The sequence below is a fragment of the Solea solea genome, chromosome 13 (assembly GCF_958295425.1).
Source record: "Solea solea chromosome 13, fSolSol10.1, whole genome shotgun sequence".
NCBI lineage: Eukaryota > Metazoa > Chordata > Actinopteri > Pleuronectiformes > Soleidae > Solea > Solea solea.
In genome coordinates, this window is record NC_081146.1 from 27,284,512 (window position 1) to 27,356,600 (window position 72,089).

The window sequence follows — 72,089 nt, forward strand, 5'->3', positions numbered from 1 at the left end:
CACTGGCAAAAAAAGTCTGTTATAATGAAGCTTCCTTTAGTAAAGCACAACTAGTCAAACCAAAAGAAATCAGTCCAAATATAGAGGAGATTTACATTTTACTAAAAGCAAGATTCCTCTTATCAGAGGTTGGTAAGTAAATCTGATCGAGGGATAATTTTTCCCAAAGAAATCAAATACTGGGCCAATACCTACATCAGGCAAAAGAAGGTTTTTTCCTACTAACTTTTTTCTGCAAATGTGTTTTTTTTCAATATTCAATATTGTACAAAACTGGCAAATATAAGAGATGTGTTGATTTAAAAAAGTATATAAAAAAGGAATAAAAGGCTTTCAATTGTTCATGACTGACATTTGTGTGAACACAGGCGAATCATCTTTGAAAAAGACATTAAAATAATATATACTGTTGACTGGTCACTAACAAATACAGAGCAGTAAAAGAACTCAACAAGTTCACATATCTGACACAATCTGTATTCATCTAATGGATGTAAAGAATTGCATAGTATCAATATTGAACTATCACATACAGTACATTTCAGTGATGTCCCCTGATGAGTGGACATCACTTACATGACTAATCCTCAGGTTGATCCTCATTTAATGAAACCCTCTGTGCGCGGCTGTATAGAATTACTCTCTATAATTATTTACCCCCTCCCACACCCTACACCCTCCAAAACCCTGAGGTGCACTTGGTCACTCGGCCTTACAGCTCGTGGAATCTCCTAACAGCGAGTCACGGGGCTAATTGGGAGACAGGTAAGGTTACATGTGACAGCAATTAAGCCGAGCGCGGGGCCAACGTTGTGGCCCCTGGCGCTGCACTCAGCTTAGTGCTTAGTGAGCTCTTTGTCCTTTTTTTTTATCGCTTTCTTTTCCTTTTAAGGGAAAAGCGGGAGTTTGGGAATTTACAGTTGCCAGTTTTTGACTATACAGTGAAGATGGGATTATGTAAATGCCCTGAGAGCCCTGGAGCTTTTGTTTTTGGACATGTTTGCAACGCGTGTCCTTACACATACACTTTATTTCGAAAATGGTATTTTATTTATATTCCCTTACTATTGTATATATGTATCTATCCACCTATTTGGTAAATAAATAAATAAATACATATAGCTTTAGTGTAATGCAGCTTTGAGTGATCATCAAAGACTAGAAAAGTGCTATACAAATACAGACATTATTATTATTATTATTATTATGAGAACTTGTATTTATGTTTTAATTGAAAAATACAGCAGTAGTTCTTATATCATGTGTATATTAAATTAGGTAAAAAAACATTCAAAACCAGTTTATTACAAAGCTGAGGTCCATCGTGCACGCACTCCCTATTATATACATTTTCCGTCTATAACGCACGCGCAGTGCGCGAGGACACACACTTTATTTATTTTATTCATTTATTTTTTTTTAATTACCTCCACGTGACAAATGAAGAAGAGTCAATATCTGGGGAAATGATCAGTTTCCCGCTGTTCTCGGTGCGTAAACTCTGCACGGTCACGGTGCGCGTGCACAGAGCAGCAGAGCCTCATATAACACAAGAAAGCCACAAAAGCAACACTTCCACGGCTGCTCAAACCATTTCGAGGGTGTTTACATGACTTGGTGAGGAGTTTGTCACCCTTTGTGTTTGTTGTTGTTGTTATTAATGTTGTTGACAACTCTTTTTTTTCCTGACATGTATATTTGTTTTAACACTTTCCACAGAGCGGCTGTGAAATTGCATTTTTGGAGGAAAACACGTGTCCATGTGGACAGTTGATCTGAGACGGTTGGTCAACTGTGACCTTTAGTCGTTTATAAGATTGTGGAACAAACAATAAACAATACAAAAAATTTAAAAATCAGACGTTAGCCACGAACAAAATGTTCACAGTTGAGTCATGCGCGTGATTTATAAGACATGTTATATATAACATATATATCATAAATGATACTACTGTGAACGTTATACAGTGCTGTATATATATTATTATTATTTTTACATTAGTTTTACATTAGTAATATATATATATATATATTTTTTTTCTTATACGCAAATTTCACAGTGGAGACTTGGAATTAATTCCCTCCTTATGATAAAGGTTCACAATTAGACTCAAAATCAGAACATCACCTCTGCGAAAAGAAAAAAACAGAACAAAACTGAATAAATAAATAATTTGATCCATAATAACTGTACATAAGAGTTATATACGAACGTGCAGGGGTAAATGAGTGAGTACTGTATGGATAATATGCATACACATATTATGCATGTGTGTTTACCTGCGATATGTGAGTGAACTAGGGGAAGCAAGAGAAGCGTAAGATAGATAGACAGACAGACAGACAGACAGACAGACAGATAGATTTTATTTTTATGTTTTTAATGTGTATTGGTTTTATTATTGTTTTTTATTGCTGTTACAGTTTATTTCATTTTTTTGCCCACTTAAGTTAACTTGCGTCACAACAAACGCTCCTGTCAGTCATTCTCGTTCTACTCGAGCTGCTGTCCAATCAGAAAGCTCTTCACTTTTTTGTATTATTATTATTGTCATCAACCAGACTCCCAGGACCAATCAGGAGCCGTCCTTCATCCCTCTTCTCTCCCGCAGAGGGGAGGGAGGGGTGTAGGGTATGACCTAATTTGGCAATTGTGACCTTATATGGAGCACCGCCGGGGGTGGGTAGAGGAGGGGGCAGCGGTGTGAGGTATGAGCCTGTTAGTGACACTTTCCCCCCACTAAACCGCAGCTTTGACTCAGAGACTGAAACACCGGGACAGCGGAGTCAGATCCTCCAGAGTGAGCGCAGCAGTGAGGATGTTCGGATGAACTGACACTGACATCGTGATCCAACAATAACAGCCACGAGACGAAGAAAGACCCGGGACTGTGGAGTCGGCGGCTCGTCCTCAGTGAACTGCGTTTCCTTCACCGGGAGCCAAAGGGAAGATTCGCAGAGTAACATGAAAGGTGGTCGGTGTTAGAGCGAGCTGGCACAATCTGAAACAGTGTTGGACTGGACTGAGACATTGTTGTGTGTCTGTTGTTTATCACTCACTCACTCACTCACTCACTCATTTCCCACCAAGACTCGACTCACTGGAGAACGACGTGTTTATGGATTTACGCATGAGGAGCACCGGGAGCTGCTGTACGCACATTATGGTGACACCTTTATGCTTCTCTGATAGTAAACTAAAATAATCCAGTCTAATCAAGACCAAGTGGTTCAAAGACAGAAACTCACACTGACCTCTGGAGGAAGTGGGAAGCGCCTTTTTCGCCATTCCTTGTTTTTATTTCCTCCAAAGACGTCAGGACGGATCCCTCATCACTCAGCTCTCCTTCTGTGATTTAAACAAAGATCCAAAGTGTTTGGGGATAGCATGGCAATGGTAGTAAACCAGTGGCCAGAGAACATTTCTGCAGATCCGGGCTCCCAGCTCCAGATTTGCAGTCAGGAGCCCGGCGGGGCACCGGGGACACCCAACGGCTCCACGCCGGGGAATGACGCACTTTCTGGGGACAAGATCCCCAACGTGGACTGCATGGTGTGCGGGGACAAGTCCAGTGGGAAGCACTACGGTCAGTTCACCTGCGAGGGATGCAAAAGCTTCTTTAAGCGGTCGGTGAGGCGGAACTTGACCTACACCTGCCGGGGGAACCGAGACTGTCCCATCGACCAGCACCACCGGAACCAGTGTCAGTACTGCAGGCTGAAGAAGTGCCTCAAAGTGGGCATGAGGAGAGAAGGTGAGGCCGGTCATGTTCTGTGTGTGTGTGTGCGCATGCTTGATGCATGCAAGTGTTAGTCTATGACACGTGTTTACAAACCCATTCTGCGCGTAAAGTTGTTGATAATTAACCGTAACGTACCTTTCTTTCAGTCCACGAGTAAGCTTTCCATCAAACTATTGTCATCGCAACTTTACTTGAACAAATCACTTAAAATAAGGCAAATTATTCCCATAATTGTTTAAGAAAGTGTTGTGCATGTTTGCATTTGAACGCGTTTTTGTTGCAGTTGAAGTATTTTTGCTTAATGTACAATTTAAAGATTCCACCCCAGAGAGTTTGTGCGTAAAATACGCGCCACGTTACGTTATTATCGCGTCCGCTGCTGCCTGCTGTGTGTTCTACCACAGCTTCTGTTGTTATGGGTAAACACTCTGCCGCCACCTGTGATCCCTCACTGCTTATCTTACACTAGTTCTTTTTAACCGAGTCTGAAACATTGTCCTTCCTGTGAAATCCCTCCTTTGTCCCGCGGCTTTAATGACGCTGTTTGTCGTCGTCGACACCCGGAGCTGCTACAAGAGGATGCCGCTACATTTTGTTGTGCTGCGTTGGATTAACAACGGGTCACTTAGTGCCAAAAGAGGAGCAGGGGCAACGTGCTGATGAGCGAGAGCATGCAGCTCAGCTCCCCTGATTAATTATCTCTCCACAGCTAGAGACACTCAATTCAGTTTAAATATGTTTATTAAACTGAGCCAAACAGTCTTTAAACTCGTTTTACCAGCACATAAACATGCTATTTGCGCGCGTGTGAGTGTGTGTGTGTTCATTGTATTTGTTTTCTGCGTAATCTCTTAAAGGAATGACAGGGAAAAGTCAAGCACACGCACACACACACACACACACACACACACACAATTGCATTGACTTCCATTCATTCGGACAGCCGTAACCATAACCTTACCCTAAAATGAACCTAAACGCAATTTATATATGTTAGCCCAGTTCCTCAGAAAAGAAATTCTGCCTCATTAGGACCAGGTTTTGGTCTCCGTGAGGACTACTGGTCCTGAAAAGGACCTCACGAGGGAACAAATACAAGAACGCACACTCATCTGATTGATAGTCGTGTGAGTGAGAAGATACATTTCGCCCTTAAGTTACTCTTAAAAGTCCAAGTTGTTAATGAATATACTGTTTTATAAGGAGCTGCCTTGCTCAAGGACACTTCGGTGGGTTGTTGAAGGACAAATGCCTCCTCCAGGAGTCCGTGCTGTTGTGGTTATTGTTGCCTGAGCCAGTGTGTGAATGCAGTCAGAGATGATGGTTATGATGAGATGGTTGGATCCCTTAAGGGTTTGGAGGGTTCCCGCTCTGACCGCGCGCGCGTGCGTGCGTGCGTGCGTGCGTGTGTCTCGGTCTCGCTCTTTTTCCGACTGGATGAAGCCGAGGAAAACGCCTCATGTCGCGAGCAGCGTGTTTACAGTATAAAACGAAATGTTAAAAATAAATAAATAAACACAATTTTTTTATATTTATATATAATTATTATATATTATTATTTTCAGTGTTGAGTCCTTTTTATTTTTATCATTTGCATATGAGCTCATAGCCTGAATATTTATTCTTTCAATGTTTAGATGACAACATTATTAATGCTGTTTGTATAATATAAAACATTTTCAGATAAGTCAAGATCAAAGTAAAAATAATTTCAGATTTAATATTTTACATGTATATTTGATCTGATTTCTACAAAGAAAAAAAGTCCTTCATTGTGATGCAGGTTCATTTAAATTGGCCTAACTCATCTCAGTGGTGCATTTGAGGTCAGTGGGATTAAACAGTGTCCTTAAATCCTCTTTGTCATGACTTCTATTCATCAGCAATCATTTAGGAGATATTTTTGTGAAGGCACAGACACTGTCCATTAACTTTCACAGCAAATTTCAAGATGATAAAAAAAAATGTCTTTTGTTATAGATATATATAAACGAGAGGCTGAGAAAAGTCATAAATAAAATGCATTTGCATTTAAATGTATTTGATGGATTAAAAAATTGGATTGGATTGTGTCATGACGATGACGATGATATTATATCCTAACATTTTTCCTCAGCTGTGTCCTTGTACAAGGCAAACAGCCTCGATCATTTCTGCCCCACAGGTCATACATAAGTCATTTTTCCATTTTATTATTCAACAGGTTCACATGAGGCCATTAATGTTAGTTCTCAGTTATGATGCAAATGAAAAATATTTGCATTTATGAGTTCTTTTTATTTCCATTTTTCACAACAATGACATAAAGTTACTGAAACACTATATTGTCCAGTTGAATCATGTGTGAGTTTGTTGAACTGACTAGAGATTTGGTATGTGAAGCCATTTTACTTATTGAAATAAAATAAACGGTATTAGAGGTCACTATTTACTTCACGTCTCCACTAAAGTGCGGTTTTAATGGACGCAACCGCATTAATGTCGTGATTGCAAATATCAAGACTGAGCTTATGGACGTTAGAGCTTTAAGTGGAGTTTAATATCACTGATGCATTAATATTTAGCTGCTAAAGGTTTCATGACTGTGCTGCATCAGGTGTTGGAGTGTTTTGTTTTCTCTTTCTTCCTCGGCCCCCTGATGGGATGTTTGACCCTCGTTCTGTAGAAACATAATATCATTTTTGTTGGAGACTCTTATTTCTGTGCTGGCCTCAGTGGGAATCAAACCCGCTAAAAACCCAGTGTCATTGTCTCAGCAGGCAGCTGCACACAAGCTCTGCTTGATGCCACTGTTGTCGGCTGAATGGGAAGCAGAGAGGCAAAGAAAATCAGCCTGTCACTTCCTTTGAGCTGCGAGAGTAGATGTTTTCATTTTGAAACCTGTGTGGTGCTCTGAGGTACACACACACACACACACACACACACATCAGGGGAACAGCTTCATACACACATACTTGCTGTGTGTGAAAACATGGCCGCCTAAAGGAAAGACAAGAAAAACGATGATGACATGACATCATTTAAGAGAAGACGCTCCTGCTTATATCTACAGTAGCTTCACCTATTTTCTTTGCTTTAGTTCGTCTTAACACAGCCTTACTCCAGTTTGTGGAGTTACTGCTCACTCTCCCACACCAAAGCCCACAGAGAAAAGCATCATTTTTAGCTTGCAGGGACACAGGAGCTGCTGGTCTACTGCTGCTTATTTGAGAAGTGTCACTGAGGTAAGTCCGAACAAATGACTCAAACACTGAAGTCACTAAATAAGACATTTTGAACTTTGTGATGGAGGCAGCAGTGGATCAACAGCTCCATTCTCTCCAGTCTCTATTGACTTTGGTGCGACACAAACTTTAAAGTTTTAAAAGCTGCCTCGTTAACGACGTAAACAGGTGTCAAGTTCATCTGGTGAATCATTTGTCAAGTGTCTAAATGTGTTGTTTTTATTCTTGTGTCTCTGCTGGCAAAGATAAAACACAACTATCCTTTTAATACACGTATAACAGACATGGAGGATCTTAGCTTTTCTGTAGTGGGACACATGTGATAGTGAAGAGTCATTTCAAGCACAGGGATCAGTGGTGTTGCTGTGTTCAGCTGACACTGTGGGACACTGTGGGACACTGTGGGACACTGTGCTGCTGCCTCCTTTGACCCATATTACATTCTAACATAACACCGACAGCACAGGCAAATATAGGTCAACCAAAACTAAAACATTAATAACACACAGGCTCAAGTCAAAGTCCAAATGTGTAAACCATCCAGTGAGTAAATACTCGGACAGTCAGTGTGTAATGACTAATCCATACATACTCTACACTCTTCTTGTGACTATGGAAGAGGATTAGGACCCCGTGTTAATATTTAAATTAATATAAGTCTGAGTTTAGTCTTAATTCTGTGATTAAAGCAGAAAGTCAGAATTCCGCAGTTTTTTTCCCTCAGATCCCAACTTTAATCCAGAATTTTGACCTCTGAGATGTATAATCTCAGAATTCTAACTTTAATCCAGAATTTTGACCTCGGAGATGTATAATCTCAGAATTCCAACTTTAATCCAGAATTTTGACCTCGGAGATGTATAATCTCAGAATTCTAACTTATATACAGAATTTTGACCTCGGAGATGTATAATCTCAGAATTCTAACTTTAATCCAGAATTTTGACCTCGGAGATGTATAATCTCAGAATTCTAACTTTAATCCAGAATTTTGACCTCAGAGATGTATAATCTCAGAATTCTAACTTTAATCCAGAATTTTGACCTCGGAGATGTATAATCTCAGAATTCTAACTTTAATCCAGAATTTTGACCTCGGAGATGTATAATCTCAGAATTCTAAATTTAATCCAGAATTTTGACCTCTGAGATGTATAATCTCAGGATTCTAACTTTAATCCAGAATTTTGACCTCGGAGATGTATAATCTCAGAATTCTAACTTTAATCCAGAATTTTGACCTCGGAGATGTATAATCTCAGAATTCTAACTTTAATCCAGTAATTCAGATTTTTCCTCTCTGAATTTGGACTTTAAAGACATAATTCTGACTTCAATCTCAGAATGATCACTTTAACCACTGAGTTTAATATCACAATGATGTGGCCCTAATCCTCTATCCTCTCCTTATTTAACAGTCAAACACTACATTGCTGTAGTTTAGCTTTCGACAAATCAAAGCCATGAAGAGTCACCACAGTCACAGTGGAGTGCAGTGAAGACCTCTCACCTGTGGTGATGAAAGTGTCACCGCCACACTGATATCGCTCAGTACTACACAGCCTGGTTTACAGTGAGACATGCAGGTGGATGAAGTGTGCTCTGTTGAATGGTTGTGAACACATCGCCGTGAGGAAGAGCCTCATGTTTCATTAAGCTCCTCACTTCAGTCAACACGATGTGACCTTCTTTTGTGCATTCAGTCGTTGTGACTGACTGACTGGACTGTTGTGTGCGTCACATAAGCGGCTCGACCTGTTTGTGTCTTTCTCTTGGGTCACTTGTAATGACACGATTTAACAGTCACTGTCAGGAGATTTGTTTTTAACCCAAACATCTGCACACGCAGCACATCTGGGTTTTTTCCCCCAGAATATTATCGAGTACTCCGTATACATACAGAGTACACCAAACCCATGCCTGGGTTATCATTTCCATACATTTTGTTCATAGATATACATTCAAGAATTACACCCTCCCGTCCAAACATGTGCTACACTTATCCCCCGGTTTTAAATTTATACTACGTCAAAACTGAGTCCGGGAATCAACAGTTTTCAGTTGGTCGAGTGGATCGTCTTCTAACAAGAAGGTTGGGAGTTTGATCCTCTTGTATCTGCCATTGTGTCCATTGGCAAAACCCATATTAACCCCAAATGTTCCTGCTAGGTGAGTGAGTGAGTGAGTGAATGAGCGCATAGTAAAGAAACACACAGAAAACCTCTTCCTGTCGAGGCTTTTGTGTGGTAAATAAATAGTGGAAATGTAAATAAGGACAGCACGAGTATACAGAGTGTGTATATATATATATATATATATATGGGGTATTTGGATGACTAAATAATTCAGGAACTGTCGTGTGTGTGTGTGAGAGAGTGAGGCAGCCACAACCACATCGCAAAATCTACCAAACGTCCTCACGCAAAGCTCCATGTGTCTGTCTCCTTGTCTCTCTGCTCTACCTCTGCTTGTCCTGTCTCTGTGTCTCACGTTGACCACATACCTCCACGCTCTCATGTCCTACTACATGCATACATGTTCTGGTCATCTTGTTTTTGTGCTTCTGTTAAACTAACAATACACAACACAGCGGCTCACAGAAGGACAACTATAGCGTACACAGTCGAGTGGTTTTCAAACTTCTTACACCAAGTACCACCCACGAAAACATCGAGCTCTCGAGGTCACACCGTTATCACCGACATTAAAACACCGTGGTGTGAACAGGTCGAGCAAAGTCCGCTACACACTCCTCACAGGAGGCAGATTTATTCCCAATAACATCATCCTCCTCCTCCTCCTCCTCACATATACTTCACACACTGGTACAGAGAAATTAGATTAAGATGGAGTGAGAGATAAGGTGAGTGTAATTATTATTATTTAATTATTATTATTATTTGTTTCATTTTTTACGCACTCAGGTCAAAGTTCCTCAGCTCCACTCCAATAATCAGTAGAACAGAATTTCTGATTTACCACCAGAGGAAACTCACGTACCACTGGCGGTACACGCACCACAGTTTGAGAAGCATGGCTGTAGTCAATCATTGTTACCACAGTTTTTATACAGCTCATGATACTCAGTCGTGATACAAAACAAGGAGCTAAGTAACGTTTGCTCATATTTACATGTCAAGGTAATTCCAGAACAGTCTTTATTTACCTTTAACTAACTATTCTTCTTAACTTCTTTTTCTTAGCAGCATATCTGTGTTTGTCTCTCTTTATCTTTGACTCTCTGACTCTCTCCTGGTTTACATATTAGCTGATCTCTGCTCCTATCTGCTGCAGAGCAGTGACCTGCAGGTCAAAGTTCAGGGCCAAAATAAAACTCCGAGCACGGTGTCACATCACACACGGCGTCACGAGCCACGAGTGCAGCAGCACAATATTCACTGAAAACCTCGCAGGTAGAACACTGTATATACTGTATATACTGTGTATGTGTCTCACACACACACACACAGAGAGAGCTGTAACAGTGTGTGTCATGGAGACATAGGTTCACTCGGGGTAATGTTATGATGTGTCTCTCTCTCTGTGTGACAGAAGCTTTAGAAATGGAAAATCTCCGTATTAAACACGACTCTCGGACTGATCCAGACGTATATTGTGTGTGTGTGTGTGTGTGTGTGTGTGTGTGTGTGTGTGTGTGTGTGTTGTCCCGGCAGAGTGACCTTTCAGTGCAAATGTTGATAGGCCTTAATTGTATTTAGCTGCTGTAATTCCACTAACAGTCTGACCCAGAGGCTAATCCAGGGCAGGCAGGCAGGCAGGCAGTGAACCGTGCTCTTTGCCAGCTGCCATTTGCTGAAGTGGCATTTTGAAAGTCACAGCTGAAATGTCCCTCGGTACCTTTGTCTGCATGCATGTTCCTGCTCGCCCCTCATTCTCGTGTCCTCATCTCGTGTCCTCATCTCGTGTCCTACCTTCACACCAGGGGGCGGAAAGAGGTTTGGGAAACTGTGCTCCAGTGAAACGTTGTTATTGAAAATCATTTTCATTTAAATTACAGGACAAAGGGGGAGAGGGAGAGGGCTAGACGAGGAGCAGATGTATAACGTTTGTATTGAGGTCAGTCAGGATAGTTCTAAATCCATCGTGACTATGATAGGATGATAATGTCATTTATTAAATTACGTTTTATTTGTATAGTGCCTATCCATAACATACCGTACATGATCTCAGGGTACTTAAGGTCAAGACTCTACTTTTATTACAGAGAAACACAACGACAACACAACATATATATATATAATACTACTACTATTACTAATAATAATAATAATAATAACCTTGCAGATGGAGCTGGATCCTGCAGCCCAGGAGTCACAAGTACCTGCAGAGCGAGCCCAGGACAGGGATTATATCTATCTATATGTACATATACATACATATATATGTATATATATATATATATATATATATATATATATATATATATACATACATATATACAGGTATAGATAAGATGAGTTTTTAAGATTTAAAGAGCAAAGACCTAAAGAACAGGAAGTGAAGCTCGCCTAATGGGAAGTGGCAAACCATTCCATAAGTTGGGATGGTTCCACTTTTTTAAAGTTACCTTTGGTTTGGAATCAGAATAATACAAATGCTGTTTTACGACCTCACATCCTAATATCTAATGATAAGCTCAGTCAATTACATGAAGCTGTGAGCCACAGTGGACAAATGAAGAAGCTTGAAACAGATTATGGCAGACACCCAGATCAGACTTTATTCTCCCATCCCCCCCCTTCCATTCTCTCTTTCTCCGTCTCTGACCTTGGTTTCCTTTTTGTCTTTATCCTCCGGCATCTGTTTCTCTCTGCTATCATCTCTGTCTCTTTTGCTTTATCTTTCCCTTGTCCCCGCGTCTGTCATGCTACATACAGCTCTGTCTATTCTCGCTGTTGCTTTGGACCGTTCCATAATCAGCCTTCTCTCTCTGTCTGTCTCTCTCCGTCTGTCTCTCTCTGTCTGTCTCTGTCTGTCTCTCTCTGTCTGTCTGTCTCTCTCTCTTCTTCGCTCTGGTCAGCTGTAGGCGAGGAAAGAAACAACCGAGAGCAATGTGTCTCATTCAGACGCACTCAAGTGCTCTGCCTCTCAGCCACGAGTGACCCCCACAGTGAGGCTTTTGAAAAGTCAAGAGGATCAAGTAGATTTGCCACCATCTGCAGGATTATCCATTAATCAATATAAGAGCAGATTAATAGCTGTGAATTCTCAAATCAGCAGCATGAGACGCAGCAGGTTCCCGTGGTGGAATTTATGGAACAAATAAAAAGAAATGTGGACAAATCCCCATGGAGGTCGAGGACACTGGGTCCCCGGAGAGGACGTATAACACGCCAGGACAGGGTGACAGTTCTGGGTCGCAGAAGTCCTCAGACAGTCGGAGACGAATCTTTTGAGACAAAGAATTTGTCAGTCTGACACATTTCAAGTGTCCCTAAAGCAGCATATGCTGACATGACAGCAACTGTGGCCGGACAAATTGAGACAAAGGACGATGTCGGGAGACACTGTTTCAGGAGGAGGTCTGGGATTTGTTCATTCATTCATTCATTCATTCATTCACTGTCTACCGCTTTATCCTCCACATGAGGGTCACACGGCTGCTGGAGCCAATCCCAGCAAACCTGGTCTCGGTAAAGCTGCTCCGATCATAATCTATTAGTAATAGTAATATGTAATATTATTTCATTAAAGATAAACTATTATAATATTAACATTGCTTTTTCTTCCATATTTAAAACAACACTTTTTAGTCTTGATGATGCACACTGATAGTGATACTGACTGAGTATCATCAGTATTGTGTTGGCTCCTCCCTCACTGTATGAGCAGCGCTTCTTTTCTATTAAACATCTTTCACATTCGTTCACAGCACTGAGGAGCGATGTGCGGACTCAAACCCCCGGACGACTCACTCTAAAACTGAGCCGCCATAGCCCCGCCCCCCACAGTCAGACCTAAAGTGATAGTTCAGGTTTTTTCAGTGTGGTTGTCTGAAGCACTGACACTGAAACATGACTGTTAAAGAGGTTTTAACCACTTCATGCAGGGTTAGGGTGAGTCTATTATATCTCAGGAATATGTTTCATTTATTATTGGACGTGTTTTTTCTAACTGGAAACTGAATTTTGTGTTAATCATTTGTCTCAAAGTCCATAGACATGTTTACAGTTTGACATCACAACACATTATTGATCAAAGATATTTGTCATAATCCTCCCGTTGGATTCACTTCAGTGACATAAATATAGATTTTCTTTATGGACTTTGGTGCAGAAGAATGAGGGGTTACAGAAGCTTCAGTTACACGCAGCGTGTAGCCAAGAGTAAAGCACTTGTAACCAGAGAGTTGCTAGTTGAAATCCTCTGATGGGTCTATGGTGCTATGTGTGCAAAAATAACTCATTCTAACGTTTAGTCTGATTGTCTTGTTTTCAGAGGTCAGATTTATTGTGAGTGCAGTCAACGCTTGAGTAAACCTGACTTATCCCTTTAACAACAGTGATTTGTGATCATCAGATGACAATTTGATATGTAGAACATGTTCAACAAATCTGCATTAAAATAACTTCCTGTGATCATCAAAGCACCAAAGTAAACGGTGATCTTTGCAGAAACTGCAGACTTTCACCTTCGCTGCTCACAAACTATTATTCTATTTCCCTTTTGTCAGTTAAATCCGGCAAAGACAGACACGTGTGTCTAATCTGACAACAGACAAGCGCTCCCGGAGTGCGAGTGACGGGGACCGGCCCCATTGTGTAACGTTGTCTTTGTGACAGGCAACACCTCTTCATACCTCAGCCCCATGTGAGACGGCCCTGTTTGCCTAAGGAGACCACATTCTTTTCCAGGAACACGTGTTTACACAAGTTCACAAAGAAAACGAACAGTCTGAGGTCAACACCTTTTTTCTTCTTCTTCTTCTTCTTCTTCTGCACGCAGAGGGCGGGCTAAAATTAAAGGTATTTTTATAATGCTCCTGAGTGATTTGACCTCTCGTTCTTCAGACGTGCCACGGTGCGTTCAATTGACACAGCTGCTGTGGTGAGGTGACAGGTGATGCAGAGTTAAAAGCATTTTCCAAACGCCTAATCCACCCACCCACCTCTTCTCCCCCTTTCTTTCACCTCCTGCCTCCACCTGTCTCTTCTTGTAAACCTCATCTCACGCTACATTCAAAGATACTGGTCAATAAAATAATAATAATCACTCCTGGGTCACATCTGTCTGTTCTGCAGGTGCAGGTTTTTATTAGCATCGATTAGCCTTGACTTGGCTGAACATGCTAATATTCAGTGATACAGTTTTCAGTCCTACTTCACTTTCTTTGAAGTCATTTTTTAAGCGACTTAAAAAACCGTTGAGTTTGAATGAGGGACAAAAACAAAGAATGCAAACATGTGGCGTCACAGTGAAGAAACACCACAGGGCAGACTGACACTGACAGCTGGAGCGGTGTTTTATCACAGGCTTCAAAAATCCCAGACATACCTGCTCACGTCAGTGGACACTGAAGTCAATCCTTCCTCTCTGCTCTCAGTTCTCGTTATCTGTTACACCCTCTTGTTCTCTCATTCCATGTCATTTCACCTTTTATCGTCACAGTTTCAGTGCATTTGTTTTCACTTTCCAACAAAGTCATCCACAGCAACAGAAGTAACCACAATGCACCACAATGTCAGCTCTTTTTAAAGGTGTGACACCACCCTCTCTCTCTCTCTCCCTCCCTCCCTCCCTCTCCCTCCCTCCCTCCCTCCCTCTCCCTCCCTCCCTCCCTCTCTCCCTCCCTCCCTCGCGCTCTCTGTAACAGTAGATGGAGTTATTAGTCAGACAGTGGGGATGACTGAACAGGTGTTTTCCAAATGGGCCTCTGAGCATCATCATCACTCCACACGCGCTTGCAAATGTGTGTGTGAGTGTGTAAGTGCTTGACCTCTGCGTGCTCTCTCTTTTTTCTGCCTCGGGCCGAGCCATTTGCTGTTGGGGGGGAGGAGGGGCCGGGAGGGGCTGGGCTGGGTTGGGGGTGGAGTGGTAGAGAGTGAGACGTAACCGTACTGTATGTATTTAAGTGTGTGCGGGTGCAAAGGTGTGAAGAGGCGTCTTTACCAGCTGCTGCGTGTCATTAGTCATTGATGCACAACAGCAGTGCAGAGAAGCAGCCTTGGCCTGGACACCATCCAGCGCCTTCCCGCCACTAAAACAAGAAGAGTGCTGACATATTTAAGAGCCATTTGTACACTCTTTTGCCCCCTTACGCCCTTATCCTGCCCCCTTATCTGTCACCCAGCGTCTTCTTCTTTATGTTTCTACTGCAGGCTTTTAGGTTTGTCTCTGTTAAAGGTCATCAGCTGCTCTAAAGCAAAGACAGTACAGATTCCAATAAAAAAATAAAAAGAATAATAATGTATGGCAAAAAACTACTCATGTCATAACAACATAACATGTCATAGTCAGGTCTGTCTGTCTGTCTGTCTGTCTGTCTGTCTGTCTGTCTAATTATGTGAAGATTTGAATAAGTTCTAACAACATGAGTGAATTGTCATCTCTGTTCCTCTTGTGTTTTTCAGCTGTACAACGAGGACGCACATCCAACTCTCAGACCAGCCCGGGACAGTATCTGACCAACGGCACTGACCCGTACAACAGCCAACCCTACCTGTCCGGCTTCATCTCTCTGCTGCTGCGCGCTGAGCCCTATCCCACATCCCGCTACGGGGCCCAGTGCATGCAGGGAAACAACCTCATGGGCATTGAGAACATCTGTGAACTGGCAGCCAGGTTGCTGTTCAGCGCTGTGGAGTGGGCAAAGAACATCCCCTTCTTTCCTGATCTGCAGCTCATGGATCAGGTGAGTCAGATACTTTTCCTGGTCATTATTTGAATAGATACAGTTCAGCGGGTGTTGCCAAATATGGCTTATTTCATGTTTTTCTCCATAAATAAAAAAGAAATATAATAATTGTTTCACTTTGATGAAAATGCAATGGTCTGAATCTCCAGTCTGCTGTGTTTGTGTTTGTGTCTGCACTGCAGTGCATTGACACGTTTGAAATTAAATAATGTAAAAACTGTTTCAAACAACGTTTAGATGAAGAGAAATAGTTCAAGTACAATCAGCAGCACTTGGAACAAGAAGGTGCAAACTTACAAAAAGTAATAATTACATTTGATTTCATCTGATTAAGTAAATAATAACAGCCTGATTACATGGACTGGCTGATCCACAGCAACTCTAAAGCTCTAGAGCTACAACAAACAGACGCTCTACTGACTCAACAACATGATACTGCTTCCAGTCTGACTAGCCATTAGTTTCCCCATTATTTCCACTTTTTAATGCTAAGTTAATGTAAACAGTTGCTGGCTGTTGGTTTAGAGTTTCCATATAGAGATGCCATCTCATTTCACTCAGGAGCAAGATTGCAAATAAGTAAGTTCCCTCATTTACAAACAGGTTAGATAACATTTATTCAGCTCTTTTTTGTGCATTTTTATGTTGCCAGTGTTGTGTTAACGCTTTTGTCCAAAATTAATTCACTTATTATTCAATAAAGGATGAAACGACCTTTCGTAACATGTATATTTATACATAGAAACATTGCTTGGCCTATAAATACCCACATACACCAACACAAACACATGAGAAACATGTCATGCTACCATATTATCAATGTATATATATATATATATACACATATATATATATATATATATATATATATATATATATATACACAGGGTAGACAAAACAATGCAAATGCATTAAGGTTGTGGTAATGAATGGTTATTAGCAGAGTTACATACGTAGGAGGGTCATGTTAGGTCGCCGACTGAATCACATTACATTATTAATATTTCAGAAGTTATTTATTTGTGTTTCTGTCATGAGGAGTTTTCTATTTTCTAATGTTTACGACCTTTGACACTGACAGAGGATGTTGGATTGTGTTCAGAATCGATGCTTTCACTACTTTACTCATGCTTCCTTCTTCCCTTGGTGAATAAATACACAGTTAAATAGGTTTCTTTAAATAACATCACCTGATTTTGATCTGGGTGTTCACTGCACATCTAGAATAATCTAATCAAATTACACTCTGGCTCATGTTCATGCCAAGTGTGAATGTGATCTATAACAGAGAGGAAACCTCTGCTTATATTAAGAAGCTCTCTGTAAACATCATTCTATATGAGATTATTTAAAGTTGATTTAGCCTGTAAACACACGTCACTGTTCTTTGTCATCATTAACTGATAGTTTAGTATACGATTGTTTTGTGGCTCTGTCGTCAATCAGAGGAGCAGACTCACTTGTTTCATACCACACATTCACATAATAATATCCATATATTATTTATAAGCAATATCACCCAGAGTAACAGAAATATTCATTTAATTTAATCAATATTATATGACACTAAAAAGTTTATTGTGATAAGATTTTCCCCAGCTGTAACACCTGACTACTGGACCTTTGAATCCACTGTAATGTTTTGAGATAGCCTGCTCACGTACTAACGCCGTATCCCCTCTCGTCTAGGTGGCACTGCTGCGCATGTCATGGAGCGAGCTGTTTGTCCTGAACGCAGCGCAGTGCTCGATGCCGCTGCATGTGGCCCCCCTGCTGGCAGCAGCCGGCCTGCATGCCTCGCCCATGTCAGCAGAGCGCGTGGTGGCTTTCATGGACCACATCCGCGTCTTCCAGGAGCAGGTGGAGAAGCTGAAGGCCCTCCAGGTGGACACGGCCGAATATTCTTGCCTCAAGTCCATCGTGCTCTTCACGTCCGGTGAGTGTGAATGAGGCACATTCATTAAACACTGTCATGTACTGAAACACCAACAGAAGGTTAAGACCAGGATATACATGGAGGTGGATTGGTCTGGAGGGACGTACTCATCTTCTACCACTTCATCCTCCACATGATTTTGTATTGGGTCTATAGCTGTTGGCGCGGGGTTGGGTTGGGGGTTGGCCCACCAAATGCTCAGGCTGATCCCAGCACCACTAATGCCCACAATGTACCTATTTGACTTCATATATTATTAAATACTATGGTTTTATGGCCAGCTATGATGTCTGACTGTGTTCAAGGACAGAGCAGGTTGAATGGTTTTTTTTGCTTTTCCATTAGCGATAGCACCTGGTTCTTTTTTAAGTACCTGCTCCGGTGAGATTCCAAGAGAGCTGAGTCTGTACTAACACGTGATGTCACCAGACTGCCGGCCACTGATTGGTGGAAGAGTCACGTGGTCACGCGCGTCGTCCAACACATCAAATCAAACCGAACAAAGCAGACAATGTAGATCAGTTAAAAAGTACACAATACAACAATGTTTGACAATCCCATTATTATCAATTATCACAACAGATACATTCATAAAAATTAGATGAATATAGGTCAAATACCTAAAGTACAAAGAGTTCACTAGAGTTCCAAATGATGAGCACTAGTGGGGAATCAATATATTGACTGAAGTGTGTCTGCCTGTGGGGGCTTTTGACCTATTAGCAGAAGGGTTTTTTTGGTTTAGCATGTGGCTATTTGTTAGCAAGCACCGTTCCAAGTGTTTTTGTTGCTGTTTTTATGTTTCTATTGTGTGGCTCTGGTCCGACTCAAGGTACACATGTAGTAGTATTATTATTATTATCTGGGACTTTTACTACGACTTTGAGAATTTCAATTCTATACAATTTCAGTCAGTCGAAAATGTTCCAATAATTACTTTTTCTCTTCACTGAGTTTTTAATCGCCATAATACCTCGATACGCGATATTTTCACGACATTTATGTCCCACAACAGCTCTAGTGAGTGTGAGAACTTGGCCCCATCTAGTGGACTGAAACATCAGTAGAGTTTGATGTTTATTTGTAGCATCAGTAAAAAAAAAATTTCACTGAATTGATCCCAAACCCAAACATACTGACTGTGTGAGGATTTAATCCAAATATAATAGTTTTTACGTCTTCAGCAAACTCATAAGATGATCGCTGTTGTCTACACAACCCTGCTGAGGTTTATCCCAGTGGTCACTGCGGCCACAATACTGTCACATGTGGGAGACTTCACTGAGAGTTCATGTTTTGTGACCGTGGAGGGAACGCGTGTATCGTCTGTGCTCTTCCTCGCATGTTTCCTCCTCGTCTCCCTCGCATGGCTTTGCTGATTCACCTCCATAAATGTGGCTGATCCACCGCTCACTTCTCCGTGCCTTCATCAGTCATCGTGATTCATGATCCCATCTATTATTAAAACCAGTAAACTGCCCCTCCTCTCTGAGCCTAACCCCAGCCCAAGCCCAGGACCCCCCGCCCTCTGACCTACATAACCCCAGTAGCCCTGAGCACCCCATGTGACTGCACTGTATTTGAACAGATGCACCCACGTGTGCGCTCATCACAAGGAAAAGTTCTCCGGGGGGAAAATGCAGCAAATATTAACAGGAGTTTGAATGTCAACACGCACTCATACACACAGCAGGAGAAACAACCATGACAACTAAAGACAACAATTGTCTCTCACCTCCCTCTGAGTCCACCCCCCTGGAGCCCAGGCCCATCAAACCACATCAGAGACTGGGCATCTCGGTCCACCCTGATCCCTTACACCCACTGACCTGCTGTGTGTGTGTGTGTGTGTGTGTGTGCGCCCAAGACAAAAGAACACAGCATAGCTTGGCGTGGAAAAGCGTTTTCCCAAGCAGCCGTCTTGGCACGCGGAGTCGTTTAAGCCACACAGGCAGATTTGCTAATCCCATTGAGATGGTGACCACCTTGTCACGCAGAACCCAAAATGGTGGCTGGACACAAAAATAATTAAAAAAGGGTCCAGCTGTCCAGTGAAGGGAAATACAGCAGAAGGGGAAGTCATTATTCTCCCAGAATGATGAGAACAGTCACCGCTGGGGTGGTGAGGGGTTGACACGTTAGATTAAAACATAAGGTGAATGACGTCTTCTTTTTGTTACAAACCCAGCAGGGAAGGATTTACACAGGCAACCGATCAAAGTGTGAGGTGAAAAAAGGGAGCTGCGACGCAGGGTGACAGGCTGAGACCTGCGGCCCCAAGCTTGCACACTAAAAGAATTAACTTGAGAGAGGGATTGCCCTCGTCCAAAAGCTGCCCTTTCAAAACGTGGGTTCAGTCAGGGGGCAGAGACAGAGCGCAGTGAACGTACAGTCAAATGTGAGTTCACACGTCGCTCGCCTGCGCTTGTTAAAGTGTGTTGAGTGTGCGACAACTATCGGAAAACTATCTCCTTTTATTTTTGCCATGTCGAGGGTTTGGGGGGAGGGGCATGTGTGAGGAGGGGGTGGTTAGAACGTGACCTCCGGTTGAGGGGAAAGGGAAAGGTTGACACAGAGGTGTAGTAGATCTACAGCATATCTCTGTAGTGACAACCTCTGAATCTAAGAGACAAGGAAAAACATGGCGGACACCAGGGAATCTTGACTAAATTTAACCAGGTTTAAAATAATATCACATGCCACAATTGGCCGGTAAAATGTGCAATATTGTACTTAAAAAACCCAGAACATAGTTGGTTAGCTTTGTGTGAATCTGGAGAGGCATCGGGGCAACGGTGAGCCAGTGGTAGAGTGAGTCGTCTTTCAACTGGAGGGTTATGGGTTTGATTCCTGCTAGTCTACGTGCTGACGTGTGAATGCTGCACACATATAATGTGCTGCTGTGTGAGTGAATGGCTAAAACTGCCGTGTAAAGCAGCTCTGAGTGGTCGTCAATATTAGAAAAGTTCTATATTCATTTGTTTGGACCCTGGATGTAATCACATTACTAACCATGGATATTATTATAAAGTATAAATCTTTATCTCTCTTCTTTACCTCCAGATGCTATGGGGCTATCAGATGTTGCCCACGTGGAGAGCATTCAGGAGAAATCTCAGTGTGCCCTGGAGGAGTACGTAAGAAACCAGTATCCCAGCCAGCCAAACCGCTTCGGGCGCCTCCTGCTCCGCCTGCCCTCCCTGCGAATCGTCTCGTCTCCGGTCATCGAACAGCTGTTTTTTGTGCGCCTGGTTGGCAAGACACCCATCGAGACACTGTTGCGTGACATGCTGCTGTCGGGCTCCAGCTACAACTGGCCCTACATGCCCGCCGTGCAGCGCGAGCGACCGCTCTCCCTCCACTATAACGAGAACGGGCCGTGAACGAGGTGGAGAAGAAGCCGCAGGAGAAAGTCACACCGAGCTTCCGTCTGATACTTGTGTCCACGCTTTTCTCCTCGTCGTCCTCACCATTCCACTCAAGAAAACCACACTGACGGTACAACCTGTTACTGTCGCTCGTCCATAAACCAGCCAGTCATTTTACCCATAGACCACCGCTGCAAGAGCATGGCGGTCCACTGCAGACCATGTTTGAGATGGACCGTGAGATGGACCGGTTGGTAGAACAGGTTTTTGCACACTGCACCAGCAGGTCTGTTGGACTCACTTCAAACACACACAAACAGAGACTAAGAAGACATTTGCTCTGCTGTCACTGCTCTGCACACAAGCGTCGCATCGCAGTGCGCTGAACACCAAGCAAGGGCTCCTCAGACTCTACGAGCAAGAGCACGAGGCCCACGGTGTATTTACTCATTTTTGACAAGACAAAAAACCCAGAAGCCATTAAAAAAGACAAATGCCAAAATGTCTTGGACTTTTGCAGAGGACGTGTTTTATTGTGTGTTTGTATTAGCACTGTTTATATGAGAGAAGAATACTACGTATGTACAGCATACCATTGATTCATAGACATCGACAGCATATTAGGCTTCTATGGGAAAAGCTCAGGTTCAAAGGGTGGGGGCACGCACACACACACACACACACACACACACACACACACACACACACATATATGCCAATATCAGTACAAGTAGAAAAAAAAAATAGAAGAAACCCAGCAAAATTCACATTGAACAGCAGCCTGTGCCAAAGCTGAAAATGCATATTGTTTGGATTTATTTTTATTTTTTTTGCAGTAGAGTTGGTGATGAAAAGTAATGTTTGGTTTGTTTATAATTTGATAGTATACTTGTTTTGGGGGGAGAGGAGTTTGTTAAACATAAATACAAAAATAAAAGCAGAGGCACTTGCATTGTAATCTGAACCCACACTTATTCTCTCCTGTAAAATCACAGCACTGGTAGATTCCTATTACCCTTGTGTAATTGGTTCAATCTACCTTTTTACTAGTTCAAAAAGCCCATGTTAGTTCTCCTACGTGATGTTATCACAGGAGAGACACAACTCTCATTGACATGATTGTTAGTATCGGAAATGTAAGAATTTGGGAGGGGGTGTTTTTTACAAAAGTAGGTGTACTTGCCTTAGAACAAACATTTTGTCACTGAGCATTTACTGTATCTTATGACTGTGCCATAATCGCTCGTTACCTGTTATAACAGGTATTATGTCCTGTCAGGAGAGGAAATGAACTCATATGATGTAAAAAAATTTGATCACGTGCGCACAATGTCATCGCAGAAATCGAGTCATTGATGCATCAACTTCAAATATAAAGAAAATCCTTTTTTTTCTTTAACATCATCAGCACTTTCCTTTTTTTTAGACTTCATGTAAGTTCTTTTCCACGTCCTGATGATATTTTCATCTTCGACTCATGTCATTTGGATTCATTGTACCGATACTGTAGAGAAATGTACCACTAACCTCTGAAAACCTCAGTCTATGTTACAATATTATCCCAGTTGGACTAATGACTGTGACCTAGCGTAGGACTTTTTGAAGTCGTTTTTATTTGATTTTTATTCCCGTTGAATAAAAGAATTGTTTTGACAACCTGGATCACATTTCCAACACGGCACTGTGTTATCAATGTCAAACGCTGTCTGTTGATGAGTGAATTCACAAAAACCTTTCCAGGAGTTTCTTCTTATCCCCTCAACTTTTGTTTGAAAATATGGAGTATCCATTAACTGAAATAAAATGATGTTGTTCACAGTGAGTTGTTCTGCTCTCCTTTACATGTCAAACCCTACAGAGCTTTGACTAACTGTGCTGCTGCATTTATATGGACATGTACACGTGTAATGTGCCACAGGATCAACGGACTCTATGCACAGAACGTTCTGCTCAAATACAAGACGGATGATTTCAACGGTCTGCGTTGCCTGTATTAACACTATATGTAAAGGGTTTGTGTAAAAACATAAACATGCACAATCTTTAATATAATATATATATGGTTTAATATATAAGACATGAAACAGCCAAGATTCACTCGTACATAAATGGCTAAACTTACTCCAGAGCTCCATGTTGTAGCTCATAGATACTTTAACTGATGTATCAAACTCATTTACAATTATCTCTTCACATTTCCCATGAAACCTTCATTTTTTGTCTAACCACCCGTGTGTTTCTTACCTTCACTGACACTATTTCATGATTTAAGAGAATCCTTTATTAGTCCTATATAATTCCCATGCTTGAACCTGCATATCACGTAAACTACACCACTGTTGCATGACTCGTCCACACTAGGGATGGTTCAGTTTATATTGTCATATACTGATATTGCAACCAATCAAATCAAATACTGAACAATAACAAAGTACAAGGTCCTTAAACTACTACGCTGTTAACAACACAACATTTGTGCATAATAAGCTGTTTCAAAAACATAATGCTTCAGCAATTATGCATAAAAGAGAAAACATCATTTAACAACCTAACTTAGATCATTGTTTCTACTATTGATGAGATATTTAGGGTTTTTGGATTGCCCTTCTGTCTTTGACCAGTATCATATTATTGTAAGTCGCCTTGGATAAAAGCGTCTGCTAAATGACATGTAATGTAATGTAATGTATCATATCAGCTCGTCCCTGCTCCTCACTCCAACCTTTTTAAGCATGTAAAATAATCCACCATGGTAGATTATTTTACATGCTTAAAAAAGCCAGTGTTTGTCTGTAAAATGGTAGTCCAATGTGGATTGGACGACACAGTGTAGCTATGCAGGATTCATTTTAATATAAAATGATTAGAATTAATCTTCCCCCCAAAAAATACACATCATTTATCATATTTGTGTCAGTAGGCCCCTCTAAATCCTTTGTTTTAGAAGTTTAAGAGGTTTTTGTATTTGTATTTTCATAGTGATCTTAAGTAAATACTTTATCTGCTCATCAATCCAGAGTAGCAGGCTTTTTTAAATGATTATGACATCATTACTGCAAACAAGTACACCCATGTTTCTTTAGAATAGAAAAGAAGGCGTTTGCATATGAGCACTTTGAGTCAGTGAGAGAAAGGAGCACATTTACTGATCAGTACTGTGGGTGGAGCCATGATCTTAAACGTGTGTCTCCGGGGCTTCAACTGGGATTCTGCTAAAATGGTCATACAAGCCTGCACTGTGTGTGTGTGTGACTGAAATTACACACACACGTCACGACACTCTGTGTGTGTGTGTGTGTTAAACAGAAGGAGCTAGAGAAGGAACACACGTGATCTTTGACCTCTGAGTTTAAGGTGTGTGTGTGTGTCACTGTGTGTGTCACTGTGTGTGTTTGTGTGTCTCACTGTGTATGTGCAAATATAGCTGCTGATAGCTCCTATAGTCAGAAAGACCAGAGACAAAAGAAAGAGAAAAATACACACACACACACACACTCTCTCCTCCCACATGGTGACCTTATGCCCTTAACACCTCCCCTCCTTACTACACTACACCACACCCCCAATCCCTCAGTCCCCACCTTACCTAACTGCCCACCACCATATTACCTCCCACTCCCACGTGTGTGTGTGCGTGTGTGTGTGTGTGTGTGTGCGTATAAGAAGAGTAGCCGATTGACTTATGCGTTCATTTCAGAGCTGTCACTCCTGGCCAAACACCATGACCCCTCAACCCCCATTTTGGAGGTGCAGCTTTTTATTTTTTTTCCTTCAACATATGAATATAAAAAACACATGTGGCCCAAAGCTGTGTGTGTGTGTGTGTGTTTATGTGTGTGTTTATGTGTACAGGTAAATCAAACTGACAGAGCTCCTTTGAATGGCAGGAGCTGAATTACTTTTGCACTTCAATTTTGCACACCTGCCATTTATGGCAAACACTGGGCTCAGCAGCCGAGTGCATTGAGGTTTACAAATCAGAGCCATGTGTCCCAACCCACAGCATCATGTGCAGCCATGGCAGATTATTCCTGTGTGTGTAACTGACTTTGCATATTGCACATTTGTAATATAGCTCAAATAAATGTATAGTTTTATGAGCAGTGATGGGAAACAGCAAGGGAAATGGTTTTAAGTCTTGATGATTTTACCGAATGAAAACTGACATCTGAAACCTGCTCATTCTACTGCACCAAAGTCCATAGACAAACTCAATAACTTTCCATCCCTGCAGAGACATGGTTTTGATCCACTGCTGCCTCCAGTAGAACTTCAATGACACACATTTATCAAACAAGGCAGCAGTAGATCCAGAATCATTTAAACACTGATGTTCTGTATGGACTTTGGTGGTCAGAAAAGTCTGTCTCGTGGTGAGGAGAAAGTATAAGTATATACTGAAATGATCAAAGACTCAAACAGTACATTTAAGTAGATGAATCTCGCTATGCTTTAGGTGCAGGGAGCACGAACAGCAAATTCAGTGGTGACTTTCTGTGAGACTCAGTACTTCATACAACCAAAGTTCAGCAGATTCACGTCTGTATGTAATATATAATATGTATAATATGTAGTAGGATTACGGCCACGTGTGAAAACACTGTCTGGACAGAAACAGTGTATCTGTTTGCCTCGTCTGAAGATAGTTGTCTGTATCAGGTCTCAGACAGAGGTCGAGATGCCGAGCACAATAAGGGAGCAGATTCATCACCCGCTGTGCTCTGACAGTAATTGTCCCGGCTCCATGTCTCAGTCCTGCCTGTTAAAAACTAACAGAGATGACATCTGCACCACTCACCTACATTCAAGCCAGACGCCTTCTCTATTTGTTATGACACACTTTCAATTTGGTAAAAGGACCCAACCGAGGATGAACGAGGATGAAGCCTCGTGGTAGCAGGTCACAGTTTGTAATTTTGTCTCGGGCAGACGAGGCGAGACGCGTGGAGGGATCCTGTTTATTAAAAAGACGTGTTTTATCTTGTTGCTAAATGTGAGTGTTGGCAGAACAAGGGCGAGTTAGACGTCCATCTCTGGGGGATACAGACGCCCAGATCGATAGGCGGCATGTCAAATTGAATTGAGGTCACTCTTTGTCTCCACACAGAGGTCCCGCTCGTGGCTCGGCATCAAAATGGATCGGGGTATTAAATGGAAAGGAGGACGTGGAGGTGGAACCTGTTTGGGTGACCCTTCTTTTGTCGGATTTCTGTTCTGCAAGATGTTATTTCTCAGTTGTCCTGAGACAAGATGAACACTTGACACTCACAGAGTCTGTTCTTAGAAAGGATCAATAGCCCAATGAGATGTAATGAAACTGTTGTTGCTCACTTCTATCTAAATGTTAAACCTGTATACACTGTATATATATATATACATATACATATATATATATATATATATATCATGTGAAGATCACTTTGCACTTCATTGTTCAACATATTACAGACATTGACCGACGTGGTAAATGTAGTAAAACACATATAAAATAACACATTTTCAAAGTTAAGTAAAAGGAACAGGTAAAAGTATGACAGATAACACTAATGAATGAATGAATGAATGAATAAATAAATAAAGTGATGTTTCAAGGTGAGTGTGATCATGCCGTTAATCAAACAATAAAATGTGAGTAAGGTTTTAAGTTTTAAGATTTATGAATCACTAAAGGATAACAAAGGTCCATGTTGTTCATTCTAACCTCGAGCCGTTGGTGGTAATACAGTCCAGTGTCATTTCATGATTGTTTTCATCACATGCTATGACATCCAGTCACAATTTTCACATTTCTAAATGTATTCAATTCTGTGAAATAACATCATTAATATATATATATATATATGTATATTTAATTGTGATAACAACAATGGAATATTGTGTTATACAGTAACTGTAAGCTCATATTTCTCACCCCCTACTCAATAGAGTTGTTATCCCTCACTTTTAGACACTCATCGGCCTCCAGGTCATTTGAGAAGAATTTCCATTTCCCATTACACATGTCATTGCTCGTCTCAGCTACGGCTCGTTTCAGTTGCTTTTCCATTAGACACAGTTCCTGGTAACTGGTGCTTTTGTTTGGTACCTGTACTGACGAGCTGAAAAACACGCGTTCATCCCCAACATTAAGGAAGGAAATGTCTAAAATCTCACGGATCTTAACGGAGAGGAGTCTGGTGTATTTAGCGACAGAGTCTGCATCCCCAGTCATGCAGGAAGTATTGAACTAATCTTCGTAATTGTCTGATTCTAATGATTCAGTACACACAAAAGAACTGCTTTGCTCGTCACTAGTTTGTGTATCAAACAACAGTTTGGTCAAGGAAGTATAGTAATGAAAAATGAAGTGTAGAGTAGAGCTGAGTAGAGCCGAGTAGTGCTAGAACTGTATAATGGAAACGCAGCAACATGCCTAAAAAGAAGAGATTAAACATGCAACATTTGGAAATGATTCATTTACCGATTCAAAAAAAAATGGCACTGTACTGTAACTAAGTCGCTACATTTGGCACAAATCTGCATTGGCTACAATTTAGATTGTGATTTGGGTGACACGACAAAACGTGGGTCCCCACACAGAAGGTTTAGGAAACTATTGTGTTGACATTAGAGCATGCAACTTAAACAGCAGTACAACACGGACAATAATAATCATCATTTCCAGTCAAATTCTCTTTTTCACATGTTCTGCTGTGATGTGACTGTATTAAAACACTCAAAATCACTGTTTATCCTCACTGGCTTTAATAGCCTATAATATTTGATGTGCCATGACAACAGCAGCTGAATTCAGCCAGTGCTTTACGAGAATGAGACAAAGTTCATTTTGTATTTGAATTCATTTCCTTTTCTTTCTTTCTTTCTTTTTCTTTGCATGATTTATACGAGTGCACAACAAACGGGGGCCATCCCTGCAACTCCTTCTCCAGCACGCCCTTGTGAGACTTGATATATGGATCGATGCGTCTCCAAAGCTAATATTATAATGAATTAGAGCTGTGTGTGCATGTGTGGTCCAACAGTGGAGTGTTTGTGAAGATGTCCCAAAAGCAATAACCCCCTTTCCAGAATCAACAGACGCACATTTAGCATTCCCAGATCCCCTGAAATGAAACGGTCATTTTTCCATAACTATCATGTCCAGTAAAGCATTGCGGGGGAATTGGATCCGTCTCCACACATCCTCTCTCTCTCTCCACTCATATCTCATCAAGCGGGGGCTGCACTCACCCCTCTCCCAGCGAAATTGCTCTGAAAGGCAGGAAAATGTACATCATTGAGGTGCCGACCAAAAATGGCATTGGCCTCCTTCTCACACAAACACCAACCCCCGCCTTCAGTGTTCCTCTCATAAATCCTTAAAGAGGGCCCCGACTCCGATGTATGGCAACACCATCAATATTGATGTGGGAGAAAGTTCTTCCAAAGCCGCCTCAGTCACAGAACATTAATATTGATGGTGTTGTGCACCAGCCTGGACATTCAGTGCAACTCGAAAATGGTAATGGTGTCTGCACCAGAGGTTAAAGGCCAATATCACTGCTGAATATGAACATGGCTGTTTAGCTACAACCACGACAGAGGGCCGTGCCAATCACAGCTTCCTCTTTGTCGTCCCAGCCAAACCAAGGAGGACACATGTGGGGGTCACCAAGTGAACTTCAGCTCCAAGTTCATGTGATTTTTAGGGCATCTTCAACTTTTCTCATGACTATTCCAGTGATGTTATGAGTTTCAAGGTTTCAATGGAGACAGACAATGTTTAATAATTCACTGGTGTTGAAACCATGTTTTTTTGTCCGTCTCAAAGTTCGGTGTTCTTTAACTTGTGTGGCTGGGCCTTCAACAAGTTTAATTGTTGCATTTTAGGAATACTGTAAGGCAGCCCATGGCCAAGTGGAAGGGAATTGGGCTTGTAACCAGAGGGTTGCTGCTTCAAATCCCCTCCAATCCCCATTGCACATTATTAATTGGATAGTCTAAATTGACCACAGCCACGAGGCGGCCAAGCCCGTATGAACGGGAGGGATCCACCAGGAGGGGCATCTGCCATAAATATCTCTGCCAAACCCTGGAGAGGAAGAAGCTGGAAAAAAAATCACTTTATTTAGTCCATTGTCTCTAATAGTCATCAGATATTCAGAATCATGAATGACACTGTCTGACTACTGTTGTCAACAGTTAGTCACTGTTGGACCTGACACGTTTACAGATGCAAGTGTAGTTTCCACAATAGGTTAGTTGACAGTCAACAGAAAAGCCAACTGAAACGTACATTTAGGTCGTTTTTATTCCCCAACCCCTGAATACGACGTCAAGGTCTGTTTTTACTAGTATTTCTTAACTCGAATACGCACAGGTGTTACTGAGGTTAGGGTTAGGGCAAAGAAGACAGGGTTAGGCAGTAAAAATAAAAAAAAATAGTAAAAAGGTGGTATAGTTAGGAACCGAACCCTTGTCGACCGCACTCGGGCGCAGTGCTCTGGTCACTGAGCGGACTGCCGGTGGTGAAATCATCCAAGCTACCAGATACTGTCATGTATACAACCACTAGGGGCGCTGGTTTTGACGTTAACATAGGTCGTAATTCCTGCACACGACCTATATGTACGTTTCATTGGAGGACAGTCTCGAAAAGCAACTAACTAATCGACAATTTCATGTTTACTTGACAAGAAACATCTCGTCAACAGATAATCGACTAACAATATATAATGCCTGTGATAAAGTGAGTCAAGTGAACAGACTAATCAGAAGCAGATAACAGTCAACGCTTAAGATGGTGAAACATCTACAGAGAAGTAGTTATAAGACGGTTAATAACACTGACAAAAAAATGGTATTTATAGTCAATAGGCGTTTTTGTAAAGGGTTATAAAGGGTTAATCTATAAAGCACAACGACTGGCAGCAAGTATCAAGAGATAATCTGTTGACATGATACAGATTACCTGTTGATTACCAACAGATGCAGAACAGAGGTCAACCATGGCCTATCAAAATAAAGTGTTAGCAAAGAACGTGTCGAACTAAATATTAACTGGGGATTAAAGTGGATGTTCTTTACAGTTAGTTGTGTTTCCTTATTTCATAATGTTGTCAGCCTGTGTGGCTTAACTTGGTTTCTTCACTTCTGACTGGTGCAAATATTTGAGGTATTTAGCTTTTGAAGGCTGGAAATCTGTCGAGAGAGTCATCATGTTGACAAAATGCAGGTCCTTCACCCCTTGATGCAATTTGAGGTTGTTATTTCCACCAGAGGTGTTAAAGAGGACGGTTAGGGTCACCCTCGAGATACAATCTGCTCTTACGTTACAATAGTGGGACGTATCTGAGATGGTAACAAGGTCTGCACATTCACAGCGTGGTGTGCAGAAAACACACTGTTGCTAAACACCAAGAAGATATGGACTTCATCGTGGCCAATGAGAGGATGAGCCTCTTCCACTGAGGACAGTAAATGAGGAGGTGGAGCAAGTATCCAGCGATAGTCCTGGGGACCCTCATCAGGTGGTCACAAACAAGAAGGCTCAGAGTGTGACTGTACTCCCTCAGGACGTCATGTCTGCCAGAGTCTGCTCAGTAGAAAGCATTCTTCCTCATTACATCACAGCCGTGGTATGAAAATGGTTCAGCTCTGGAGTGGGTGGTTAAAGCAGCACAAAGAAATCCCTGGACTCATGGAGGTCATGTTCAGGTCCCACAGTTACAACAGAGCCTGTAGGATTGGGAGAGATAACGCCCATCTGTTCCACTACTGCCCTCTGGAAGATGCTACAGGGCATTTAAATGCTGCCCCTCCAGACTAAAGAACAGTTGTTACCCTGCAGCCGTGCACAAACTGAACTCTTGCCCCCGTAGCCCTCCTCCTCTCCCACCACTGCAACAACGATAAAGGACAGAGTCATGCAGGTGTGATACTATATAGACTATAATTGCTATAGCGCTTTTTAATGATACTTTTATATATCAATTTCAGTTCATGTTGTTCTGGTGGAGTAGTGGCTCACACTGTTGCCTCACAGAAAGAAGGTCACCGGTTGAAATCCCAATTCTACTGAGGACCTTTCTGTGTAGAATTTGCACGTTCTTGCCGGGTTTGATGAAGACGAAGAACTGATGTTTAGCTTTTATAAACGTCCAACCCTACGGACACAAAAGTCTTTCAATTCAGCTGAAGGGACTTGCTCCACGGAGCTCCCACAGGGAAAAGTCATCAGACGCCATCACTTCTACAAAACTACAACAAGAACTCTGTAATCATTCAGATCATCATCTGAATCATTGTCTTATTTTCATTTATGTCCGTTAGCCACGCCTCTTGAAAGTGGAAGGTGACGACACTTTCCCGACTCAACCTGAAATGAGGCTTTTCTACTCATGTAGTGCCCTTTGATCATACGTTGCTAAATGACGCGATTGTGTTACTCCTTCACGTGGATCATTTTCACAAAAGACGAAAACGACACATATTTAATTTGCATATGATGTGTTACCATGACGACAGACACTACAGTGAAAAGAGCCATAACACATCAGGCGTAATGATATCATGGCTCGGTCGCTGTGGTGTCCTCTGCTTGTGCAAACATGATTACGCTGAGGTTGTTTTCTGGGTCACTAAGTTAAATATTTTACATGGTTTATTTTTAGTGCTGTCTGATTACCCTCTGTGTGTGTGTGTGCGTGCACATTAGTTCATATTTCCCACTATCTGCAGGCTACATTTGACCCACTAAGTCATCCTCACTAAGGCCCTGGGGTTTGTATCAATCGTGTGTTGTGTTGTGTTTGCAGACCACTCTGTTAAATGTCATACAGTACCTGCAGGACCTGTAGTGGCTGATTTAATATGAAAGGTAGTGAGTTTTCTTACATTTATCTCTTCCACAAAAACAGAAACAAATCACTTTTAGCTTCTTCTTTTTTTTCTTTTACAAATCAATAAGTCATCACAGCTCTCATATCAGCATCCAGTCTGTTCATCAGAAGCATATTCATTTGAAATGTGAACATCATGTAGGATTCACCATTACGTTGCTCACATTCGATGGATGAAATGTGACTGTCATCATCCAGCAGCTGTGTTAAAAATACCCACAGTGCTGAGAGCAACAAAGAGGCTAAATCACATTAGATCATTTGTACGTGGCATTGGACTGTCAGGGTGCAGAGAGGGCGTTGTGATTGCAACAGAGATGAGTGGTCACTGAACTGTGAAAAGCAGACAAGTTTCCCACAGATTATGAGAAGCAGGAATGACTGGAAAATACCCAGGAGCAAAGGTCCCATGATCATTTTTGACCTTATCACGTATGAGGAATCAATGCAAGGCTCTGTTGTTGACCTTAGCCATTTCTCTGCAATACTGTGTTTCCTTAAGACAACACTCCTCCAGTATCAGTGCAGCCATGCTTCTTCTCTCCAGCTTTTTGTACTTGATTAATGACTATATTTGTTGGAAATGGTGAAGATGTCAGAACAGCGGGATCAATATTTTTACTTCTTCTATTATCTGTTATTTTCTCTGATACGTTCCAGGTAAAATACATGAGAAACGAGATTTTTGTGCTTAGGTTTTCCTTCAGTTTATGGATTGAACTTGTTCAGTGATTTCTTTCTTTACCAAATGTATTATATTGCAAGTTTTTCTAGTTTGAAGACTTTTGTTCTTTCGTTTTGGCTTCTCCCTCTCGGGAAAGTTAAACCTAAGTTTACCTTTAACAACCTTTTAAGGATTAAAAATACTGCTTAATACTAATACGTTGGAAATAGGGTTATTGCCAATTTATTATAAAGCATTTCAGAGGCGTTCACTCTTCATTCAGGAAATCAAGAGCACTAGTCCAGTTCATTGATTAATAAGGTTAACTAAACCAACCCCTCTGATGTTAACTCTGCCAGAACAATGCCTGATGTGGGCTGAGAGTGGGGAGTATTGACTTTGCATGTAAAGTCGGTGTGAACGCAGCATTACACAGAGCTTCCAGAGGCGTTTATAAAAGGATGGAGCGAGTCTCGTGCTGATTGGTCAATAGGGTGATGAAAGCATGGACTAAGAAAGCCAATGTCAACATTTGAATGCAGTAGCTAATGTCTGACCAGAGAGGCAGTAGATGCACCGTATCTACTGTATTTATGTATCATTTCAATACTCTGCACCTGGATCAGCAGATGACATCATTACATACATGGAGTTCTGTCCATCTGTGAATGCACTGCAGCCGCTTCAGGTGATGTCACAGGACTGTGAGTGACGTCCAACTTCTCACCTGCAGCATTGTTCTCTCAGGCAGCTCAGTATGGAGCGATCGGGAGCCGAGAGTCCACGACAAGTCTCTCTCTGTCCATTTTGTGGGAATCACTGACCCGGACATATAAGGTCACAGCTGAGAGAATTGCTAATGCGTCTGTGTGTATGTGCGCACACATACAGTGCATGTACCATTGTTCTACACTACACAGTATTGGCACATAAGTCCACATTGTTGTAAAAACAACTTTATTTCTCATGTTGTATTATTGTATTTTTAATTATTATTATTAATAATTACAATAAAAAAGTATTTTCTATTAGTTAATTTGTTTTAGTGATTTTATATTGAGGGGGAGGATTTTATATAAGCCCTTTGGGCTTTTTTTCCTCTCCTGCACAAATATTTGCCTTTGTATTATGAAATATAATATTTGTTTTATCATTGTGCATATGAATAAATAAAAATAAAATTAAATAAAGTCCTAATCCCACATCCCTGTACCCAGACATACACTAAGAATGCATGTATTCATTACTTCCAAATTGTCATCAACAAAATAGCTGCTATCTATGTGTTGAATATGATTTGCTCCATATTCGGATACATTAGTTGTAAAACCTAAACCAATATAGGAAATGTGCAGGTTATAGATAGACCAGGTCTTAATTTGAATATTCTGTACAAATCTGACTGTTTTTGTTCATGTTTTATTGTTTTCACTCCAGTGCCAGAGTAGTATCTTGTCTCTCAGGATGTCTAACAAACTCAGTCTGTTGGATTTACTATTACTTTTTAAAATGAGGGATAAAAAAAATATCCCTCGATACAAAAACAACAAAAGAAAGAAAATCAACAATAGAAGAATGTCTATTAAGATTGTAATGGCGCTTCCATTATTCCATTATTCAGTAGCACTATAGTCGCCTGGACTCTACTCGGTCATGAACCTAAACTTCCATCACGTAGTTTTATACGCAACACAAACGCAACCAGAACACAAGTCACTAGGGTTCTGTGTAGTGAATCATTAGAATCAGTTTATGAGTGCTCTGTTAAATGTTGAGATGTTAGAAATGTCTTTGCTAAATGTTGGAGATTAACGCATGTTTTCAGGATTTTTAAGTCTTTTTAACGGATCTCCAGTTAAAATGCTCATGATTCTTCCAGTGACGACACAAGCCGTCAGCCTGTTGACATCACGTTTTAGTATCGGCTCAGTTCTCTTGGAACCTCACCATAGCAGGTCCAATTCCACATGGAAAACCCAGTCGTGCTAGAACTCTATAGTGGAAAAGCACCATAAGTAAAGTGCTTAGAATAAGTGACTAACTGCTCCTTCTTCACCATGAAGTATTATGTCCTCAGGGAGTCACTTGCAGTAGATTAAGGTTAGTAATATAATTCAGAAATAAACAATATTTCCATCCACATAAAACATGCAAAGCACATGATTTAAAAAAAAAACAAAACCTACTGAAACATGTTATATTAAACAATTGCAGGCCTCCATGTTAACGTAACACATTATACAATAAGTGTGTTGATGAAAAATCTGCATCTGATTATGAATCATGCATGTGCACAGATGAAGACAACCCCCCCCCCCCCCCCCCACACACACACACACACACACACACACACCCCAAAAAACAATAACCCACTTACATAAAAAATGACTTCATTTACAGGGGTCATAAACTTCACAGGAGGCCTTAACTACACTACACTGTAGTGGAGCGCGATCATACTGTGGTCGCTGAGGTAACACCCCCCACTTAGTAGGAGATGAATTCCAGACCTAAACTCCCCTCCAATAACAGTGTTCTTTAACAGCATCTACATGTACATGAAAAAGTTACATTCACTTTAGCGTGTGTGTGTGTGTGTGTGTGTGTGTGTGTGTGTGTGTGTGTCTGTGTGTGTTCCCTAGAATTTAACTTTAAAATATGTTTTTTTAGAGCTAGATCTGAGAGGATAATAATCCTACAAACTATCAGACCTTTCAGTTTAATCCAGATTTATTTGTATAACGTACATTATCTCAAGGCACTTTACACGGTAACGTCTAGACCTTCAAATTATAATGGATAAACCCAACAGGAACACGATGAGCAAGCACTTGGCAAAAGTGAGAGAATCAATCTCTGACAGAACCAGACTTAGAGTGTATGGACATCTGCCTCGACCAGTTGGGGTAGGAGAGAGGACAGATAAGAGAGGGAAGGGAAGGGAAGGGAAGGGATGGGGGCTAGTGAAGGAGATACACTGCCCTCCAAAAGTATTGGAACAATGAGGCCAAATCCTTTATTTTTGCTATAGACTGAAAACATTTGGGTTTGACATCAAAAGATGACTGACAGGTGTGTTGTGTTGCCCTGGTTAGGGTTAGGCACATGCTCATACAGAAATCATGGCTGATAATCTGGGATTTTATAATGTGTTTGTTACTTTGTTACTTTGTTACAAGGAAGAGAGAAGTTTACAAATGCACTTACAAAAGTCTGAGATGCTTTTATAAGGCGAGTACTTGTTTGGCTGTTTCTCAGTACCAGTACGAGTATAGAAGTATGTATTGCTATAAGAGGAAAGAAAAAAAACAAGCAAACCATGTGATCGACAGTGCACCAGTACAACATCATTATCGATCCAAAAGTCAAAGTTAACAGTTCAAAACTTTTACATTCAAAACTAAATAATGCTTCAACACCAAATCTATTGGTCACACCAGCGACGTCTGAGCCAGTGGATCATTTCAATAGGACCAGCCGAGGTAACGGCGCTCTGCTGCACTGTGAGCACCGAGCTCACAAATCATACATAAAGCACATTTTTAAATTATAAAGGAATAATTACATGAGCCGCAAAGATACTACGAGCTTCACAACACTGAAAAACGTTTCTTTCAAGTTTGTGCGTGTTTTCTCTGTCGACGCCGAAATGCATTCTGGGATACATGGCCTTCGCAAGTTTTTTTTTGGTAAAAAGGGGCGGAGCGAGAACACCTCCAGGTATGAGAAGGTATATATATGTATACATATATATACATATGTATACATGTATATATATCTTTTTATATATATATATATATATATATATATATATATATATATGTATATATATGTATATGTATATGTATATATATATATATATAGATATATATATATATATATATACAAGCCTTAGAACTTAATGCAACCACACTAAAAAATTAACGACTGCTTTAAAAGTGACCTCCCGTTGACCCATCTACTTCTCCACTGACCACCTGTCAGTCTGCACCTGGCCTTGGATTCCACTGCCCTGACCTTTGTGACTATTACCCGTCATGGCCTCGGGGAGTTCTGACTTTCTTCTTCAGTTCTTCATTTTCCTCTTTAATGAAAAATAGAATAGAATAGAATAGAATGAAACTCTATTATATATATATATATATATATATATATATATATATATATGTCACAGCGACAGAAAAATATACAACACAGATACAAAACAGGACACACAAGAAGGTTGCTGTGTCGGTGTTCTGATGAGTGAGATAACAAGAACAATAATAATAATAATAATGATAATAATAATATTAATAATAATAATGAATAAATGTTAAATAAATAGAAAAATCAAGAATCCCACTTATCGTTAAAATGCTGGGACCCGAAACGGTTAATTTTTAATCTGAATAATAAGCAGGAGGTATTTTTGATACATTGGAACAATATTGGATTAATGAGACAATTTCATATGTGTGGATGTTATTTTGTGTAAAATGTTATTCTTTTTGCCGAATGTAGACGGTGAGAAGGAGGGGGCGGTGCTACCGTGTGTTTGACCATGTATTACATTAAAATACATATATTTATGTATAATTATACTTAAATGTAGCTTTTTGGAGTTTTTTGTGAGTGTTTAATGGTTTTATTTCCTTACTTTTCTTTCTTTTCTATTTGGTTTTGCACATGTTGTTGCTGTAAACTGTTAATAGAAAGTGAAAAAAGCTGGGAGCCGTGAGAGCGTGCGCGTTACAGTCTGATGGCTGTAGGTATACAAAGGAGCACCTGAACCTCTCTGTTCTGCACCTGGGGAGTGAAGGTGCTCCCCCTCAGCCACAGCTGCGCATAGAGGGGGTGGGAGGGAGGAGGGGTTATTAAGGGTTATTAAGGGTTATTAAGGATAAAAGTCACAATGTGAGAGTTTATATCCAGGTAACACTCACACACACACACACACACACACAAGTCCTTCCCTCACAGACGGAGACAATGAGCCCTGAGTTTCACGGCGTATATGGACACAGGTCAACATCCCAACATACCACATGAAGATAAAGACAAACATTTTAGCTGAACGATGTCCACTCGGTCTGTGAGTAGCAATCATTTTCATTATCAATAAATCCATTGATCACTTTCTCAATAATATAAAGTACATAAAATACAGTTTGACAGTTTGACAAATTGATTTTTAAAGCCGTGAAATGTATCTTACATTTTTGAGGCACTGTATTTTTTAAATGTCATTTTCTCTATGTAAAGATATTGAAATGTCATATTTGCAATAATTCTGCTTTGATGTGATGAGCGACTTATTACAAGGATGTAAGATTTTTGTAATAGTCAAAATAAATCAATTCCAGGCATGCTGAAGATGGATCTGTCACGGTGACTCGTTTCAAAACTTGGACACACTTACAGACTGGCATCGCTCGGAGAGTGTTGCTAAAGCACTCGTGTCCAAACACCCAGTCTGAAAGAGGCCGGGTGTGAAAATGGTCAGTACTTGTGGTTTCACAGTCTGAAACTTTAGCTTACAAACAATGAGTGAACGTTAAGTGTAGCAGGACGACCTGAGGTGAGAGGCAGGTGATGCAAAAAATGTGTGAAGAAGTCAAAGAAAGGTGAGCTCTTTTTTTGAAGCATTGATAAGTGTTGAGACAAAAAGAGGCCAATCCATGCACAGCTGCAACTAACGATTCATTTCATAATCCATTAATCTGTCGATTATTTTCTCGATGAATCATTTGGTCCATAAAATATCAGAAAACCTTAAAAAATGTTGATCGCTGTTCTTCAAACCTGGAAATGATGATGTTCTCAAATGTCTTGTTTTGTCCACAAACCACAATGATTCACTTCTAATGATTTCTTTGTTCTCCAGAGCAAAGAAATGAAGAAAATATTCACATTTAAGAAGCTTAAACAATCGGAAATCTTGTTTTAATCATAAAAAAAGCTTCAAACTGATTATCAAAATTGGTGTCAATTCATTTAGTCATCGATTAATAATCAATTCATCGATTAATTGTTTCAGCTTTAGTAGCAATAAATAAAAAAAAAGATTCAAAAATAAAAAATACATAACACAAAATGGAAGTACATTCAAGCATGCGTGTGTTTGTGTGAGTGAGTGAGTGAGTGAGTGCATGTGTGTGTGTGGGTGTGGGTGGGTGAGGGGTTATTGAGAGTTCAAAAGTGTGAAGCTGCTGAGGAAGCTGGCTTTCCTGCCTCATACTGTACTGTGTGCTGCAGCACCAGAGGGTCATTATTGTGGTTGTTGGTCAAACACGATATATAAATGCTAAATGGTTTGTATTTATGCTGATTTTCAACACCAAACCACTCAAAGATGCCGTTCACACTTTCACATCCAGTGACTCACACATTCAAACGCTGCGTGTGTGTGTGTGTGTGTGTGTGTGGAGCAGGTCACTGACCATTTCCATAGCAGTGTCATTGATGTGGAGAGGTGTGTGACTGTTATCAGAACAATATCAGTTTCAAATACGAAGCTGCAGGTATTGGAGAATATTCTGCTGTTTTTTTTTTTATTCTTTAAACTGATTTATTTGTATTATCTTTATAAAACTACACTTTTCACCCTCACTGTATTGAACTTGGCTTGTAACCAAAGGTTTGCCGGGGGTCGACACCCAGTGTACTCCGAGCCTCGGTCCTAACCCTGGATAAATGTGAAGGTTGGGTCAGGAAGGGCTTAAAAAAGAGAGGAAAAAAATCCGATCAAACATTCACCCTGTCCTCAGTTCTTTTTTCTCTATTCTCTATTTATGTCATACAAAGTTTAAAAATAGAGTTATGTTATCTTATCGTTAAAAATGTGACGTCATCATCAGTCTGTGAAAAGCACAGGGTCTCCCAGCCATTCCTCCAGGGACAGTGCTGTGACCTTTTCACACATTATGTGTGTGTGGTAGCTCAAGTTATATGACTGTGATGGCCTCTAGGCTGCACACCAACATGTGACTGTGACACACACACACACACACAGAGTCAGACGACAACAGGAGCGCAGCAGGCAGAAAATGTTGAGTATTAGTTAGTTAGTTAGTTAGTTAGTTAGTTAGTTAGTTAGTTAGTTGAGAATATGTTTTGGTTCAACACTCCACGATGAAGCGATGAATATATATATATACACACATATATATATACATATTCACATACATATATATATATATATATATATATATATATACACATACATATATATGTGTGTATATATATATGTATATATATACATGTATATATGTATATATCTCTATATAGATAGAGTATATATATATGTATTAACCGTATTAAAGGAGGCCTACATTGATAAACAACTCGTGTGCCGTGATGTAAAATTGCAGATTTTCTCTGTGAACCTTGTTGAGGAGAATGAATGATTCAGACATGACACAAAGTTCAATGTCCAGTTAGAAAAGGCTGCTATTGTTTTCAGACATCATCCATCCTACAAACTCTTTTCCATTGTGTCCTCACCAGCAGCCATGTTTTCATTGAGCGTGAGGGTCACAATCCCTTTAATCCCTTAACAAAAACTACGTATAACCACTGATTTAGGTGTAAATGATGGATACAAGTGTTTTCCTGTATCACAGGTCTAGTATTTAGTTGACACTTTCCTTGCTGCTCCTGCTTTTCAACAGCGATGCTGTCGCTGAGACGCCTTTGACCTGCAGCTGTGAAGAAGCCACAGTCAGAGGCCGTGGCTGCTCCAGCAGTGATGGTGTGTGAATGTGAGCTGTGAGGTACGATGATGCTGCCGAGAGAGCTGCTCTCAGAACAGTGATCAGACTTAGTGTTTCCTTTTAAGGTCCATTTAAAGAAATACAGAGTTTCCACTCGTGGTACAATGAATAAGTCATGAGAGGAAAGTCTTTGTTTCACCAACTCACATTACTCCATATCTCAAAGAGAAGAGGAGTAGAGGATGGTTGACCTATAAGAGGAAGCATTTGTTATGTTTCTATAACCATTGAATGGCTTTTCTTCTTTTTTCTTTTTCGCTTAATGTGTGAAACCTGTTCAACAAAAGCAGCAGGAAGTGCACGTGAAACACAGCAGCAGCTCGACGGTGCAGGAACGTTTATGAAATGTTATTTATTTATTTATTTAACGTGTTTTTGCTGCAATATCACGGCTTAGCATTGCATTAAAGTGTAATGGTACCTTAATTAAGACATATTTAATGTGAATATTATTTATTACTGAAGACCAACACATGATGATTGGCTGCAGCACTCGTTTTAAATTGATTTAGGAAAGAAAAAAATATCCTTTGTGGGCAGCTGTGGATCAGTGGTAGAAGGGGTCGCCCTCCACCGGAATGTCGAGGGTCTAATCTCCGGCTCCGCTGGTCTACGTGCCGACGTGTCCCAGGGAAAGACACTTAGCCACAAATTACTCCTGATGGCTGTGCTGGCAGCATAAACATGGGTATGATGGCCGTGTGATACAAAAGATAAATGCATGAATGTGTGAGTGAATGGGCGTGAAAGGGTGAAATATAAATACAGTCATTCCTACATCTGCTGCTGCTGCTGCTGCTAATACTGCTGCTGCTGCTTATACTGCTGCTAATACTGCTGCTCCTGCAGCCGCAAAATTATCATGAGGTAAATTAACTTTCAGTGCAGGAAAAGTCATGTGCTGTTGTTTAGGTGTTTGCTGTAATATCAGCTATTGTCACGCTGCTGCTGCCGCTGCTGCTGCTGCTGCTCTCTGTCTGTCTGTCTGTCTGTCTGTCTGTCTGTCAGGTGAGTACAAGTCAGAGGCAGGATCATTATGTGTTATGGTGACCTGTCCATGACCCCACAGTGCATTCTGCTGTGCCCTCCTGAGTGTGCCACAGTGGGGGTGGTTAGAGAGCTGTTGCAACCTCTGACATGTCTGCTGGAGTGTTGTGTGTGTGTGTGTGTGTGTGTGTGTGTGTGTGTGTGTGTGTGTGTGTGTGTGTGCGCACACCTTCAGACTCCACATGTTAGTGTTTTCCGCATGATTGCAAAGCTCTGTGGATTAGCATGTTGCAGATAGGGGGAAAAAAGAGGCACACGGGCTCACATTGAAGGTTAACATTGATGTTCACAGTATCAGTGTGAGTGTGTCTGAATGTGTGTGTGTGTGTGGTGTTTTTGTGCATTTGGGTGTGTGTGAATTTCCCACCAGTGGATTTGTTTGGAGCAGATGTGTGTATGCTACAGTGAGGGTGATGGAAATAACTGTGTGCATGTGTGTACGTGTGAACATGGTTATGTGGGCTAGCTGCCACGGTTTGTAGCTCCCAGGGAGATCCGTGACCCAAGATCCTCAAGTTTAGGGTTCATCCTCAGTTCAGCGAGAGGTTCAGCTGCTGGTCAGCGGGCCACTGTTAGAGCAGCTTCATTCTCTCTCTCCCTGTTGCTATCTGGCTCTCTCACTCTCACTCTCTCTCCCATTCTCACACCGGCAGCCCACCCCCACCCTCACCCTCACCCTCACCCACACACGCCCTTTCTCTAACATACTGCTCTATTTGACTCAGATTCCTCTCCTCTCTTTCTCTCAGCTGATCTTTTCCCCTCTGTTTGACCTGTGAAATCAGGTGGCATGAGGAAAACAAGAGCACAAAAGTGTTTTTGTCCAACAAAAGACAAATACATACTGAACACTGACAGAGATCAGGTAAATAATATAAATGTTCCCCCCCAAAGTCAATTTTTGTTAGAGTGAAGTTGATACACAATATTTTTGTGTTCCCTCACAATATGTTTGTGTTCCATCACAATATTTTTGTGTTCCCTTACAATATTTTGTGTTCCCTCATAATAATTTTGTGTTCCCTTACAATATTTTTGTGTTCCCTCACAATATTTTTGTGTTCCCTCGTAATAATTTTGTGTTCCCTCATAATATTTTTGTGTTCCCTTACAATATTTGTGTTCCCTCACAATAATAACCTTTGAATTGTTGGAGAAAACTAATGCGAGGGAAAACAAAAGATGCTCTAAATATTGTCCCACCCTAACCCGGACCCTCGGGGGCATAGTGTGTGTAACCCTGTTTGCCTTTTTCAGTGCATGAGGCAAAGCCTAAAGTAACAGACTGCTAATCCTTTCTTTTAAGGTCATTTATCCACATTATATAAATGAACCTGAAAGCTTTTGTTTTGGTTTTTATGATTGGAATTTTGATGAGGACATACGGCCCTTTTCTGCTTGACTGGCGCGTGCCTTGAGTCTGATGACCATACGTCTGTGAACTCTCTCCCGTTACAGGAAACAATGACCTGTTTCACCTGCTGATCTGAAACAAAGTGCTGCCACGAGGGTTGGGACTTGATTTGAGAGCCTTTTTATTTGAGGCCATTGCCAAGAAATGAACTAACCTGAGCTGAATTACAAGATTTAAGGGAAATTTAAATTCAAATATTCTATAGTTGCACGCTGTGTAACACACCATTTAACTTCACTTGCTAAAAAAGTGTCAGGAGTCCTGAATTAGTGTTTTAATGTACAGTAACCATCTGTAAAGTTTCCAGGCAGCTGTTTCTGACATGACAGTCTAAAGAAATTCTGCTAAGATGGCAAAATACAAATTACAAGTAAACATGTTTTCAAGGATATTGTGCTTAAATATTAACAACAAACATTTAAATGCAGTATGAAAAGAAATGATCCACTCCATTTTGGTTTTTGGAGATTTACTATTATTACCCTCATGTTTAAAAAGTGAAGGCATATGTAACCTATACTGCCTTTTTTTCACACTCTCATTGGCCCACAGTTGTCAAATTGTTGTAAAAACCAGTGCAGATCTGGAGGCAGAAATCACATGTGATTAATATCTCTCCTTAATAAACAGAGATCTTGTCCTGAATTGTATAATACAAAATGATTCTGTCAGTGCTACTAGTGTCCCGTTATCTGTCAAATGCAATCTTTACTGTTTCACAATCACAAGCTTTTTTATTAAGAGGCTAAATGTTGCTTTTCCTTTGTCAGGCATGTTTTCAATGTGTCTCCTTGTGTAGGGGATCCACAGTCACTTCCAAAAACCTTAACTCGTGCTTTAACAAACAATAGTCATTGATATTTAATGAATGCCCCAGCCAGTACATTCAGTCAATACTGTACATGTTAGTATATTTGAGCTTGTTTTTTTATGGCTTTTTTGCTGAAATATCTATGAACTCCATCATATACATATTGCCAGCATTGTGATCAATCCAAACAAAACAGGAAGTATCAAAATAAAACAGGAAATCCACAAAGACCAACAAAGACAAACACACAACACCAGCGACGACAAGACAAAAATAAAACTCAGGAAAACTCAGGGTTAGGATTGTATATAAGATCATGTCGTCCATGCTTTTTCTATTGATTAATGAATCGATTGTAAAATAAGATAAAGTTATTTAATTTAAAATTACATGCAAACTATTTCACCTTGAGTTTTTTTTAATTCACATATTTCATTTATCTTCATATGTGGAAATATCTGCATAGACAACAAATACCAAACTATGTGTGTGTGTGTGTATTGATATCATTTTTCCGAATGGCACACTCATCACATTAACACGTGTACATGGAGAGAGTTATTACAGAGACTGACATGTGGCTCCATGCACATATATTAAGTTGGACTGAGCTGCGGTGGTGGCACCAGGCCACGCTGATGAAATCATCTTATCAGAACACAAGCTCTGCTGCCTCCGCTCTTTGGCTTCCACCTTGATATCGTATTGCTGAGTCTCACTTTGAATGAGAAATCGAAGCACCGTCCTGTTCTTTACGGCCGCCACCCACGACCTTTGTCAACCCAGCGAATTAACCTAGAGGCGTATCAGCTGCGCTGGCCCTTTTCTTCCACAGCCCTGTCCTATTAACTGAGTGAGGAGCACAGTGAGGGTCACACTTAAGTAACCTTATCTTGTAATTGGGTTCAAGGTTAAGTGACCCTGGAGCACAGAGGTCTGGGCTTTAAGGTCACAGTGTCAGGCAGAAGGGGGAGCTTTTAATCACAGATGGGGCTGGAAATCAAGGCCCAGGCTTTTGCTATCAGGCCGGGTCATATCCCCTCCCCCCTCCCCACCCCCCATCACCTCAGACCTCACCCCCATTCACGCAGATCCCACATGAGGCTGACCATGCACTGAAACAGGGTGGGGTTTTAGGGCAGCCAATGGAGCAGTTGCCAGGCAACACATTTCCAAGCCAAGGTCTCGCAAGCTTTTAACCTTAGCACAAATCGATATAGACAGCAAGTGGGCTAATATCCATTGAGCAGATGGGAAAATTAGGCAAAAATCTGCCTGCAGGAGATAGAGGAAAGACACAGTGTTGTCCTAGCGGTCACGGCGTCACTCATCACAGAGAGGGAAACGTAACAGCTGAAGGGCTGAAAGAGAAACTGCTGTGGAAAAACAAAAAAAGCTCTCCAAAAAGATAAAGAGGCAAACGTTAACAATCCTTTACATGTGGTAAAAACTTTTTTTCACTATGCAATACGGACTTTTATCCATCCTTTGTCTACCCTTTTATCCTCACTGACGCTCCCTCATCCCTTCCCCTCTCCTGGCCATGTGTATTTGTTTTCAGTGGAGCTGGTGAACACAAGCCGTGGAGCTATGCTAACAGAATGCTAACAGAAGAACGGCCAACAACAAACTGCAAACCCTCATGTTTACCAAAACATGAGGGTTTGCGGCGGGTTGGTGGCTAACCCGCCAGCTAACCCGTCCATATATTCAAGGGTTCATTCAATATATTCAGACATTCATTCAATACATTCAAAGGATGAATTTCCTGAACGGCATGCCATAATATATTTATATATACATAAATTATATACACAATATATGTGTATATATATACACATATCTTACATATATAATATATGTAAGATATGTGTATATATATATACATATATACACATATTTAATATATGTAAGATATGTGTATATATATATACATATATACACATATTTAATATATGTAAGATATGTGTATATGTATATATATACACACATATGTATGTGTATATATCTACTTTTCAAGTTCAGTTATGACTCTATACATATATATGTATATATGTGTATATATATATATATATGTGTATACTGTACATATATACATATATATACACCGAGAAAGGCACCTTTAAATAAAATTTATTATTATTATTATATATATGTACATACATATATTGGTAAAAATTCCCTGTGTCCCGTTGTTAGCGGTGAGTGTTGTTTCTGAAGCAGTGCACACAGTGCAGTCAATACTAGCCTTTCCAAATAAACATACTCAATACCATGAGTGTGTGTGTGTGTGTGTGGGATTTGGAGAGATTATTACAGATTAGAACAAAACAAACAATAACATCAATGACAACAAGAAAAAAAACTACAGTGTAGTTACTGATTTTCTGTACTTGTGATGACTTGACAACATATTCTTCTTTATTATTATTCTTCTTTACTGATCAGATGCAGTTGGTAATGCAGTCTGCATATTTTTGTTGCTGATGATTCTCAGCTCCAATCTGGGATTGTAAATCAAATCTAAGACTTTCAGACGTGAATAAGTGTGTTACCTTTTAAAATAACTGTTACAGAAGATGGTAAGTGCTCATTAAACCCTACAGTGAGCTCTGACTGTGTGTCAGTCCCTCACACAACCTCACTTCAAACTCAGGTCTTTACTTTCAGGAGTCTGAAAGCAGGTTTCCATTGATTGTTTATGTGCAAACAGAGATTTATAATGAAGTTGTGTCAGTTTAAATGAGCTCAGTGTGACATGGTTTCACATTTCTGTAAAGCAAACACAACCACAACACATTCATTCAAATATCACAAAAAAAGGAGCAATCTCTTAATTCTTCACAACCCCCCCGACCCCCACAACCGCTCTCAGTGCGTCTTTCATAGAGAGAGATGGATGACCACTGGTGGCAGGGGGTTCAGGCAGCATGACCCACAGACCTATCCATTGCCAAGGGCGAGGAAATAGCCCAGATTAAAGAGCTTGTAAATAATGGCCCATAAACATCTGCCTGTTAGTGCAGCCAATCCATCTCAGTCTCCCATCTGGTCCTCTCTCTCTCTCTCTTTCTTTCTTTCTTTCTCTCTCGTTCTCTCTCTCCTGCTCTTGGTTTCCTCACTGTCCACAGGGCAAATGCATCATCAGACCAAAGTCAGTCATATTCCAACACAAACAAACGTTGAGATTGAGCCGCGGGGTCACGTATAGTTCAAATCACCAGCAGCCACTGCAAACATGACTTCATCCAAAGACAACAATGCCGAGCATTAGCCTTGTTTTCTTTCCCTCCATGTATTCGTCCCTCGGTGTAAACTGCTCGGTTCGATGAGCACATGGCAAATGTGAGTGCGTTCACGTATTAACGGACGACCACAAGCGTGTATTTCCTTCATTATTGTTCTATGATTACAGCTGTTTTTCAGTGAAACCTTCACTGGGGCTCATGTCAGCAGAGGCTGATTAGGACCCCGCCCTGATTAGCGATTAGGCTTGTTGTTAATGTCGAGCTCCAACATCTGCTCGGAGGAACGGCCACATGCACTCACAGATCTCCTCCTGTGGCGATGTAGTCGGATCTGGAGCCGTGTGAATTGACCCTTGGCACCAGTATTAAGCACCTCAGTCATGGCCTGACTGCAGCTGGGTGAACCTCAAACATAACACACCCAACTCTGTCAGGGCTGATAGTATTGCTTGACAGAGCCTGTTTTCAGATGAAGGACATGCAGAATACATATATCGTTATTTCACATCTCTATGTTCTTGGATGTTGGATGGAGAGGAGGAGCCAGAGGGTCAAACATGGAAGGACACAATAGTAATGCAACAGCTAGAGTATTTCGAACTCCATCAGTAAATCTGCACCCAGATCCTTAATGCTGCATGTTTAACATGCTGGACTGAAAGACAGCACAGAGGTGCTAATCATGGCTGCACAGCATCAGATGATGGATGTGACAATCTCAAGCGACATCAACAAGAAGGAACACGAGAAGCTTGAGAAACACCAAGGGCTGAAAGAGGAGCAGATGTGGGGAGTAAACTGTCGTCCCAGTGGTGATCGGAGCTCCAGAGACGAAACTGGCTTCAACAGATTACAGAAAAAACACTGTCATCGCTAATGTTAACGGCTACAGCTATCAATATGATCATATATAATATGTTAGCTCTCTGTTTACGCTAATGTTAGCAGCTAACTAGCCAGACCGAGACGACGGTCCCTCTTCATCGTCGTTGTCAGCCACAGCGTGCCTCCTCTTCAGGTGCACGTGCATCACACTTGTGCTGCCGTGTCTTGCACACTTTTTTCTTTTGTTTTCTTAAAATGCTCCGTTGCCGCCGGGTAGCCGCGACACCAGAGAGCCCGTCTGGTATAAGTTCTGGTGACATCACGGCTGACCCAGATGACCTCTACTGCGCATGTGTGTCAAGGACAGAAAGGCAGACGCGGCAGTTTTGAGAGAGAAAACAAAGTTTAAAAAAAAAACAACAACACGTCGACTATTAAATTAGTTTTTGACGATTTTAATAGTCGGCATAATCGTGACGGATTAGCTCGTTACAGCAACAACACTTTATTCACAGCCTCTCTTATTATTGTGCGGCTCTCACAATAAGAGGAACAACTCAGGGTGACAGAGATATTCAAATGCATTTAAATGAGAAAAAATTATGGGACAAAAAGAAATCAAGGGACATTTAGAAAAGATAAAAATGTGGGATTAATTGCGATTAATCGCGAGTTAAACTTAATCGTTTGATAGCACTAAAAAATATATATGGTGCAACACGTACTCACGTACTACTGCTGTTTCAGTAAAACTATTTAACAGCATTTCTTTTTCTTTTACTCTTTAATACTTGGCAGGAAACTGCAGCACTGTGCAGCTTTGCAATGTTATGCGCGGGTGCAGCATGTGACGGCTGTGTCACAGATCAGCTGTCCCCTCTGGTGTTGAGACAAGGCGGCTTTGTCTCACACAGGGTTTGTAAATCCCAGGACTCTCCAAATATTACACAACAAAGCTTTGTGGAAAACATGAATAAAGAAATAATGGATTCAGAGACAGTGAAGTGCTGGACTCTCACTGAGGAACAATTACAAGACACGTGATAGAAATAGATGTCGAAACGGTCGGTTTTGCTGTGAAACCCACGCGGTAAAACATAATATACTGTAAGTGTGAGTGTTTAAATGAAAAAAGAAAAAAAAGACGCGTTACGGCGCAGACGTCCACGTGGCCTCGGCCTCACTGGTCAGAGAAGAATTTAGCACTTGTGTGTGAGACTTCTGAAGGATTTGAACTCTTCCTCCACCACTGCTTTCCAAATAAAGTTTGACAAGCACTGCTTTGTAACTTTAAGGTGTGTTTGGAGGTGGCAGTCACTCATCATTCTACCCACTGACACTCAGTGTCACAACAGACTAGTATTAACAAGACTTATACGTTTGAACGGGAGGCAGGTAAGTAGATTTTGCTCGCAGGTGAGCTGCAACTAAAGCCGCTGTGATGTCACATCACTGAGGGACACTGGCCTTCACTTCTTAAATGAGCCCTCTAACCTCACACTGTCAAAGTGACTGATATACCATCTTAGCGCTGGAGCTCACTCAAGGTAAAGTATCCCATGATGGCGTCTTCCTTTTATCCGTCTGAAAACTTCGCTGTATCGTCATATCGAAGCTTGTTTGTCCGCCTTGTTTTAAGAAAAGATCACATCACTGAAACCCTTTCTCTAAAATCTTTATCATCTTGCTTCTGTTATTTAGCTTTAATTTATGAGCTGCCATCTTTGACCTAGTGAATGACCCCACACCTTAAACACATTCCAACGGAGCCAACACATTTATTTGGCAGATAAATCATTACTTTCCAAATGCTGGTGGTGTGCAAGGTCACAGTTGTGGAAGGAGATAAAATGATGAGTTAAGCCGAGTGCCAACATCAATGTGAGTCTGTGCGACACAATTTCAATCCACACGGAGCGGGTCACTTCCATCGTCCTCTTGCAGAATTAAGAATTAAGATTAATACAAGAAGGAAATGTGAGATTTTCATTTGTAAAACAAAAAACAATGTTGTGCAGTGGAATAATCCACAAACTACTGCAAAACCCGGCTACCACTCATATGAGGAGCTCATCATTAAACTTCACTTCAGTGATGACTGTGTCGACCTCTCAGAGAATTACAAATCTTTCAAATACTGTATTTATGATTATGTGTGCAGACGGTTGTATTTAAACTGAGTCGTATTCAGCTGGTTCTGGTTCTGGTTCCAAATCAAACCAAGTCTAATGCAGTTAATATCAGTTCATGTTGCACTTTATTGTTTATTGTTATTGTTAATAACTTTCTTATTTTTTGAGTTTCTAGTTTACGTCAGATTACTGGCTGAACAAAGCACAAACATTTGTTTCATATGCTGTTACAGTAACATTATTGACAAATGTAAAGACTTCATTGGGTCTTAATGTGGCCCCAGAAGACATTTACACTGTGTGATAGACTTGTCTACATACAGTGTCTACGACTCAGATTAATACTAAACAGTATTAATGACATTGATCAAATTCTTCATGGGCGGTGGTTAAAGAGGGGATTATGAGGGCGATGCTAATTTGATTTGTCTGACCAATCACCCAATAGGGTGGCTTATCCATGACCGCTGAACCTGTGAGTTTTCTAGTTGGCTGATCAGGGCAAGGACCTTCCCTTGACCGCCCCCCCCCCCCACACACACACACACACACACTCTCAGCCTGTATGGTAATGTCATATAGGTGGGGGAGGGGCACTGATGGAGGGACAAAGACGTGGACTGGGGCAGTGCTGCAGCAGCCTCTCTGTAATAACTGAACCGTCTCCATGCTGATACTGACACTGACAATTCATCAGTGTGTGTTTCCAGTGCATTTGTCATTACGACACAAAAAGCAAAGTTTGACCATTCACGCAGATTCAGCAATACTTTCCTTTCTTTTGTTTGAACGACTACCTGTAAAAACTAAGTGGAAACAAAGAGTGCACAGAAGAATAAGAATGATATACAATAAAAAAATACTTCCATCTGTGACATAATGAGCAAGAACTGAATGCATTTAGTAACAATATAGAGTATAAACCCTGATCCTGGCGTGATGCGGAGTCACATTTAGACTGTATTGTGAGAGAGAAGGAAATCGAGCACATAAAGCGACTGAATAGGTTTAATCTGGACAGATTATTATGGGTTGTTTCATTCATTGATAAGAGTCCTGTTGTGGTTGCATTGTGTTTAGTTTGAACAGCATCCACTGCTACGTTGTTTTTTCCACCTCATATTCTATAAAATAAATTCATTATTTGAACAAACTTACACCTTGTTTTTATGTTAACGAGCTGGCTCATAATCAACAGTACTACAAAAGATAAGTGAACTGAAAAAGGTGAAATAAATACAGTTGCACAATATTATCAGTCTCAGGTTGATATTGGCTTTAAACACGGCAAGATCCTGTGATATGAACAAGCTGCTACCTCCTTGACTTCGATGCTATCGCCTGCACCAACTATAACGTTTTATGTTTATTTATTTTACACAATGTGGACATAAATGGATATACTGTATATCGGTATCTGTTATCAGTCCAATATAGTGGCTCAGTGGATATCAGCAAGTCCGATATTGTGTATCCCTGTTTGTGACTCACGACAACTTGTGAATAAATTGGAGAATAAATAAAAATATCATAATAAATAAGATGGTTTGAAAGAGAAGCACAATAGAGCAGCGCAGTTGGTTCACCAGGGTTCAAGAACACAAAGCTAAAAATGGATTTCATCTAAATAGATGATACATAATCCTGGTGACTGTCAGTGGGTGTCACCACCAGGTTGAAGGTTTCACTCTCACGGTGACTGAACAGCTCCAGGATGACTTGTCACCCATTCGTGAAAAAAGAAATAAAAGTTCATGCTCCATGAATCATAGCAGTGCTCACACGGTGGTGCAGTGAATAGCATTGTTGCCTCACTACAAGAAGGGCTCCCCCTCTGTGAGGAGTTAGCGTGTTCTCCTCGTGTCCACATGGGTCCACATGGGTTCTCCGGGTTCTCCGGGTTCCTCCCACATGACTGGACACTCTAAACTGGTTCAGTGGTCGAGTGAGTCGTCTTTTAACTGGAAGGTTGTGGGTTTGATCCCCGAGTGTCTTCATGCCAATGTGTCCTTGGGCAGACACTTATCGTCGCCTTGCACCATGTGACTGGGAAGTAAAGACATATGATAGATGTGCTGTATGAATGTGTGAGTGAATGGGTGAATGGCAAACACTATAGTATAAATGTAGTTTTCATAAATACAGACCATCATTTAAAGGTAGATGTATTATTATTATTATTATTATTATATCATTGAATTTCTCTTCCTCGTCACGTGTTCAGCTGCAACACACGTGGATTTAGACACGGTCAAGACAAACTGTTCAGAATGAGGGAGACAGTGATTTAAGAGACTTTAACCATGGACTGGTTGTTGGTCTCAGTATTTATCTCCTGGGATCTATAATGTGCACAGAAAATATTCAGTGAGTAGTCGTTCATCAGCAGCAGGTGTGTCCTGTGTCCCTAACAATGTGTGTTTTCTTAACTTTGGTAAAAGTGGGAGGACTTAAATAACCTTTGGTTCCGTTCACTTGAACCCAGTTTATGTAACAAAGAGACTGTCATGTCGTCGTGTGTTGGAGGATAATCCCACGACAGGTACAGTTGATGACCGCAGCTAAAGTAACAGGGATTTCCTGGTCAGACTTCAAAGCCTGTGAAAACATGCAGGGTTTTTTACATGGAAGTGATCAGAGCACCGCCACTCAATTAGCTACTGTTGTGTGTGTGTGGGACAGAGCAGAGGTCCAAATCCTCTCCTGCAGACCAAGCGGGGAGGATTACGAGCGGTTCCTGTCCTGTGTGTGACCTCTTCAAAGCCTGTGCAGATGTCCCGATCCCCCTCAGCGGAAAACAAAGCTCCCTCCTCGAACTCTCTCTTGACCCCACAACCAAAACAAAGCACTCAGGTGATATCTCCTGTCACAAGAGCACTCACCCACGCTTTGAATCACTATCTCTGGAATCTCATCTGCTCTGCAGTGCATCTGTCTCGTCTGTCTTCAGGTGTCTCACAACAGTCTGTCCAGAGACCGACGGGCATGGACAGATTCCTCAATGAGCGTCCGTCCCCGCACTCCACTGCAGCGGCAGGTTTTCAAACCGAGAGTCAAGGTCATGAGACACAGACAACGACAAGCCAGCGCGACATTTTGAATGACAAAATAGGAAATAAACACTTTACATGGAGGCGGCGTAGGACGTTGTCTGAGGACGGTGGTGGTCCTCAAAGGTCGCGACCCCTTTTGGAGGTTGTAAGTCATGTCCCCATCAAACTAATGACCACCCAATTAGAGCTTCATTTAAAGATAAGAGGACAATGGGTGGATTAAAACCTGATGACGGGCAAACGCTAAGATTACTTTCAATCAGGGCAGATTTTCAGAGAATTATCAAATTTGAGATTAGGTATAAAGGTCATTCTTTTTTCTTTTTAAATTTTGCTAAGAATGCATCGACGTATACACGACGACACTAGATTAAAACAAAACTGCTTGTGATTTGTTATGTGTTCTCAGTTTTCTTTAGATAATAATAAAATACATTGACTATATTAGGAATGTAAGAAAAGTCAAATACTGTATAAACATATGTACACAATAGAACAATAGAAGTAAATATTTCAATCCTAAATTGTGCTCTGTGACAATGACAAGCGTGACTTGATGAAGAGAAAGATGTTGAACTGCTGGAGACGACATGAGAGGTTTGAATGAACACAACTAACAACTATGAAGTTTGAGTCATTCTATCACTTCATTGTTTAAAGGCACAGAGAGCAGACTGGAGGCAGGTGACACCTGTACCGTCCCTCTTACGCTCTCCATCCCTCCATCGCTGCACTCTTCCTCATTCCTTCAATCGCTGCTCTCTCCCCCTCCCCCCCCCACCTCTCCCCCCTCCCCAGCACAATGCTGTCAGACTTTTAAGGATCCATTGAGCTGTGAAATCGCACAAATTGCTGTTGCTGTGCGTCTGGCCCTGCAACAGAGAGACAGAAAGAAAAGGAGAGAGGGGATTTTATGCTTCAACACTTTTGAACCTGCCCCCCCCCCCCCCCCCCCCCCCCAACACCCTCTTTTTCTCCCTTATTCACTCAGACATAGACAAGCACACACACAGCTGTAAAATACACAGTCCAAATACCTCCCCCCCAACTCTCACACACACACACAGACACACACACACACACACACACACACACACACAGACACACCTCTGAACATGTAAGCACGCCATGCAGCGCCCTCTCTCTCCTCCACCACTTTGCTTCAGTGTGCGGTCACTTCACTGAACAAGTCGACGAGAGGCAGAAACCCTCCAGAGGGACGAAGCCTCTCAACCTGAGGAGAACTTTTTCAGCCTCCACCTCCGCTTAAGCAACACCCGCTGCTGCTGCCCCACCCCCCCGACACACACACACACACACACACACTCACACACTTATACCCCCAGGAACACCCACAAAAGGTCACAACCATACATGTTGTAACAGTTTTTCTTGTATCTGCTCACAAATAGGTGTGTAGAGTGATGACAGGTAGTTACAGTTTTTTCAGAATTCATTACTTAAAGGACTTGTTTGTAAGATTTTAGTCAAATGATTTCCATTTGGAAATAAAGAAATAATAATTATAGATGATAAAGAATATAATATTATTATTATAATAACAATAATAATATTAATAATAACAATAATAATAATAATAATATTATAATATGTGATTTTTTTGTACAATCGCCTGAATGTATGAATTGTTGTTTTTATTAGGAGTGGGTCTTCACTAAGGAGGCCAGCGTTTTCCAAAACAAAGATATATATTATTATATTTATTACTGTCATGACCTGGTGTGAGGGCCTTTCTGTGTGGACTTTGCATGTTCGCATGTGTGGTCCTAATCCTGCAGAGGTTAATTGGACATTAAATGACCTGTAGGCGTGAATGGTTGTGCGTCTCTGTGATGGACTGGAGACCTGTCCAGGGTGTCAGCTGGGATTGGCTCAGCAACCCTCATGTGTGAAGATAAAGCAGTAAATGAGTGAATTATACGTGTAAAATCACCAGATTACCTTTTACAGTAAATGTTCTTATTTCTCCTGATAAGATAAGATGGCTTTGCTGCACCTGGCACAAAACTATCTATACTGCCCTCCAGTGGAGTAAATATATTACTGCAGCTCACTGAAATCCTCTGCATTACAACATGTTTCAAAACTGAGGTTGAAAGATCCGACCAATATAATGACTATGGATGACTGGCAGAAGTTATTATGGGTTTTATAAACCATTATTTTCCCCCATGAGCAGAACAAGATGCAGGCCTGTGTACATGAGGATGCATGAGTGTAAACATGTGACATTAACCTGCTGCTTTCACAAGGTTTCAGTTCAATTTAAGATTCAACACAAAACTATTTTGTGTTGAATCTTAACATTAACTTTGTTGTACTCTCCATGAACATCCTGTTCCTTTGAAGCTATTCCACTGGACCACGTGAGGTCCATCACCTTGTCCAAAGACATTCAGACACTCTAAACACAGCGCTGCACCAAAGGTTACTTTGTTTTAAAGTATTTGAAAGGTTACCTTTGACTACATCCTCAATATGGGATCAGTTCCTCCATCATCAGCTTGTGTGTGAGTGCAGACTGCTTCAGACAGGAGGTCTCCATCTCTACATTGATCATCGCCTCAAACTGTAAGTGTTTCAGTGTTGTTCTATACATTAAATGAAGATTGCACTGTACTGTGATGCTAAAATTCAACATGTACAAATTGAAGAATTACATGTGCAGCGATCTATAGGACGAGCACTGAACGGAACAGGATCAGGGAACAGTTTTTATCTCGTCACATGCTCTTATGTTTACTCTTAAACTTCCTCAGTGATTCACTTTGAAATAAAAAGTAAACACATTTTTATAAGACAATATTCTCAGGGTGCATCGCTAGTTTTGTCTGTTTTATATTCTTCTCATATGTAACACGAACATGCTTTTAGTTTGGATGACTTGACTACATGTGAGGTGATTCAAATATACTAAAATAAAAATTGACAGCCCTCCACAAACGTTACAATGTATCTGAATTTAATTCAGGCTTCTGCTGTCTTATTCAAATCCAGGATTAATAATAAGCTCCAATGTCTCTTGTTGTGTTGTAGTGTCTGCACTGCTGCTTTCATCAAAACACAAAAACATAAAAACATGTGGAAAATCTCATCTGGGCTGAACTTCACATACAGTAAGAGTGAAAATCACAACCTGTAGTCGACTGGACCAGGCTTTCACTTTTGATTTGTTTCTTCTGTGCAGACAGACATTTTATTCACTTTCTAATTTAAATCAGTCTATGCCACGGAAAGTTCCCCTCTGAGTTCTCTTGTGCTGTATATTCATATTAAAGTCCCCATATCATCAACTATTACATGAGTTAGGTTCAGAGTTAGGGTTAGAGGCCTCTAAAGACATGGAATCCAGACTTAGGGTTAAGGCTGGGCCCTTAGTGGTGATAGTTAAGGTAAGGGTAAGTGTGTGTGTGTGTGTGTTGAACCTTTGCTCAACAGCATTTTGGTGGTTTTGAATACTGATATTCTCTTGGGGGCTCCTGGTTTCTACCCCCAAAATTCCAGAAGATTCCCCCCAACTTTACTGTTGTCTGGGGAAATCCCCTAAAGCTGTTGTATATGATTGTGTGTAGCTATGAGAGTGTTATAATATCCATGCTCATTCTAATGTTCTTCTCATGCTATGTTACATTACACCATTACATTAGTTCTCAATTATTTTCTGTCATGCTCCCCCTAGAGGACAGACTGGTACATTGCGTACAGCATTAAACCATGTTATGCTGTGCATTGCCACATTACATTATGCCACGCCATGCTACGTTGTGTCGTTGTGACTCAGCACGACTCAGCATGACTCAGCACTCCCTTCCCCTTCTGCCATGTGAGTGGAACTATACTCACATGGCAGAGGAATGGCTTTTACTCAGCATCAGCACTCAGTCAAGAAAATGAACTGAAAGAAGTCTTCGTCGTATCACATGACACTGAACTCTCACACAGTCAGACTTATGAGACATATGAGTAAGACTTAAGTCTATGATATTTTAAGAATATTTTTTCCCACAATTTTCCAACTGGAAAACATTCACTCGCTCACACACACACACAGTCCATAGAGAAAATCCGCTTTTTTGGCTCACAAATGCTGCATCGTTTAGTAAATGTGTGTCACTACGTTCAATCCAAACAAAGGATTGTAAACACAGAAGTCACAGAATGAGCGTTACTCCAGCAGGGACAGTAATGACGTTATTCAAACACATACAAACAGCACTTTAATAAGGATGGTGACTCGTTTGCAGCTACTACAGCTTCCACACATCTTTGAAGACTTTCATCAAGATTTTAAAGTTCTATGTGAATTTGTGTCCATTCATTCTGTAGAGCGTTTACGAGGTCAGCCGCTGATGTTGGACGAGACGACCTGACTCTGACTCAGTTCCTCTTAAAGCTGCTTGAAGGGGTTGAGGTCAGGGCTGTGTGCAGGTCAGACAAGTTCCTCCACACCAAACCCATCAAACCATGTTGCTTTGTGCACTGGGCCACAGTCATGTTGGAAGAGAGGGGCTTTGCAACCATAGCATTGTATGAAAGTGATTGTCCTCAGATAAGAGAGCTGAATTCAGTGTATTCTGAGTCACTGATGAATGCAGGAGTGGATCTGCACCTCCTGTGCTCCTTCACTTGCAGCCATGTCTTCAGTGAGATGCAGAACAGCCTCGTCATGTTTGAGAGGAAGCACGAGTGGAGGTTTCTAAACCAGAAAGACCTGCTGAGTCACAGTCTAAAACGTACTGTGTGTAAGAAGTGGAATCACTTTTTCACTGAAAGACTGTCGAGTCAAAAAGGTTTCCCTTGCATTGTGAGATGGTGATTTTCTTTGTTGAGAAACGCTCTTGAACCAGCGGCGTTTCGCTCTGCAGAGTGCAAACGTGCTGTTGTGTGGAGATTGTGCTGCAGCGCCGACGAGTGAACACTGAACAGGAAAGTCACCAGCGCTGTTGTGAAGGAAGAGCAGTCTGCTGCTTCACCAACAACTTAGGACAAGATGTTCTTCATTAGGACTGAAGATGTCTTTGTTTCTCTCACACACACACACACACACACACACAATCTCTTAGATAATTGTGTCCTGTGGGCTTTTTTTTGACACAACATCAGAGAAAAGATCAACATAAACTGCACTGTTAAAAAGTAAAAGTTAAATTTGTTTGTTTGTTTGAGCCTCTACTCTGAGCCATGTGCACATCAATGTGTTAACAACTCTCCATTTTAAATCATTTGATTTGACTTCAGTAGAGGTGAAACGATTCATCGATTACTAAATTAATCGACAACTATTTTGATAATTGAATAATTGGTTTGAAGCTTTTTTCATGATTAAACCCAGATTTCTGATGGTTTAAGCTTCTTAAATGTGAATTTTTGTCTTTATTTCTTTGCTCTGGATAACAAAGAAATCATTAAAAGTCAATGATTTTGGTTTGTGGACAAAACAAGACATTTGAGAACATCATCATTTCCAGGTTTGACAAACACCGTTCAACATTTTTTAAGGTTTTCTGATGAACGATTAATCGAAGAATCGAGAAAATAATCAACAGATGAATCGATTATGAAAATAATCTCGACTTTAGTATAAAAATCACATCACAAGTTGGCAAAAACAAAAAGTCCCATTCTCCTCCCAGCAGCACACCAGATGGTGCCTAACATGTAAGATGCTCACTATGACTGGAGGAAGTATCCGATCACATCCAGACCTAATAAAAGCTATGATATCTTAAGAATGTGTGTTGGTATTTTATATGGAATCATATCATGATAATACTGTGATCACTGAATGTATTGTATGTCTCTGCCTGTGCTTCAGTTGTGGAGCAGATCTCTATCAAAGGTGCAGAGCGTCATATGCGTCTGTGCAGCAGCAGCATGGCCTTTAGCTTTGACTAATACCAGCCCAGTGACATTAAAAAAAGACACACACACACACACACACACACACAGAGATGACTCGTTCGTCTTCAAACAGAACCTTCAGAAAACCCCTGAAAAACCATCCCAGACATCACAGAGTGAAAGTGTGATAAGGGTCTTTTAGAAAAGACTTCTTAAAACAGTATTTACAATAATCTCAGTCATGAAAGTCCTGGATGTCGTGTTTTGAGTCAGTTTAAACATTAATGAGATTAATGACAGTCAATAATAAATGACTGTGTCAGATGAAAAACAGGCTCAGTGTCAACCTTTGTATGTTGTTTTAGTCCAACTGCAAAACTCTCCAGCTCTTGTTGATTCTTTTTTGATTTATTTGATTGTCATACAACACAAACACGACAAGTGCTATTATTTCCATCCATCCATCCATCCATCCATCCATCCATCCATCCATCCATCTTCTCCACCTCTATCCTCCTCCCCATGGGTTGCTATTATTTTGTAGATGATCATTTCAATTCTCTCCTCCTCCCCGGTTAACTGTTGCATATTCATAGCAGCTGACGTGCATGTGGTGGAAACGCGCACGCACGCACGCACACACACACACACACACACACACACACACACACACACACACACACACACACACACAAAGTGATCAAAGGGTCTGAAACCACATCCTGAGTCACCACAGTGACGCTGACGCCTGCGCTGTGACACAGGCTGAACCTTGTTCCGCTAAACGCTCTCTCTCACACACACACACACACACACATTAGTGACTCAGTGAAGCAGTGACTTATAGAGAGGCAGAATTCATTTTTTTATTTATTAATTTTTTTTTAAAAAGGTAAGACTGTTTTGAATTTGTTTAATTTGTAAAAGAAAAACAGGTTGAATATGCGTTTGAATGTTTTGACAGCTTTTTATTTACTAATTAAAGTTTATGCTTTTTTTATGGATGTATTTAAAGAATGGCGTCTAAGCTACAGATGTTTATTTAGCTTCCACGTCAGTTATTGTTCTTGTTATTGTTGAGTATTAAACTCTTTTCTTTTCTTTTGTTTATGTCTGTATTTAGTTTCAGCTGCTGTGTTTGTCCTCGGCTCGTCCACCGGGTCACCGTCATGGCTCTCACAAATGTGTGTCTAGCATTATTGTGGGGCCTCGCTCTGTGGATTCCTAGTGGTAAGTTATCGAATCAGTCTGAAAACTCTTGACTTAGTAAACTCTACACTTGTACACTGTGTTTTTTGAAGCTTCGCCTGAAAGTCAGTGTCTTAATTCACGACTTCCTTGTTATCTGATTAATTAAAGCTGCATAAATGTTGATTTCTCTAAACAGACTTTAATAGCATTATCTTTAAATCCTCTACAGTCACATCCTTTTGTAACGTCACCTGCTCGACGGACTATGACGTTTTGCTGAATTGCTCGTGTTCGGGCTCCGTGCCGACATCTCCTGTCCGACTCCACGTCAGCTGCAGGTACAACTTGTTCTTTGCATCTGATCTAATGAATACAGTATTCTTCACGTTGATGTACGAGACCATAGTATGTAGCACCTTCAATTCAGGTGGTAGTCTGGCTGATTCTCACTGTGTAATTGTTGTACTCATCGTGTTATTGGCATACCAATTATTCAGTGTAAAGTCACATGAAACACTGTAATCACAATATTTGAGTTACCCTTCACCAGTGTAATCACGGTGTAAACAAGCGTGTCTGTATTTACTTATTTGTATAAGTGTATTTACTTATTTACACATTCATTTCAACCACTTTATCCTACTGAGGGTCACAGGGTGAGCTGGAGCCAATCTGACCCTGCAAAGGTCAGCAGTCCAGTCCAATAACAAAGCCTTATTTACACATAATTAAAAGATACTGTAACAAATACCATAGAAATGTAATAACACCTACAAAGCTTCCAGGGGCTTGAAGAATGACATTATTTAGGAGAATCTTACGGCCTTGTTACCCTCGTTACATTCTCACTCTCTAAATCTAAACAAAGTTCAACAAAAAAAGACACAAAAGTAAACATAGCACCATACTTTGTAACTCAGTGGTGCACAAAATGTAGGCCCCCTGGTGGACTGTGAATGTACTGCCAATGGGCCGTGAGAGGTCCAAAAAACAGAAACAAAAAGAGGGGTTCTTAACTTTAACTTTAAATTCAAGTTCAATAAATTATTTGTAACAAATTCACAACATTGTGGAAAGGTCAACACGAAGACATAAAGTATCAAAGCTAATAGTTACTGTGTATTTTCTAACCTTTTTCAAGGTGATTACTCTCTTAAATGTTTTAAAGCAACCTGGAATTATATTTTACAATATAAACAGAGAGCTGATCCAAATGTCATTTCTATACAGTACGACACAAACAATCATATGGGTTACAATCCTGAGAAAGGACTTCCTGCTTTCTTGTACAAACTATTTTTGCTTAAATAAAGTATTTTTTAAATCATAAGTCATTTTTACAACCCGTCCTCCACCTGAAACGTACATGTAGGTTGTTTTCTGTAAACGTGACTGTGGGTCGTATTTTCAAACCCCTGAATGTGACGTAAAGGTATGTTTTTACTAGTATTTTCCAACGTTACTGAGGTTAGGGTTAGGGCAAAAAACAGGATTTCTGTTTCCTATGATCTCCTATGATTGATTTGATGCTACAACGTCAACGTGATATATGCTGACATCACAATACACTGCTAAAATAGATTTTCAAGGAAGTCAAAAGGACGTCTCTTTTCTGGGAAATTGTTCTTAATTTTTTTTGTTTAAAAGGAAAGAAATAATCCTGGAAAGCAAGTTTTGCATCAGAGAAATAATCAAATGTTAAGGAAAAAAAATATCTAAATGTGTCTTAATAAGATATTTGAGCTTTTAAGCTTCAATTACCAGTAAAACATTCTCATTTTAAGAGTAAGAACAGCTGCACATGTTGACTGTTAATTAAGAATTCTTCTAGTGGTAGAATTAAAAGAAATTTACTAACTTTAGTTCACCTTTGTGAGGAAATTGGTTTGATTTTAAACTATTTTTTCCAAGTTAGACTTAAAGTTGGAGATTGCCTATTGGATGGAAATTGGTTCCAGTGAACTGAATCACATAACAACACTATCACCGATTACTGTGTGTGTGTGTGTGTGTGTGTGTGTGTGCAAATATATGGAATTATAACGTTCCAACCAAGTCATGTAAAAAAAAATGAATTCTCTTAAAACCAAAACATTCAAATCAATTTAGGAAAATGTGGCTTATTTCTAGAGCTGTGTCCAACTGTGTTGTGGGACGTTTGCATTCATCAATTCTCTGGGAAATCACTCCTGCAATTTCTGATTTTGTCAAGACTATTTGTAAAATCTGCAAAATAATGTCATTGACAGATTAAGCGGATAATAATAAAAAAAGAAAGTGAAGAGCTGTCAGCTGATGTCCTGACCATCTTTCTTTATTACAGAGATGAGGAGGAGGAGGAGGAGGTTAACGGCAGCTGTGTGGTCACACTGCCTCAGTCCTGGTGCACCATGCACATAGAGAACCTGTACGAAGTTGCATCCATCGGGAACAAGTGCAGAGCCACGGCCAGTCAAAGCCACGGAGGAACAGTGAAGAGCAGTGAGCCATCGATCTGGGCTCTGAGTGAAGTGGGTAAGCTGAACTGAATAATGTCACTATTCATCATTTCTATTGAACACATATGAAGATAACACACTGACCACATGTGATAGTGTCGTATGTTAAACAAGGTTTAATGTTACTTTACTTAATCCAGTACAAGCCAAGCTAAGAACTTTTAAAACCAATTTTAAATATTTGCAAAGTATAATATCATAACCCCCCCCCCCCAAAACAATTTTTTTTTAATCTAATTTAGGGGTTAGGTTTTTGCAAGCATCTCATGTGTAGTTCACTTATGGCCAAACATGCCATTATAGAAAAGAGTTTCTCGAAGTTTGGACCCTTTAAGGATTTAAGAATCCTCAAAAGTAGTATTGTACTGTATGAAAGTGTGAGTGAATGTGTGTGAATGGATGAATGGCAAAACTGTAGTGTAAAGCATGTTTGGGTGGTCATTAAGACTAGAAGAGTGCTATATAAATGCAGACCACGTGTGTGAAGAATACAAATGATATACATTCTGGTTTTACTGCAGCAGCAGCAACTCAACCTTGTCCACCTCGCGCCAAAATCACTCTCCAAATCCAAACTAACTGCCAGTTGTGGTAGAGAGCACTACACCATACGTGCATTTTGACTTTCATGTCTCTCTTTTGCCCCTTGGGACATTTGTAGTGAAACCTCAGCCTCCTTCCAACGTGCAGGTGACACTCAGTGACGAGTCCTACAACATCAGCTGGGCGAGCAACAACCCCACCGACTGTATCACCTACAGGCTGCGTGTGCGAGAGAGCAGAGACCTGTTCAATGTAACGTGAATATTAAGAATATTAACCACTCCACATGCTTTTCCCTTTGTTTCACTGTTGACACAGTTCTCTGCTGTTTCCTGACAGGATCCAGTTCATTCCCTCTTCATGGAAACAACGTACATCCAGTTACACTATAGCAAACTCCAGCCACAGGTCAACTACACTGTGGACGTTCAGGCCAAAATGTGTCCTGGATATTTGTACCAGGGTCCGTGGAGTGAGTGGAGCGAGACTGTGGAGTGGAGAACAGGTCCTTCTGTGGTTGTTGAGGGTAAGCGGACATTTTCACACTATTTCAGTTTGTTGGCGCTTGTCGCGCGTGTCGATGACGTGACAGACGATGAAGATCATTTGTTTCAAGGGGAACTTGCTCTCTCAGAACAACACCGTTGTTTTTAGACGACATTTCTTGAAATGATACCGTATTTATGGAAAAACCTTTTCGACAAAGTGGACTGAGAAAGGCACCAATCACACGTGCTCTATCATTTATTTTCCTCTAAATGTGAAAATCATTTACAAAATTGAGCATGTTCTATTAAAGAAGAAGGAAATGTTCCCTGATGTTGATCAAGTGGCTAATCCATAAACTGTTACTTCCTGTTTAGACTCACCCTGCAAACTGAAAGACTACGTCCACTTTCAGCACACTGTTTCTCTAAAAACACATTTGTACAGCAGTCCAAGTCAAACCATCGCCATTGTCTTTGTGAAATGTTTGCATTGACAATGCATTTGCATTGCATTGTCCATTTTGTTCCACACCTATTAGCATGTGTGCATCCTATCTGATCACAACTATTTTACATTTTTAACAAGAATCGACAATTTCATCCACCCTCCACTTCCATAAGCTTTCTCAGAAGATCAGAACATATTTGTGCACATCTTCCGAAAGTCGCACAGTTTCAGTTTCTAAAAAAAGCATTGCAAAGAATATTTTTACATTTCTCATGAACACACTTAATCTATTTTTCCTCATGATATTTGGGACATGTGATTGTAGTCACCTGATGGTTTTTGGGTCGAAACCCTCGTTGAAGTGAAGTGGATATCAGACGACTGATTAGTGATAGAAAGAAAACATTTCATATCATTATTCTTTTCTCTCTTTTACAGGAACGATTAGATATGAGTGGGTCATCTCTCTCGTGGTGCTTCTCATCATCCTCTTCCTGTTGCTGTTTTGTTGTAAACATCAGTGAGTATACTGTGAATACTTGTTTTGTACATTAATGCCTCTTACTTATAATATGTCCACAAACACAGGGAGGTTTTCAACTTCAGAACATTTACACATGAGCTCAATTTCCCCATTTATCTGCTTTGTCCTTGATGTTTCTGATCAATAATAATAATAATAATAATAATAATAATAATAATATTAATATTCCTTAGCAAGAAAATAGAAACATCATACATTTGGCATGATAAAATGTCAAATGAACTGAATCTAAATTGAAAGCAAATGCACACGTAAGGTCACCATCACCTCGTGTTCCAGTAAATGACGAGCCTGTTCTCACAGCTTCGATCTGCACTTTCCTGGCATCACCTCCCACATATTCAGAAACCACTGCAGCACTCGCGCTGCATGTTGCACTGACATGGCTGTAGCACACATAGGAAGTCACGCCGCGCATCACAGTCAGAGAAGTCAATGTTCACGGCTCCAAGAAACACACAAATTCAACTTTTTACAGGCTCCGTGCTCTGTATCACTGTGGTTCTAAAGCTCGCTACTGAATGCTTTATTCAGGACGTCTTCATTATTAGTTCATAAGTTAATTGATGGCAACGTTGAACTGATACTTTAGGCTTTTTTAAAGTATGGTTGTGATGCGTAGTGCGTACTGTAAACATGACGGACAGTGAGGACACACGATCTAAAACCTATGATCTCTTGTACTTAAACAGCCTTTCACGCCTCTGCAGAAGGCATACAATATTGGAAAGGATTCAATTCAAATGCATCACCCTGCACAACCTCAGGGAGAAGATACAAGGCCTCAACACTAATCAATTCTTTTTATCACAAACCAAGTTCACTTTGAACACTGCACTTACACCAAATGTCTTTATTAGCACTTTAACATGCTATACACTGTGTTCATGTGCAATATAATATATTTGACATTTTTTCAGGCAGTGCACCTGACAATAATAAAGGCATCGTATCTTATTTTCTTTTTATTGTATTGATTTAGCTAACAGGGACAGTGGTCATTAATGAAGCGTTGCATCTGTAGTCCCTAAAAGTCAAATATAATGTTAAAATGTAAAGTCAACACACGTCTATTCAAAATGAACAGATTTACAAAAATTAAGACAAAACCAGATATTCCTTAAGCACTCCAAGATTTAAATCTGATCAATAAGCACACCATTCCATGACTTGTAATTTGTCATGTTCATGTGTCTTCTCCTTTTGTTGTGTTCGGCTTCAATTCATCAATTCATGGATTCTGGGCATTATTTCTGGGTCTTTCAAAGTTTTTAGAAGCCAATAGTGTGTGGAGAGGCGGATCTTTGACAATAGAATGTTCCATGACTTTCTACCTAGAATTAAATGATTAATTAAAGGTTTGATTTTAGCTGCATAATAATCTTTGAAAAGTTGTAATGTTTTAAATTTGACCCTGATTTCTTACCCTGCGAAATTAATCAAAAAAACATTTGAAGGGAATTTGGAATAAAAGGTATTTATTATGAAGGATAATATTAGTAAAGAGTAATTTATAACGTAAATGTGTGCTATCAGCACTATTGCTTTTGATTTTTAAAGCTGCTACTTTTGGAATGTTTTCCAGCATTTTACTTTTTTTTTTTATTATTCTCAGTTTTTATCTTGTTTTTTTTTCTTCTAAAATCACTTCCCGTTGGTTTCAGGTTTTGGCTAAAAAGACTGCATGTGGTCGCATACATCCCCAGACCAAATGTGTTCTTCGAGTCGCTCTACCAAGACTACAACGGGAACTTCAAGGTGAGAGAAAACAGAACAAACTCAGCTCACTTTTGAGTTGATGTGTAATTCAAGAATAGCCCAGCAGGTGTTGCCCATGTGGGGACTTTCATCACACCTGGGCCCGGATGGAGGGGGACTCCCCTTCCATTCACAGCCTGGTGACATGTGTGACTCAGTGTGAAGGGGCTTCAGAGGATTTGTCTTGTTTTTCATACGTCTCTCTTGCTGTGGTTTGATATATCTTTTCGACACTAGTTCCACCCCGGTGGAAAATACCCCCGGTACATTTGTTTCTCCTCTTCTGTGTCATTGTGTGAGGCTAAAAATAATTCTACTGAAAATAACAAAGTCTACAGACGACAGATGATTATCTTTCCGTCTCTATTTAAGTTCCCCTTATGTAAAATCTTACTTCATGTCCAATAACAAGTGGCAAACGTGAGCTCATGGGCCCCTCAAAAGAAAGCTGATTATACTGGAGTCTTAAGCCTTATCCATACAGAGACAGTACTGTACAAGTTTCCTGTAAACACACCATTGTTTCAAGAAATAACTTCAAGAAAAAAAACAAGCAAACTAAGACAAACACTCCACAAACAAGCCACAGTGCATTATGCCAGGCCTGTATGTGGCGCTGTAACACTGTTACAGAAGGACACTGAACACTAAAAACAAGTATACAGTCAGGGCGACTAAGCAAAGAAGGATAAAAGTAAGGATAAATCGAAACAGACCAAACACAAGAGAGAAAGATAGTGGTTATGTGTAAATAAAAAGCCAACATGATATAAAATAAAAATGGCCGCGTTCAGACCTGGTCTGGTCTGTCCTCAGTGATCCAATCACATGTGGACACAGGTAAATACAATGAGACAGACACGAGTCTACTCCATACATTAATGATGATGATGATGATGATGATCTGAGGATGCATTCAGGACACCTCAACTTAGAATAGAATAGATTAGAACTTTATGTTTGCCTTCTACTCACCAGCATAAAACATCTTGAATGTCCAAAATACAAAACACAATTAAAATAAGATAAGAGATAAAAACAAGACATAGACATACGAGACGATTGTAAAAGAAAGGAGAAAAAGAAAATTAAAAAATATATAACAAACCAATAAAACTGAAACACAGAGGGTTGAATTACATTATAAAAGTTGCTTATTCTTATTCACTGTGTGGAGTTACGAATACTTATTGCACTCGGAATGAACGGTTAGGGACATGTTTAGTTGCTCAAAGACTCCATGATACTGTGGAGGGGTGGGAGTTCTCTGCCAGGATACCCCATGGTCAGATCACTCAGGTCTGAACAGGATCTCCAGCAACAACAACAACTCTACAACTGTGGGTGGCTTTAGGTTTTACATAGCTGGTAATACAAAGACTATTTCTGAAGATACAATCCAGTGCGGCGCGGCGCGCCCCGCCCCTCCGGGATCCCACCTCCGCCGGCGACTGACGGCGCGTGCCGGCAGTCCACCGTCGGCCGGGGAGAGGACCCGCGAGGGGATCCTTCCGCACATTGTCAGTTTTTAGTATGTGTATGTGTTATTTTACCTTTTCTCTAATAGGCGTGTCAGAGCCACTCAGTACACGGTAATACAGAGCATACTGTAATGAAACGCACCCAGCACGTTTCAAACCACACTCAACCTATGGTTACTGTCCCCGCCCCGGCACTTAAATAAACAAACTGATAGGCCTACCTTACACCAAAACGAAATCCATTCAAAGCTCCCAGGAGATCCTGTCCAGTACTGGTTCTGGCGTGCGCTCCATGGTGGACAGGTGAGGGGACACAGCTGCGCATGCTCTCAGCAGGTCTCAGCAGGTCTGATGGGCTCCATGTTTGTCCATGACTGGCAGTTCAATCTTGAGCCGGGAAGTCAAGGTGCAGCTTCCGGTACGCTGTGCGCACGTCTCCAACTAATAATAATTTTCGGTCTTGAAATGTCTTTCCACTTTCAGAACCGTGTCTTTTAATTCCAGTTCTGTGTAAGGAGTTGGACTTCCATGCTATCAAGCTAGCCACAACACCGGCACTCTGGGGGGGGCGTGGTCTGCAGTTAGACCTGCGCTGTTAAAACTTCACGAAGGCCGAGGATATTTTGTTTTTGACACGCCCACTTATAATCAAACCGTGATTGGTCAATTCGCCCATCACTCTCCGAACCAACACACATAGCTTGGCCTTCTCCGGGATTCGAGAAGTCCTAACCAATGAATGAGCCAGCGAACCGGGCCTAATAGAGACGGACGATTGTGATTGGATAACATGATTCACGACAGTAACCCTTTCATTGCTGATGGGAACTTGACAGTAAACTTAACTTTAGAACATAGATGAGAGAAAATGTTTTAAATGTATTGTATTACATTAAACGACAAATATTTTTTAAATATATGTAATATACATATGTATATATATACATATATGTATATATGTATATATATACATATATGTATATATATATATATATATATATATATATATATATATATATGTATATGTGTATATACATATATTAAAAAATATTTTTGGTCCAGAATGAATGTTAATGTAGAAGGCCCTGAAGGTTCCCAAACCTCCCCTATCTACACCACCACCTCTTCCCACCTTGTTTGTCTCCAATTCATCAATATAACTCTTCAGGACGTGCAGTTACAGACATTGCTCAGCAGAGGATGCCATTGGAGCATATATCTGAGTGAATATAAGGCGAAGTACAAATAAGACAGTGAGCTACAGAATGCCCAACCTTAAAGAAACAGTTTTTGTTTTATATGTCCTTTATGTGAGCAGGTGATTTACAGCCATAAAAATACACAGTCTTGCAGACACATGTCAAAATGAAAATTATGAATAAAGTAACGAAGCAGTAAAGACAAGAGATGTGCATGAAAAGCTGAGGTGTTAAAAGCACATTATAAGTCAGAAAGTTCATTTTAAAAACCTATGCAGTTAACTGACTGTCACTTCTCAACCTATAGTCTAAAATAAAACACATTAGAGATACAAGAACAAGTTTTAGAATCCTCTGGAAGCAAATACATTAGCCATGCATAATATTGGACTCTGTGCCGATACCCGATATGTCGATATGTCGGGATATCGATAAGTGCAAAGGTCACTAGAGTAAAGAACGCAGCCTGTTCAGAACTTATGACTGTTTTAGTCATAAGTTTGCCAATATTCAATAATACAATGAAATTGTCTGCAGAGATAAATGACACTGACACCACTGAGCCTTTTTCATATTTTCATGATCCTCAAAAACACTTAATATGTTTAAATCACATATTAACAACAATTAAAACACAAAGACAAGAGGAAGTAGTGGCAAAGAGTCACCGATTTATAGTCATTTATATTCACATTGCTCTCCATGATTGTGTGAATATTGCAGAATTAAAATTCATCAAACTCAGTGAAATTCAGTGTGGAGTCTCCGTGGAGAGTCCACGTGGCCCCACAGAGGTGAAGTCAGATTGACAACATGGGCCCCAAGCAGGGCATTGAAGTGAAGGCATTGAACTTAGTAGCCTTTACAAGACACACGGGTACTAAATAATAATAATTTAATAATAATGCATGTCCCAAAGAGTTTCAGTAACATGGGCCACGATGGAAAACCACGGACAAACCTGCCATGTCCTTCTGTCCTGTGTCTTCTGGACAGAAGACAAACCAATTCAGGCTCTTAGAGAAATCTGTGGTGTCTTTCTTTGACATTGCAGACTGCTTCTGTTTGACTTCCTTCCCATGGCAGATAAGAGATGACTCAGTGATGATCTTTCGAACATTTTACTCAGGATGTGGTGTCCTCAGCTGCATGACACTATCTCCCTACTGCTGCTAATGTTGGTAAAAAGATGGCTGCAGAACATCACTTTACATGTCTATTCCCAGGGTAAAACATAAAGCTACCATCCATCCATGCTCCCACCCATTGTTATTATTCACTTTATTGAGTTAGGACCGCACACATTAATCTAAGTCTACCTCTCCTTGTGTCTGGAGTTTGTTTGGTCTTTTTTACCCATGATTCACAGTTGTGCAGAGTCTGCACTAGTTAGGGACAGAAATGTGTTTGTGTCCTCGGTCGCAGTCAATCAAACATGTCGGAATTTTCTGAGCTGACTCTGGACGCAGTCGGAGAGTGTGAACTGATTACTGACCCCACTGCAAACACATGTTGTTTATTACAGCCAAGAAATAAGAGCATGTGTGACGGCGTCTGCAGACAGTGACGAGGCACAAAGTACCGGAAACATCCAAAACAAGGGCGGCGATGTTAGTTTACCCTACTGTCGGTCTCATAGACATGGTCGCTCGTGCGAGAGTTTGATGCCTTCAGTTGGTTTAACTAATTCCTCATCAGGTGTGAAGCAGTAAGTGTGTAGAACTGTGACAGTTGTGTAGTTTCTGCCTCTGTTTCTGTGGTTTTATACATTGTAGTATATGTACTTCTTCAAATATGCTCAGTGTCAATGTGCACCGGCATTTAAAGTCATTTTGGGGACTTTCATGTGGATGAAGACATGAATTTAAGATGAAAAAAAATGGTTCCATTTTTGTGTGGACATTTAGGTCCTGTGTCCTCTTCTGTTGCACCAACTGTCCTCATGTCCTCCTTCACACCATCCATGAACCTTCTCTGTAGTCTTCCTCTTTTCCTCCTGCCCGGCAACACCATTGTATAATCAGTACCATCTTAACTTTGCCCCTTTATTTCCAAACCATTCAACCTAAGCAAGAAGTTTGAGGGACCTAAATTTGTCCCTCAAATTTCTAATGCTGGTCACACCCAACAACCTTTAAACCTTCATATGCCAGTGGTTCAAAGTTCATGTCTCCCTTCTGCTTTCTTGTAGGAATGGGTGAAGCCTGTGTTTAGTGAGGACGATTATTACACACAGTCTTGTGTTCACGCGACGAGCGAAAAGCAGCACGACATTCTTCAGTGGAGCGACGAGAAGAAAAGCTGCAGAGAGGACGGCGAGACCACAGAGGACGGCCCGTTCCTCTGTGTGCTGCAGCCTCACAGCGGCCTGCGGCTGCCGCCCTTCCTGGACCAAGGCGGTTCCCAGGGAACGGGCCACTCTGTGGGACATGTCTCCATCCACACTGTCACCCTGTCTGGGGAGGAGTTTGAGGAGGAGGAAGTGATGTCACGGAGCTCCCTCACAAGTTACCAAGCTGGAGAAAGCTTTGGTTCATTTGAAGAGGACAGTGGAGAGCTTGGTGTGGACACGTCTCAGTTGGAGAGACAAAGTTTGATGTTACCACAATATGAAAACCACATCCCCGATGATCCAGAGCTTCATGAGCCGGAGAGACTGTCACTGGACTCGTTTGCCTCAAACGGGCAGTCAGAGGACGGCTACCCTCATGTGGACTTGGACACCATTGACAGTGGGTTTGTGGAGTGCAGCAGCCCCGGAGCCTCAGACTCAGACACAGCAGAGCACACACATGCTGATTTATTTCAGGAGCACAACATCTCAAATTCTAACTATGTCAAGCAGTGGATGATATGTAACACTATTCAGGAGGACGGCAGCAATAACCTGGACAATCAGCTGTGTGGAGCACAGTCATCATCGTAGCTGACTTACTGTCACAACACGAGATACTGTGTGCTTTGTTCAGGCTGAAATGTTAAGCTGTGCACTTTATTCTTTGTACTGTATATCATTTGGTCCATTCATTGGTTTACAACATTACACATTTGTGGCTTTTTTCTGCTCAAAAGTGTATTTTTATAGACCTTATTTTTGGCAGAG

The 72,089-nt window shown here is 40.8% G+C and overlaps 2 protein-coding genes across 3 annotated transcripts in view; both read left to right on the forward strand.

The window, feature by feature from the left end:
* Positions 1-2,730: 2,730 nt before the first annotated feature.
* On the forward strand, positions 2,731-22,964 carry nr2f5 (nuclear receptor subfamily 2, group F, member 5). Its single transcript, XM_058648174.1, has 4 exons — positions 2,731-3,755; positions 15,559-15,839; positions 17,532-17,778; positions 20,842-22,964. Exons 1-4 carry the CDS (start codon positions 3,389-3,391, stop codon positions 21,159-21,161), a joined length of 1,215 nt encoding a protein of 404 aa, XP_058504157.1. The 5' UTR covers positions 2,731-3,388; the 3' UTR covers positions 21,162-22,964.
* Positions 22,965-59,643: 36,679 nt separating this feature from the next.
* The window catches only part of il21r.1 (interleukin 21 receptor, tandem duplicate 1), a 14,145-nt gene continuing 1,699 nt past the window's right edge, over positions 59,644-72,089 (forward strand). The window contains exons 1-9 of one of the 2 annotated variants that reach the window (XM_058648212.1): positions 59,644-59,728; positions 59,960-60,066; positions 60,257-60,365; positions 62,351-62,541; positions 63,187-63,320; positions 63,408-63,594; positions 64,443-64,524; positions 66,213-66,306; positions 71,178-72,089. The exon at positions 71,178-72,089 is cut by the window's right edge and continues 1,699 nt beyond it. In XM_058648212.1, the coding sequence (XP_058504195.1) occupies positions 60,006-60,066; positions 60,257-60,365; positions 62,351-62,541; positions 63,187-63,320; positions 63,408-63,594; positions 64,443-64,524; positions 66,213-66,306; positions 71,178-71,912 (1,593 nt within the window). In that variant the 5' untranslated portion in view covers positions 59,644-59,728; positions 59,960-60,005 and the 3' untranslated portion in view covers positions 71,913-72,089. Of the gene's footprint in view, positions 59,729-59,953; positions 60,067-60,256; positions 60,366-62,350; positions 62,542-63,186; positions 63,321-63,407; positions 63,595-64,442; positions 64,525-66,212; positions 66,307-71,177 lie in introns of those variants that run through there. The other variant, XM_058648213.1, reaches the window with a different exon arrangement.

Excerpts from the sequence above, each read along its gene's own strand:
- nr2f5 (XM_058648174.1), top strand. The coding sequence starts at position 3,389 with ATGGCAATGGTAGTAAACCAGTGGCCAGAGAACATTTCTGCAGATCCG. Across the intron at positions 3,756-15,558 it reads AGTGGGCATGAGGAGAGAAG|CTGTACAACGAGGACGCACA; the intron begins GTGAGGCCGGTC and ends TGTGTTTTTCAG. Across the intron at positions 15,840-17,531 it reads ATCTGCAGCTCATGGATCAG|GTGGCACTGCTGCGCATGTC; the intron begins GTGAGTCAGATA and ends CCTCTCGTCTAG.